The 60,948-nt window shown below is 37.9% G+C and overlaps 1 protein-coding gene across 4 annotated transcripts; it reads right to left on the bottom strand.

Annotated features, from left to right (window-relative positions):
* Nucleotides 1-455: 455 nt before the first annotated feature.
* Nucleotides 456-42,983, bottom strand: Spart (spartin). Of its 4 annotated transcripts, none has more exons than XM_048341502.1 (9): nucleotides 42,961-42,983; nucleotides 22,214-23,022; nucleotides 17,557-17,754; nucleotides 15,245-15,412; nucleotides 12,962-13,085; nucleotides 9,539-9,733; nucleotides 8,343-8,501; nucleotides 8,045-8,135; nucleotides 456-1,975 (listed from the first exon to the last, which is right to left on the bottom strand). In XM_048341502.1, exons 2-9 carry the CDS (start codon nucleotides 23,018-23,020, stop codon nucleotides 1,705-1,707), a joined length of 2,013 nt encoding a protein of 670 aa, XP_048197459.1. In that variant the 5' UTR covers nucleotides 23,021-23,022; nucleotides 42,961-42,983; the 3' UTR covers nucleotides 456-1,704. The 4 variants fall into 4 exon arrangements, with proteins under 4 accessions (XP_048197459.1, XP_048197457.1, XP_048197458.1 ...); XM_048341500.1 differs by lacking the exon at nucleotides 42,961-42,983 and adding an exon at nucleotides 27,073-27,253; XM_048341501.1 differs by lacking the exon at nucleotides 42,961-42,983 and adding an exon at nucleotides 27,077-27,253.
* Between the last annotated feature and the right edge of the window lie 17,965 nt (nucleotides 42,984-60,948).

The following is a 60,948-nucleotide window of genomic DNA, read 5'->3' as shown; positions in this document are numbered from 1 at the left end:
ACAAACCATAGTAGGCCTGTGGACAATGAAAACTAGGTTGATTATGGGGCTTGAACTCAGGACCTATGTGGTATCCCTGAGCCAGTTTGCTCAAGGCTAGTGTCCTACCACTTTAAGACACAGCAACACTTTTGGTTTTCTGGTGGTTAATTAGAGATATAAGTCTCATGGATTTTCCTGTCTGAGCTGGCTTTGAACTGAGATCCTCAGATCTCAGCCTCCTCAGTAGCTAGGATTATAGGTGTGAGCCACCAGCACCTGGCAAGTCTTCAAACTTTTAAGATCCACTACTTGCCAATCTACTTTTTTACGCATGAACACAGCAATTACTGACTGGAAGTTATTTACCAAATTCTATTTTATTTCCATCTCAAGAACTAACAAACCATTCTTTGCTCATAAAAAAGCTCCACCAATAAAGCTCCTAAAATATAAGCCCAATGAATACATCTGAAGCCAATTCACAGAATTCTTTATTCACAAAAAGCATTGTTTTACCAACTACAAATATAGACCAATAAACTACATAGCCACTAGAAGTTCAGAAATGAATAGACTGGAGATACACAAACCAATACCAATCTTACAAAAATAAATGCCATAGGTATCTGCTTACATATTTGTAACTTAAAAAAAACAACAACCTGAGTGCATATGCATCATGTCCTCTGCCAAAGTAGAAACTACCATGCCTACCTCTCTGAATTAAGCCTAAGGTTTCTATATTCTTTACCTTGTTCATGGGTAGGAACTTCCTTTCTTAATAACTATTCAGATTTTTAACATGAATTCCAATTACTGAATCAAAGAATAATATTTTTGCATATGTATATTGACCTCTGTTCATTCTTTAGTTTTTACAAAGATGTACCAGACTTTTAGAAAATCTTACAGAAGCAGATACTGGTAAAATGATTTATGTATCTATTTGTCCAATTAAGCTCATAATATCACTTCAAATTTTAATACTAATACAGTAGAAGTATCTAGGCTCCTAATATATCACTATTAGTCTCAATCTCCAAAGACTTAAAAGATGCATTTATATTCATTTCAACTCAAAAAGCCATCCCATTTCCTAACAGATGGGTGTGCTACCAAGTAATCTTATATAAGACTGCATTTTATTTTTCATGGTTAAGCCTCTTCTCTCATTTGAAGTCAATGTTATCTGAGAATTTTTTTTAAATCGTACCATTATAGCTCTTGTTTAGCTTATACATTGAAAATTCTCACAGGCATCTAAAAAGATCCACAATCAGTGCAAAAAAAAGAGACAATACTTTCAGTCATTTTAGTATAAATAGAACAAGGTTACTACATGTAAAGTTTTATGTAAATATGTAACCTCCTATTTTACTTTCTAAAAGCTAGCAGATACAAAAATAGTTCAGCATTAGGCTTAATGAGGTTTAAAGCACATATATTAAAGCTTTATTTTAACTGCAAGAATACTGTAACCGCATTTAGGAGAAAATAAACTTGAGACTACTATGTGCATAATTTTAAAGGCCAGATGCAAGAATACTGATTATTTTCTTTGCAAGTAGAATACAAGCTCCAAAATGTGGGACTGTCACTTTATAGGAATGAATATGCTTAAAAAATACTGACTCATCTGGGGAGAATTCCATCATTTGCCTATTTAACAAAATTTCTTCCATCTGGTAAGGCTTTGGTATAGGTTAATTCCTAGTACTTCCATCACTTCTCTTCCTTCTTTGTCTCTTTCTTCTCTACTTCCTTGGCCTCTTCTTCCTCTGTTTTCAAGTCTGCATTTTCTGCTGCTCCTTGAATTTCCTTCTGAGAATTGTCGATGATCCGATAGTCCTCAAGGAGTGTCTGCCCCGTTTGTTTTGCAGTTTTCTTCACCATGGCTTTGATACCAATGTTGTCAATGTTGTACGCAGCTACACCAACATTGATGGCAGAATCCACTGCACTGTGTGTAGCTTCTCCTGCATTATGCCCGTATCTTAATTTTAAAAAATAACAATAAAATTATAAAAATAAGGAATTCCAAAATTAGTATTAAATTGTATGATTACAGTTATCCCTGAAAGTAAAATCTAAACTTAAATTTCAACTTAACTAAGAGCTTAACACACAGCCAAGAATGAAATCATAACATTGTGTTTTCTCAAAGAATAATTTATGTGAAAATAAATCATGTTAGATGAGAATAAAGATTGCTGAATAAAAATGAAATGTAAATAAATAAGCAGTTGTTAGCCAGTCATTAAGCCCACCAAGCAGTTTGTTCTGGCTGGTCCCTGCTTGAACTACCTGTGATTTGGTGTCTCCCATTCTCACATCATCCAGCTATTATTTTCTCAGTGTCAAATCTTTTAAATAGCCCATCTCACTGCCAAACTCCCTCTTAACAGATCTTTCTTCCTCTTTTTCACCTTTTACATACCATATAGAACTTATTTACAACTACTGTTTACATCTTGTCTCACTGAATCAACTCGACTAAAGAAGGCAATCTTTTTACTTTGTTCACTAATGAATCCCATACATCTAGAAGAGTGCCTGGCAGTAAGTATTTAGTATAAGTGAATGCAATGAGTACTGCCTACCCTATCTACCTAGCTCTATTTACTCCCTTTCTGCGTCTCTCCCTCCTCTTCTCCTGCCTCCCCCTTTTAAAAACTTTTGAGTCTATGTCTTGCTATATGGTCTAGGTTGACATACGATTCACAATCCTCCTGGCCTTAGCCTCCTGAATGATGGGATTACAGGCATGAACCAACAAACTTAGTCCCAATGTTTTTTGTTTGTTTGTTTGCCGGTCCTAGGGCTTGAATTCTGGACCTGGGCACTGTCCCTGACTCTCTTTTGCTCAAAGCAAGTGCTCTACCACTTTGTACCACAGTGCCATTTCCGGTTTCCTGGTGGTTGTTTCCTGGTCGTTAGTTGGAGATAAGAATCTCACAGACTTCCCTGCCTGGGCTGGCTTTGAACAGTGATCCTCAGATTTCAGCCTCCTGAGGACTAGGATTATAGGTATGAACCACTATGATTAAACTCTCAGTCTTTAAAACCACTAATTACTGGAACAAGATCAACCAGAAGTAAGCATGTGGCTAGATGTTATTCATGAGAATTTCTGGAAGAAATCTGAATGTACATAATAAAATCATTACTTTAAAATCTAGTGATAATACAAAACAGAAGGCTGGCCAATAATGACATACAGCAAAAGCCAAAATGAAGAAATCAACGACAAGTCAAAAACAATGAAGTAAAATTAAACAGTATAACGAAAGATTCCAATTTTAGAAAAATGCAGCAACTATCCAAAGATAAATTAATGGTCTAGATGTTAGTAGTTTATTTTTCAAAAAGTGCCAAGTTTAATATGGATCACTAAAGAACAGCCACTTTTAGTGAGTCACTAAAGAAACAGCCACTAAAAACATATATTCTGTTTTGGGGCCTTCCTTATCAAGGGAAAAATATGACTAAAACAAGCAACTTCCACCACATCTAACTGGATTACAACAGATAACAGAAAATCAGATTCTATTCCAATGTCATATTTTGGTAAGGCTGGTAAAATAATTTTCCCTTAACAAAATGAAATTGAAATCAAAGAGAATAACAGATCTCTTCATATAGAGGATTAAGGAACTGATAATACTTAGAAGAGAAAAAAACTATGAGTGATGAGCAAAAATGGTGGTGTTTACATATTTTTATAGATATTCTATAGAAAACAAAAGACTGATTCATCTAATTCCTGAGTGGACGTGATGTACATTTGGTTTCAGGTAATATGACAGCTGCCACTGGAATTATTCACTACCCTTGCAAATTTAAAGAGTATTTAAATTAAATTTCACCATAATAACCAATATAGTACTGTGCCATAAAATAGTAAATTTCTTATAGGAAAACATTTATTATCTAGCTTATTTTCCACAAATGTATGTTCAAAAATACCACAAGGCAACAATAGATCTAACTTACTGGAATTTTATTATTCTCCTTTAAACAACTTAAAGTGGAACCAAAGGAGCTTAATGGTGAACTCTAGAAGCTATGTAGAAGTGTGGTGAATTATTTAACAGGCACTACACTGCAATTAAGTATAGTAGTTTACAGTTAGTTATTGCTTTTCCTTTCTGTAGGTCTTCACTTTTCTAAATCTAAAAAATAAGATAAAAGTGTCAATGTCTGACAAAAATGGTTTAAACTGAGTCTTAATAGTTCCCATATATTTACCTGAAAATGTTAAATTGATCCTCTGCATTGCCTTATATCACCAGAAACCAGATAAGAAAGCTTAAGTTGTACATTTTGGTTTTTTTCCTCAGACATAATGTATATAAATCATATAAACAAACTACTACTTGAGAGAATATTACAGACAATGAAAATATAAATTGCTTTATTATGGTGAATCATCTATCAGAAAAGAAAATCATAAACATTTACTTTTTAAGGGAAAATAAAGATGTATGAAGATGTAGAACATATACATTTCTATAAACAAACTAAATGAAGGAACGATGAACTGATTTGGACAGTTCTGTTATTAAGTTATTGCTAGCTCAATATTTAAGTTCTTTCTCTTAAAAGACATTTTCCACTTCTATACCAGATTGATTCTAAGATGAGAAAACAGGATTATCTAGACAAAATCCTTTATTTCTCCAGCATCTTCTTTCTAAAATCTTTATAGAAATTTAATTACTTCTGAGACTAAGTTATCTTTACAGTAACAATACAAAGTTATATAAGCTAAAGTCCCATCCAAGTTAACTTGAGAGTAAAGGATAAAAAGAATACTAATGAGTATAAGAGAAATATATTAGAGCCACTGTCAAAATATCCTATGTATAATATCTCCTCATTAAGAATTTAGAAATAAAAATCTACACCAAATCCTAGTTTATGTGAGTCTTAAACCTGAGAAAATTTAACACACATGTCTACTGCCTAATTACCTGTGCTTAAAAATGATAATGACAATTTAAACATAATTCACTTTTGGTTTAATAGTCATTTCTGATTTCATATGGCTGTTGCTAGGAAACTGTTTTCCTAGATCTTACTGATCCATTCAAATAAAACTACGGGCACACACAAAAAAATTAATGAACATTAGAGGTTAGTGCCACAAGTAGGAGGAGATAAACTGGGAAGATTCGAGTTTTTACATTTCTGTCAAAAGGGATTCAGATGTATTCTATACTTTCTGTTGCAACTCCCAGTTAAACAGTGATGATCTGAGATGATGTGTCATGTTGCTTTGATTCAAAGGTCTGCATGTCCCAGACCGAGCAAGTCAAGCCAATTTAGGGTGGAAATTAAGTTTTAGTATTTCTGAAGCCAAAGAGCATAAAAAAATACATTAAAGAGTGCTAGAAAATAACTCTAGAGTGCTAAACTTGCACAGACAAGGGCAGAGTGGCCCAGGACTATTCTCTGCGTTGCAGAGCACAGGTTGTGAGGGCAGACACATGGTTTACATGAGGTCTACAACAACTCAACTAGTGGTATTTAGTGTTTTACGCTTTGTATCACTCATCTATAAAACAGAGATAACTGTTACAAGCTAAAGACAATGAACACAGTGACTAATATAAAATTATAAACTAAAAACTAATGCTGTCCATAAGTGACTAAGAGTAGTGAACACCATAATTATTACTTCTCTTCTTAAAATAATAATTATTAGGTCTAAACTCATCTCCAGTTACAAAAGCAACTTATGTCCTCCACACTTCCTTACTTACTAGATAGTATAGTAGGGTAAAATATAAAGGATATGATCAAAGAGTACATTGTGTAGATTTATGAAAATGTTAAAAAGAAACCAATATTTTGAACAATACATTCTAATAAAATTTGTAAAAACTACAAAAAAGATCTTAATTCTTTTTTAAAATATCACTTGTTATAAATTTATTAAAGGCTGCTGCTTCAGCATCCACTTTCAGGAATGACTTAAGTTGTGTGAAATCCATGGTATCCTACCTACCACTTTTGGCCTAGTTAAAACTTCATCTTCCTTTGTAGTTCATTTATAATAAAGCCCAATGTTCTCCATCTCAATTACTCACAGCTGCTGACCACAAGAAACCCTATTAGTCTAACACCAGTCACGTGAGTTAGGTTTCCCTTTTCAGTTAAACCAGCCAATCTACTGGAATGCCGAAGAAGTAGCACTCATGGATTTTATTATTTTTTTTTTTTGGCCAGTCCTGGGGCTTGGACTCAGGGCTTGAGCACTGTCCCTGGCTTCTTTTTGCTCAAGGCTAGCACTCTGCCACTTGAGCCACAGCACCACTTCTGGCCATTTTCTGTATATGTGGTGCTGGGGAATCGAACCCAGGGCCTCATGTATATGAGGCAGGCACTCTTGCCACTAGGCCATATCCCCAGCCCCATGGATTTTATTTTAATAAAGCCTACAGTGACACTGACTCCCTCTTTTACCTCCCGTTTGAAGGCATGCTCATCCTCCTGTCTCTGTTTCGCTCCTAACCGACTATTTCTTCCTGTTGTTTTTAGACTTCCTGTCAGTCCATATGTACATCCTCTTCTCTAGTAAATCTATCATAAAATGCTTGTACCATTTCCAATGTTTCACTGTGCTGTCCCCTTTGTGTCTTACCTGACCAGTACACACAAACCTAATTCTTTTACTCATCAGTGGTCTCCTAAAGAGAGGGCTTATCTAGCAGGAATACAGATCTGACAAAGAACAGATGAAGGTCTCACAAAAGCCCTAAGAGTGTCTGTACTAAGAAATAAGTTTCTTCTGAGAGGGACACTTGATCATAGGTTGGACACTTAGGCACTGGGTTGTATGCCAGGATAAAGTAGTAACCTAGAAAGTTGTATGGGTCTACCTTGCCCAGTACCCCATCAGAGCAGGACTCAAATTTACAGTCACTCTCTAGAGATTGCAAAGCCATATGAGAAAGAAATGAGACTACTTAGTGGATAAGCTTGCTCATTTCTATGTTTGTCTATTCCTTAATACATAAAATAGAAGATCTATCATTCATTCCAATATAAATATACAGTAGTGATTAGTGAAGATGTGTCATAATTTAGCAGTCATGGTACAGAGAATAGGCTGAGAAAGGACAAGATACTGTAATCAAGTTTTTCAAGGTAGATGTCACCACCAAAAACGTGGTTAATAGCAAATATAAAAATTCTAGCATAGGCTGGGAATATGGCCTAGAGGTAAAGTGCTCACATTGTATACATGAAGCCCTGGGTTCCATTCCTCAGCACCACATATATAGAAAAAGCCGGAAGTGGCACTGTGGCTCAAGTGGTAGAATGCTAGCCTTGAGCAAAAAGAAGCCAGGGACAGTACTCAGGCTCTGAGTTCAAGCCCCAGGACTGGCAAAAAACAAAACAAAACAAAAATTATAGGCTTTAAAGAAATATACCTACTATTCTTTTTGCAGATGATGAACATTTATAACAATTAGTAAAATAAAGCAAAGTCTATGAATTCTATTATATTAAAACTTTTCTCCAGCCAGGTGCCAGTGGTTCATAACTGAAATCCTAGCTACTCAGGAGGCTGCGCTCTGAGGATTGTGGTTCAAAGCCACCCCAGGCAGGAAAGTCTATGAGAGTTTTATCTCCAAGTAACTACTAGAAAGTTAGAATTAGAGGTATGTCTCAAAGTGGTAGTGAAAAAAAAAACTTTTCTCCATATTTAGAAAACAGTGAGAAACTGTATTTTGAGATGAAGGTTCATGCCTGTAATCTAACCACTCTAGAGACCAAGATCTGAGGATCAGGGCTCAAAGCCAGACCTGGCAGGAAAGTCCTTGAGACTCTTATATCCAATAAACTACTCAGAAAAAGCTGGAAGTGGCCTCTGGCTCAAGTAGTAGAGCACTAGCCTTGAGCATGAAGAGGCTCAGTGACAGTGCTCAGAGTTCAAGCCCCAGGGTGTGTGTGTGGGGGGGGGAAGAATTAATTACAATAACATCTTAACTGTTATGATTTTAAATAAGTAACAAGAGAGTTTGTCTTTAAAATAAAATAATATGTAACTTACTTGTATCTGACCGTTTGTACAGTTTCTGCTGAAACATTATTAACAATGCATCTAGCTGCACATTCCAAGCCCTGCCAGACAGTTGAAAATCCTGTAAATGTATTAAAAGTAGACAAATCAGGCTCAAACAAACAAAAATTTCCTCACTAAAACTCTGCTCATTAGGGATGGAACTTAGTGGTAGAGTACTTGCCTAGCATGTGTTTGATTCCTAGCATCACAGTATGTAAGTAACTAAGAAATAAACATATCAATAAATTTAAGAAAAATTAAATTAAATTCAGAGACATTTTATTACCTTGAACACTACTTGCTGCGACAACCATTGCACCATCCAGGGTAGATTTTCCATCTTTGTCCCTTTTAAGGGATTCGGGAACAAGTTTGCTTCCATGCTTCTTGACATGTGGAGCTAGTTCTTTACCCACACAATTTGCTACGGTACAAACTCCATCAACTAATTTTAAAAAAAGATAACTTAGAAACACTGTTATTCTCTTTGTTTTTTGTCATGCATATATAGCAAAACTCTTACATATCACCTAAAATTTGTTTTACTGAATAATTATTACTATTTCTACCTATGGGTGAAAGCCTACTGCCTTTTCTTAAACAAAGGCTATCATTCATATTTCAGATGAGTTTGCAAAGTATATTGATAACCTTGTCTCTTGGATATACATGTTCTTTTTGTTTAAAAGAAATCACCTACCTATTTTGTGATTTCGGCAATATACAACAGGTAGGTGCACAATTAGTGTTACATTTATTTTCTAACTAAGAATAGTTATATATCCTCGCTTTTCAGCAAATAGGGCAAGTAATAGCACAGTATTTAATCCTATAAAAGAAACAATCCCAAATCTGGTTCAAACAATACTAAATATAAAGAGAAAGACAATCTCAGAATATTTAGTGGCAATCCATATTAAAACTTGTTTCAGTGCTGTGGTTCTCAAAAGATAAAGAAAGAGGTATGGTGCTGGGAAGCCTAGCTCTAGAACCACAATATCAGCTTTTCTCAAACAACATATCCTGCAACCACTATGAAGTGAGATGCAATCTCCTGAAGAACATGTCATTTCCCCAAATGGACTCAAGGATAGTACATACATTCAGAACCCATTCAAAGACATACATGCTTTATTCTCCAACACAGTCTCTCAAAGCTTAACATAAAAAATGAATTGCTCAGGAATCTTGCAGATGCAGATTCAGAATTGGTGATGTGTTCCCACATTCTGCTTTTCTAAGGTTTCCAGAAAAGTTAATATTGTTGGTCTAAAGGTCACACTATGAGTAGAAAGGTGAAACTTCTCTGTATTCTTTGAGATTAAACCATCTACATAAACACTGTAGATTAACCATAAAGAAATCACTGTACTCATTACCTTACTTATGTAACTGTAACCCCTCTGTATATCACTTTTCGTAAAAAAATAAATTATTTCAAGTTTAGCTGGAAAGAAGCAAAGACATCTCAAGTCACCTTACCTAGGAACTGACTGACTTTCGCTGCTCCACCAGTAGCCTGCTTTGCTATATAAAGTCCCTTGGTGACAGCTGGACTAACTTCTACTGGTTTTTCCTCTGGCTGGAGCCGTTCTCGGAGTTTAGACGCACCTTTCTGGATTGCTTTGCCAGTAAATTCAGCACCTTTGACTAAGCCCCAACTCACCCAGGAAGCTCCTTTAAAAGGAAAATGTAACATTACACAGATTAAGACTAATTATTAGCTTTAAACCCTTTATAAATAACAATGGCCAGAAAAGAAAAAAAATGAGTCAATATTCAAATCCTATAAAGTATACTATAAATATGCAAGCCTACTTTGTATCTACAAATCTCTCCATGACAAGAATGCTGCAATACCTGATGCTGCCCTACAAGTGTAGGTAACACCCTATGTGTTGTCAGTCTTCTACGGCTACATACTAATTTTGAGTTCTGGTGCCATTAAGATAGTATATGGCAAAAGGACCCAGATATTATTCTTGCTGGCTTATTCCAGGCACCACTTTTTCCCCTTTCTCCCAAGGGAAAAAGAAGCAAACCAGAAACTAAAGAACTTGTATGTCAGGGAAATGAAAAGGTAAGCCAAGTACTTATAGTCTATGAATCTCAAGGTCAGTTCCTACACAGTGCAGTTTTAACAGTTATTTAACATTTTCCATGCTTGTATATTAGTAACACTTAGGATCAGCTTTTATTGATCTTTGGTGATGGAAAGGAATCTGTCATAGGCTGGGGTAAATGAGCTCATTTAGACCACTGGGTATTCATTTTGTACAGAGCTTTCATGAATCAGATAAATGTTTTGTGTCACTTTCCTTTTTACTTACACTAGTACTTTGTAAACTAGCTATTCTACTTATTAAAAAGCAATATGTAGTTAAGGTTTTAACTGCCAGCACCTATGAAAACTATTACTAGCACTCTGAGTCTAAGGAACAAGATGAAAAGGAATGGAGTTACTAGTATGAAGAAATTGAGGTTTCAAATAGCAAAGGCCTCTTAAATGTTGCCAGAATGCAGTTTTGCTCATTTTAAATGATGCATTGCTGACAGTTCTTCTGACTCTCTAAAGAGACTTCTTGAGAATGCTCTCTCTTTTTCCATAGAATCTCCGTGTGGGACAGGTGTGGAATCTAAGGAGGCCTGAGACTTGGTGACAAGTTGTAGTTTAGGAAAATAACCAAAAACATTATCTCCTATTCCAAAATTCTTTCAACATAAAGGTGATGTTCTTCCCACTGAAGAAGTGAGCTATGTCATATCCCTTTGAATGTAGGTAGGCTAAGTATTTGTCTGTTACTGAGTAATACTAGGAATTTCAAAGAATATGGCACAAAGGTAACACAGTTTCTTCCTGTTTTGGTAGATGCTTCACATTGAAACCATGGAAACCAGACTAGCCTAAGGCCACCGGTTGTAAAGCAGTGAAAGGTCCCACGTAGGCACTGTGTCTAGCACATTCTAGATTCTGATGTCTCTTAACCTAGATTCCAGAGCTATGAGTAGAAGGAATCTTCAGATGACTCTGTCAGTTAACCCCCAACTGTCAAGTCACAAACCAGCCAACCAGTCTTCCTCAACTAAGGCCCTCAGAAATTAGGAAAGCACACACAAGCCATTCTGAGGTAACCTTTCTGAATATTGTGGCCCACTGATTTCCTAGACAGAAATCAATGTGGTGGGCTTTTTTTTTTTAAACCACATAGCAATAATGGAATTTATAGCAGTATAATGAAGTCAAATATTTAAGGAAATGGCATTCAAAAGATTTAGCAAGTTTTCTCAATAGTAGCCTCCAAATAGTGCTTGGCAGCTTCACTGGCAATAGGGAATGTAAATGAAAAAGGTTTTCTTTACAATTTTCTTAAAAATCTCTTCAAGTGTCATTGTTAACTATCACAATTACATTTGAAACTTACAACTTCACCTTTTAATCTGAAGCACAGTTGTTTGGCAAGAGGAATAATATTTTATTAGCACCCACCTAACTATTTTAGCCAGGTTGTTAGCTATTTATTATGTCATGAGTTAGACTTATTGAAAGGCAACTAGCAGTACTTTTTTTATGCTAGAAGGGATGAATCAAAGAACTACTACAATTGATAAGCTAAATAAAAGGTTAACTAAGTAAAGTAGAAAGCTGTATGTTAGTAATGGCCATTTTAGTTTTGGAATAATTGATCTGAACCCTTTTCTAGCCAAAATTTAATGACAGATCTTACTTCCCAATCAGTTCAGCTATATCCTTCAGATCTTCTCAGATTGCATTGCTGTGTACTAAAGGAGTTCTGTTTTGCTTCTTGTTCTGAGTTGAATATGGACAGTGTCTCCCAAGGGTCTCTGTGTTAATGTTAAAGGCTATCAGGGTGGTGCTACTGGGAGGCAGAGTCTTATGGGAGGTCCTCAGATTGCTGCAGTGTGCCCTTAAAAGGGGACTAAAGGACCCCAGTCTCTTTGTCCTGCTTAGTTAGACTCATGATGCAAGCAATCTGCTCCACCATGAGCTCACTCCCTGTGCTCCCAGTTATTCCCATCAGGCATTTTCCACAGAGACCCACAGTGACAGGGGCCACCCCATCTCAGACTGCAACCTCCGGAATCATTAAGCAAATAAATCTGTTCTCTTTTTAAAGGTAAATTTTGGAGCCACAGTGAGTTAACTAAGATATTTCCAAAGGATAAGCATTTAAAAAATTTGTAGGCATATTAAACTGTGGTGGTGAAGCAAAATACTATAAAGTTGTGGAGCAACAAATTTTAGTTATCATGGTTTAGAGACTGGCAAAGCTAAGATGCTGGCAGATTTAGTTATAAGTGCCCACATCCTTGAACAGCAAAGGAGCAAGGCAACTCTCTGAGGCCTTTTTTTTTTAACTTTAAAATTTTTCACTTTTGGGGCTGGGGATATGGCCTAGAGGCAAGAGTGCTTGCCTCCTGTACATGAAGCCCTGGGTTCAATTCCCCAGAGAACCACATATACAGAAAACGGCCAGAAGTGGTGCTGTGGCTCAAGTGGCAGAGTGCTAGCCTTGAGAAAAAAAAAAAAAAAAAAAAATGCCAGGGATAGTGCTCAGGCCCAGAGCCCAAGCTCCAGGACTGGCCAAACAAAATAAAGAAAGAAAAATATTTTTAAAAAATTTTTTTTCATTTTTTTTGCCAGTACCCAGTCTAGAACTCAGGGCTTCATGCTCTGGCAAATGTTCTACAACTGGAGTCATGATGCCAGACCAGCTTTTTGTTTGTGTTTTGCAGACAGAAACAAATTCCTGCTATTTTTAGTATTTCAAAATTGGTTGAGATAAAAATAAAAGTTTTTCTCTAAATTATTCCCTTATTAATGATAATTTTATTTGTTCCAAAAATTTCAAACTATAGGGGAAAAAATTAACATTATTATAATACCTGACAAAATGTTGTGAGCCACTTTTTCACTCCATTCTGGTAATTCTTTTGCTTTTTCTTCTGAAACTGGCTCACAGGGTATGATGTGACTCAGATTAACTTCTTCAGTTGAAGCATCTTTGCTCTAAACAGTGAAAATGTTTCAAAATGTGAAAATTAAACAGTAAAAGGGGAAAACTTATTATGTAATAGTAAGTCAACAAATATGCATTATAATGATAAAAAAAACTCCAGCCAATCTAGTTGCTGCAAATCCTATACAATACTAGAACTGTCATTAAGCAAAAGAATGATTCTGGTCTTATCTAAATTCCCATTGGTAATGAAATCTAAATACACGGTATAACTTTAATATAGCATTTATAAATTCTTATTTAAACTGGTTGCCAATTTAATCTATAAGTTCCTTCATATAGATATCATCCCTAGGAATTATTTTGTGCCTGGTACTCAGAAATTACTCTTGAATGACTCAGTCAATAAAGGATATACCTAAATAAACTGCTCTTGACAGAGATTAAAAGATTAATGTGAAATATGTAAGAATAAGTAAATATTAATTTTAAGTGGAAATGGGGGTGGGTACAGAATACTGGTACTTTGTTAATCTAAAAGCTGGTGAGAACTAGAGCCAACACCCAAAATCTCAAAGTTCACTCTAAGAAACTGAGGAACTGGCTAACTCAGACCTCATACTATGAAAACTTCTATGTCCAATAGAAATACCAAGAAATTCATTTAAATACAAAAATACAGATTATATGTACATCAAACAAAGGAAAAAGGTTACACATATACGCCAATGTTGATGTTAAAATTTACATATGTACATATATTTGCTGAACTATGTATAAAATACATATGGAATGATAGTCAGAAGCCAGTAACTCAGGGCCAAGGGGTGAAGGGTGGGGTGTTGAACATTAAGAGCATGGTTTGGGGCTAACTCCAGCAGAAAGTTAGTAATATCCCACTGCAACAAACAAGCCAGGTATGGTGGAACATGCCTACATTTCCAACTATGGGGGAAACTCGGTTGGAGGGTCAAAGTCAGAGGCTGGTCCAGGCAAAACTGCAAACCCTATCTAGGATTAGGCATTTGGCTCAAGTGTAGAATGCTTACCTTGCTCATACAAGGTCTTGAGTTCCCTTCTCAGTACCACCAAAAAAAAGAAGGTAATGTGTATTTCTCGGTAGGGGAACTAGGTGACCATTAGACAGGAATTTTGTATCCTTTGAAGTTATTTCTTATCATTAACTTTTCAAAAGCCTTTAAAAACAAACTACTTTTCTTTGAATCATTCAGAAGTCCTCAATGAGCTGGCTTAAGACACTTAATTAACTTGAATCGGTTGTACTTTGCAAGCAAATGTGAAATCTTCATGTAATTGTAATTTTAAAGAAAATTAATGAGTACTTACCAAATAGAATGCAACAATGAACAATATTGAATTGCTTGTGTGTGGAAGTAACAACACTATTTGCTTCTATTTGCTTAACCTACTACTTCTGCTTAGAATCCCTTCAATTTGCTATACATGAGGCCAACTCTTATTGTCATCTTTAAGCATCATCTTAGCTACTATGTCCATCTGAGTTAAGTTCTTTGATGCTTCCTATGCCATCCATCCAACCATATTTATCTATCAGGTGAGGTTGGATTTTCTATCTAATGCAGTCATTAAAGAGAAACTTATCTATTTTCTAATCTATACCTTCTACTATATAGTCAATTCTTTGAGATGAGAAATTTAAGCTTTATTGAATATGTATGTCTAACATTCTAGCACTGAATTTTAATTCACATTTATCATTTAGGGTATATTTCATACTTGGAACCTAAGGAATAAAATAAGAAACTACTACACATTATTTTAAGAAACCAGATCTTAGGTCTGTTGCCAATCCATGAAAGTGAAAGGAACTGAGTAGAACTGGCAGTGCCAAAGACACTAGCATATTAGTGCCACACTCTTGCTGAATACAGCAAAGTGGAAAATAAGGCAAAGCCAAGGAAGAGTTTGCATGACATTGCTGTAAATATAAAAAGCTTTCAAACAGTATAAATGGGTCCCTGGACTTCAAAGAATCTGAGTACAACTTATTTGGAGGCAGAAATATTAAAGCTAATCCTGTCTGCACTGCACACATTGGTGTGCATTAGCAAATGTAAGATCATATAAGACATGAAACTGGTGAAAGGGACTCCCAGAAGAGAATATATACATACTCTTTTATACATACATATACATACATACATATATACATCACTCTTTTATTTACCTTTTTCCCACGTTTGCCTTTATGACGTGCCTCCTTGTTGGCATGGTCCAATGAAGAACCTGACTGCCTTGCGTCAATGCCAGAAGCTTCCTTTACCTGGTCAGAGGGGAGTCTTGTTCTCCCAGGGATTTGGAATTCATCTTCTCCTTCTGCCCTGTTCCAATTGGCCTGGAGAGGAAAGAACAAAGCTTAGCTCAAAACAAACTGAAGAGGAAACTTTTCTCCAGACAGATTACATTATTTTCACATGACAGACTTCTTCAAATATCAGTGTTCCATCTCACCCCAGTAAGAATGTCCTATATCAAGAAAACTAACAATGACAAATGTTGGAGGGGATGTGGCCAAAAGGGAACCCTACTTCATTGTTGGTGGGAATGTAAACTGGTTCAGCCACTCTGGAAAGCAGTATGGAGATTCCTCAGAAGGCTAAACATAGAGCTCCCCTATGACCCAGCAGCCCCACTTTTGGGCATCTACCCAAAAGACTACAAACAAGAACACACTAAAGCCACCAGCACAACAATGTTCATCGCAGCACAATTTGTCATAGCTAGAATTTGAAACCAACCCAGATGCCCCTCAGTAAACGAATGGATCAGAAAAATGTGGTACATATACACAATGGAATTTTATGCCTCTATCAGAAAGAAAGACATTGCCCCATTTGTAAGGAAATAGAAGGATTTGGAAAAAATTATACTAAGTGAAGTGAGCCAGACCCAAAGAAACATGAACTCTATGGTCTCCCTCATAGGGAATAATTAGCACAGGTTTAGGCTAGTCACAGCAGAGGATCACAAGAGCCCAATAGCTATACCCTTATGAATACATAGGAAACTGTAATGAAATACCAAAATCGAGAGACACAGGGTAAAAAAGACAATTACAAAAGCAATACTTGCAAAACTGTTTAGTGTAAATCTACTGAACAACTCATGAGGGGAAAGGGGGAGAGGGAGGGGGAAGGAGGGAGGAGGTAACAAAGAGTACAAGAAATGTATCCAATGCCTAAAGTATGAAACTGTAACCGCTCTGTATATCAGTTTGACAATAAAAACAACAACAACAAAAAAACCCAAATATCAGTGTTGGACGGTCTGAATAAATTATTTTTGCTTTTTCCTAAACCATATAAAAAGCTGATGTTTGCTTTTAATACTAAAGGTGTTTTGCTAGCACACATCTGTTAAATGAGTGCTAAAAATTAAAAACAAGGAATGTAATTACAAAATAAGTAATTACAGCAACTAGTTCTTATTTACAGTTTAAGTTCTGAAACAATAGAGAAAAGGTAATACACAATCAAAAAAGTGAATAGAGAAAATAAACATATAATGTATCATCAAAGTCTCTTTAATTTCTTTCCCAAAGCCTAATAATGTAGGGTCAATGAAAACAGGAGTGAGGGGAGAAACAGCTCCTTATTAGGTCTGTGAATACCTATGCATGTCACTTCAGGGAGTAAATAAGGAAGGCCAAGAATAATCTAGACCCATTTCACCAGGTTTACTCCTCCCCATGAACACCTGGAGGTGAGTTATCTTTGTATTCTCTCATCTCACTCTTGCCATTCTACCATTTCATAATTCAAAATACTGGCTGGTTGAAGAGTAAGAGTATACACATGCTGCCAATCATTCCTAGGTAACTGCCAACACTCCTAATAGAAATAATTTCCCCTCTCATAGGATAAACAAAAGCCTGCAAATAAAAACATCACCATAATCTGTTTCAACTCCCTGACAGATAAGCTTGTGGCCAGAGGAAAAGGGTTCAATACAGGTGGTTGTTGTGGTTTGGATAAAAAAATGGCACCCAGCTGGTCCTAGCTGGTGGTTCCAACCACTAAAAAGTGACTGAATCATGAGAACTCTCATCAATCTATTCATGAATTCATAATTTAATGACTACTGGGAGATAGTACAGGCTAGGGCAGGCGGGGCCTAGTTGGAGGACATGGAAGTGGAAACAAGAGGTGTTTTTTCTCTGTTGCTGTTTCAGTTTTCTTTTAATCTTGTTTATCTGTATTTGGGAGAATAAGTGTTGGGGTGTGGGGGGAATACTATGTCAGTAGATACCATGTTGAAAATGAACTACACAACTTGAGGATGGGAGAGAAAAAGGAAAAACAGGAGGGGGGGAATGGGTGAAATTGTCCAAAAAGAAATGTAGTCTTTATCTGGCTTATGTAACTGTAACCTCTCTGTATATCATCTTTTTAATAACAATAAAATAACAATAAAAATTTTTGAAAAGCGGAAAGTACACATGTTAATAGATTTTCATCCTAAAATGAGGATATAAATTACCTGAAGCCGGAGGTCAGACATTTGTCTTAACAGATCCTCAAAGAGTTCTCTATCTTCCTCTGGTAGTTCAGAGGACAAGACAACCCCTACAAAGCATCCTGCAGCTTGTAACATTGTATCAGGAAACATGTAGGCTCCCACAGTACATTTCAGAACTGGAGATCTATCAGGAACTAGGGGATACAACCAGCCACAAACCTAAAAGAATTAGAAGAAAAATCAATGAATGAAACAGGTTTTAAAATAAGATTGTTAAGGTAGAAAATAAACACTTCTAAGTTTGATACATACTTTAAAGGTTTTGTTGAACATCCGTATTAATAAATTCCCAATGAAAATTAAGCAGTTATTACTCTGATCTTCCTGCAATAAAAACCTTCTGAAAATTCTACTGCTCTACTACAGCTTTGGTTTACATTTTTTAAAACAGAAGTATATCTGATGTTAAAATCATTTTCATCCCAAAATGATGATACAAATTAGACTCTCATGCCACATTTCGGAACTAGAGATCTACTAGGACCTAAAGGAACAACCCATATGCTGAATTTCCATATATGCACTTAATGTACTTTGATAAAATACATTATTCCCATTACTCATTTTTATCTCTCCTTTTTTTAGTTGTTTAGTGAGTTTCATCATGCTATTTTCCTATCTATATATAATGTATGTCAATCATTTTCACACCCATCACCTTCTTCTCTTCCATTGGTTCCTCCCCAAATAATCCCTTTACAATTATGTCATATTACTTTTTTACATCTAGATTCCACATATGTAAGAAAATTAACAATCTTAAAAATGGTAGCCATACCATTAGTAGTGTTAAGCCATTTTAGCTCTAAATAAGTGAGGAGATAGGTAAATTCATATTTTCGAATATTCTAGTTAGATGTCCCTTTATGGTAATAAATTCAAACTGTGTTCCAGTACTACAATATATCAGAAACAGGTTTATTCCTCAAATATCCTATAAAATTGGTCATAAAAAACAACAATTGTATGTCTTAATGTGGTACCATTTAATATGTGACTCACGTATATATTGCATAACGTTTAAATCAGGTTGAACTTGAGTATTGCCTCAAATATTTATTATTTTGTTAGGAAAACTTTCAAATCTTTTCTTCTGGCTTTTTGATCAATACAGTACATTACCATTATTCAAAGTCACCATGCTGTGCACCAGCATGGCTCAACTTAGTACCCATTCATTAACCTTAACCTTGTGTGCAAGTACCATTTTACTCTGCTTCCTTGACATCAGAAGGTTCCATATATAATAAGAAGATCCTGTGATATTTTCCTTCTGTGCCTGGCTTATTTCATTGAACATAATGATCTCCAGTTCCATTCATGCTGCTATAAGTAACAGGATCTGCTTTTTTTTTTTAATGTGAATGTCAACTACATTTTTTTATCCATTCATCAGTTGATGGACACTTAGGTTGTTTCCATTTTGAATCTAATTAATAGTATTGTTATTATTTAAGAAAATTGAGACAGACAAGTCAATTAAACTGGCAAAGAGTCAAAAATGAAATAGTAGGAGAGGAAAATAGATAGTCTTAACAAAAGAACAATTATTTTTAATTAGAAGCCCACCACATGCCACAACAGTGTGGAATTTTATTTACTAAGCACAGAAGATCCTCACGTGACAGCGCTATAGTAGACTAAATTATATTTATAGATTCATTATATACAGTGAAGTTAAAGCAAATCAAGTTGAAAATCTCTAGTAATGTCATCTGGGAGGTCAGCTTGTCTAAACACTGAAGACTTAAGCTCACATACTAGTTATCTAAATCCAGAACAGATTATATTTAAATCTAAACTTCTAAATGTATTTATTTGGAATGTTTCATATTCTTTTAGTAGTCAAACTATATTAACTGTGCCCAACACAATTGGAAGGACCAATCTGTTAAAGCAATGTGTAATGTAAACTTATATATAAAAAAAAAACCACATAGATTTCATCCAAGCAGATGGAAAACTGATACATGAGCATTGTCTTTGACCAGCAGAATATTAACATGCAAAAACTAGAACATTCAAGGCTCATTCCTGTAATTTACCTAACAAACATGTTCAGTCCCTTTACAAATTCTCGTTATTTATCTCAAAAACAACTACCTGTTTATATTAAAGTCAAACTGCACAGAGGTTACAATAAAACAACTACATTTCCAAAGCCTAGTAGATGATTCATGTGAAATGATTTCCAGTAATTCACAAACTTTTAAATTTGAGACAACGGGGCTGGGAAAATGGCCTAGTGGCAAGAGTACTTGCCTCATATACATGAAGCCCTGGGTTCGATTCCCCAGCACCACATATATAGAAAACGACCAGAAAGGGCACTGTGACTCAAGTGGCAGAGTGCTAGCCTTGAGCAAAAAGAAGCCAGGGCAGTGCTCAGGCCCAGAGTCCAAGGCCCAGGACTGGCAAAAAAAAAAAAACAAACAAACAAACAAACAAATTTGAGACAACAGGTATTTTCTTTAACTTTACAGTTGTTACTCTAACAAATCATACAGCATAATAAAACTACTAAGAAACCAAAATTAGGGATATAGATTTAATTGAAAAACTGTAGTTTATTCTAAAATGATAACAGCTTGGGAAAGGTTTTTATACAATATTATACAATATCTTCAAATTTAACTCTATCTATACACCTTGACTGAAATGCTATATCCTTAAAAGCTCCTAAATATTGTAACACTTACAGACTGGTGAACTTATCTTTGTAAGCTGATTTTTCCCAGTTTCACTTTAAGAGGGGAATTTTATGTTTAAGTTCTCTATGAACACACTATAGATTTGTGAACTCTTAAAAACATTAAAACTAAAATCAAAAGAATTTTGAAGTCCTAGAATTCCAAGTGTATTCAAGACAAAAGAATCTTGCTCTCATTTGTTAAATATACAGATTTTTAGAGCATAGGAAATATTTCTAATGCCTAAAACTTAGCAAGTTTGTTATGATTTGGCTTTTAGAGTAAACACTTAATAAATTCATGCAACTCCTTTTGAGGACTCTGCTACAAGTACCTGGACATATGCAAATGAGAGTATATTAAAGGATTCAAATTAAATTTGGGGTATAATTTTACTTTTGACATAGGACCAAAGGAGGTATGAAAAAGATTAAAAATCAAAGTATTAAGACAAGATATTTTCTAAACTATCAATCATTTTAATGATTTAGTTCATATAACCAAGGAGTGTTTCTGATGTTAACCTACTGAACATCGCGCGCTGCCAAGGACCCAAACATTATTTAATTACACTGTACTACTATTACCAAATAAGCAGACTATTAGTAGCTCTGGTTAGCATCCTTCCATGATCCTACACAAGCCTACCCTGTTTAACCTTAAGACTTCTTCCCTAAAATAACTGGAGTCATTCTTCTTATCCAGTAATGAATCAATAATGACCAAAGTACATTTCATTGCTAATAAGTCTCTAACCATAAACAACTTTCAAGCTGACTCTATGTAAAAGCTTCATGAGAACTGAATGTACCCAAACACTCTCCAGGTAAGAAGATATAGCCAATACCAAAACGAAGCCACATTATCAGGACTTTGGACTAAGCACCTCTTTGCTTAAATGGTGACCTCTCAACGATGTAAATTCCTTTTTGTGTTCAATGTACACTGAGTATGTCCTCATTTCAATAACCCATCTCCTAGCACCTGCAACCAAACACTTGAAACCATACTTCCAGCCAGAGCACTATTGCTCATGCCTGTAATCCCAGCTACATGGGAGAAATACATAGGAGGACCATCATCTGAGGCTGATCTGGAAAAAATACAGAAGAACCTATCTGAAAAATGTAAAGGCTGGAGGCATTGTTCAAGTGGTAGAGTATTTGTTTAGCCAGTGCAAGGCCCTGAGTTCAAACACCAGTACCACTAAAACCAAATACTCGGATTGTCACTGGACTACTACCATCAGAACACCTCCCTAGATCCTGACACGTTCTGACACCAATCTTTGCTTATGAACCAGTTACGTTCTGGTGAATTTATCTGCAGTCTCAGGTTCTAGACCATTTTCTCAACCTTGGCATGACTGCGATTTGGGAGCTCTTTTTTATTGATAGTGGCTGCATGATGTTGATGTTCAGCAGTATCCCTAGCTTACTTTCTATGCCAATAGGAGCCCTCCCCTAGTTGTGACAACTAAAATGTTTTCAGACACTGTCTCATATATGAGGGGCAAAATTATATCTGGATAGAACCATACTTATGTATAGTAGACTGGTTCTACACAGTTCAGATCCTCAGCTGGGTCTTGATAACATGTGTGGATAGTAATTATATTTCACACAAATCACAAATTCCTTTTGAAATTTAAGACACTAGGTTTCTTCTTCAGATATAAAATGAAAAACTAAGGATATACTCTCTTCTCTCTTTGTCCTATCATCACAAATTTAAAACAAAAAGATTTTGTATCTCAGAAAAAAGATTATCAAACTCAAACACAGATATTCAGGGCTCATCCATTTCAGGAGATATAAAGTAGAACTTAGATTTATTTTTGCAATTATCCTAGATGTAGTATAAATACTAATAAAAAGAATATATCCTACATATATTTAAAATTATGTTTCCATTTGTTCCCCACTTACCTGAAGAAACCCAGGAGGACGGTTCAAAACTGCATCCAGAGAATTATCCAAGAACCTCACAATTCGAAGGTACCCAGGATAAGAAGGTGCGCTCACTTCCCCTGCAGGATTTACAAAGAAAATCTGCACTCCATTTGGTATCAGAATCAATTCATCAGCATCTAGGCCTAAGCTTTCAAGGGGAGGTGGCTGAGAATGATTTCTGTAGAAGTCCTCTCCAACAGATGAAACCTCCCCAGAATCTGTTCCATAGGAGACAGTGTAGTGTCCCTCAGCAGCCTGTGGAGTATAAGCAGGAGGAGCTTCTGCTGGGCAGCTCGGAGATGGTAAAGGCAAAGAGGAGGGTTCAGCAACTGACCCTGCACCGGTAGCCGAAGCATTTCCATTTTCTTCAGCCTGCTGTGGAGGAGAGCTGGACTGAGGCTCTGGTGACTTTTCACTCCTGTCCTTCGGTGGGAACTCTGGATATAACTTGGGCACCTCTTGCAGATCATTCCGTAGAGAAGTGGCAAGTCCCTTTTCTAGAATTTCTAACCTGGTGCGGACATTCTGTAGCGTTTCTTTCATTTTCTGCTGCATCTGCCTAGCAGACTCCCATCCAGGGCCTGTGTGTGCAGGCTCTGTGGATACAATACTGATTCCCCTGAGCAGGTGTCCTATTCCTTGCTTGTAGTAGTTCTTCGCTTCTTCCTTCTGACCCAATTCATCTGTACTTAGTCCTTTATTAACAAATGAAAAGGCCTTCTGGTATGCTTCTTTGATGATCTTAATTTCAGCAGGTTCTCCATTTTGTGGCTCTTGCTCCATTTCTGCACAAAAGAAAACATTACCAGTAATTATTTACCTATTTGTTTACTTATTCATTTATCTTACCTGCATATAGTTCAAGAGGACAGGAGACTTGCTTGTCTATCTTGTTCACTATTATATTCCCTAGGTCTAGTTCTGACATACAGAAAACCCTCAATATGTAGTTGATGGATAAATGCTCATAATCCTAACATCTTATTAAAGAAGAGAATACAGCTATTAAGTAATCTTTAACAAATAATCGTTAAGATAAGACTTCTCTATTGTATTCAGTTTTAAGGGTTGCAACAAAAAGCCTTACTCTTAAAATTCATTATAAATTTTCTATAAATTCGGATATCTAGCTAATAAAAATGAGCCGAACCACACTGTGGAGGATAAAATGAGAAAATATCTGGAGACTTTAATGATACCTAATTTTCATTCAAAGATAGCGAAATACCCATGTAAAGCTAGAATATATTCTCCCCAAATCCCTTCTAAGATAGCTTTCTAAAAGATTACTAGAAAGGAGTAACTATTTTCCTTTATATTTGGAGGTCCTGGAGTTTGAATGCAGGCCCTGGTGTTTGCTAGTTAATCACTCTAATGTTGAGCCACACTTCAGTCCTTTTTCCAAGTTTTTTGTTTTTATTTATTTATTTTTTAATGAAATTGGGGCTTGCTTCCTACCCAAGTGTGTGCCTAAACCTCAATCTTCCTATCTGGGGCTTCCCACCATGGCTGGGATGATAGACATGTACCACCACATCCAGCTTCATTTGAGGGGGAGTCAAGCCCAAGGTAGCCCGGAGCCACTATCTTGCTGATGTCAGCTTCTCACTAGCTGGTTGGCAGGCATGTAACCATCAGGCTCTGCTACTGATTGACAAATGCTCTTAACCTTTTGTTCACAAGCTGGATTTGAACCATTATCCTCCCTGATTCAGGCTCCCAAGAAGCTAAGATTACAGGCATGAACTATCAATGCATGGCTTAAATTTTTTTTTCTTCCTTTCTTTTTGGTGATACCAAGGTGTGAACTCAAGGCTTTACACTTGCTGGGCTTGCTTGCTCAGCTGGTGCTTTACCATCTGAACCAAGCCTCCAGCCTACCTTTTGCTCTTTATAGGTAGAATCTCCTTAGGCTTTTCTGCCCAGGCTGACATCAATACTAATATGAATAAATGTACTGCCTTCAGAATGCTTCCCTTTCCAAAGATCCTGTTAGATGTCCTTATATTGAGGCTACAGACAAGTCCCTCGATTTACAAATACTACAGCCTTACCCTCTCCTGTCTGGGGTGGATGATCCATTTAGCAGGCACCAATGTTTTGATTTACAAATTCTGAGTTACCCCCTTTCCCCTAGACAAGCTATTACTCATCTGGGTTACTAACACACACACTCCTCACTAACTGCAAATCTAACCGCTGCTCTTACCAACCCTCTCAGATCACTCTACATTCCTCACTGTAAATGCCTCAGATTGTAAGCAAAGAATGAGTCTCTAACTTTGGCTAGAGGCTCCCCACCGCAGCACTCCCCCCTGCTCCCCAATAAACCTGTGCTGGTATTGAGCATGCTGTCTTTTCTCCATGCCTTTTGAGCCTAACAGTAACCACTTCTTGCCTCAGAAACCAGGGAAACTTTACACTTCACCTTCCTTCTGTACAAGGTGGCACAGAGTAAGACAATAAGTTGCCAGAGGCCTATCGTATTCCTAACCACAAGTATTTATCAAGCATTTGTCAAGATAAAAATCATTATTAAATGATTTCATATGCATTAATTTTCAAAGTTGGGAATAGAAAGTGTGGGAAATGGTCCATCTGAAGTATTAAACTGTACCTATTTCAGTACCACAATCATATCACAAGTATTAAACAGTACCTATTCCAGGACCACAATCAAATCATAAGTCAAAACCTCTTTCCAGGTAGTAATGATATACACAAATTGTATTAAACATTCTAATAAAAGTAAAAGGAACTTAAAGACAACATAACTATATGTATGTTTATTTGCTTTAAAAAAATATCAAAGCAATAGTAAAGCTTTGAATCCAAATACCTGGCAACTTGGTTCAATCCTATAAAAAAAACAATGACAGTAAGCAATCATGTTTAAGGGGCAACACCACAGACAGTCTTTTCCTGTCTTACCCTTTACAAAAGAAAAGGGGGAGGGCCCACAAACAGCATTATTTAAATTACATATTGACAAATTACAGTTTTTTTGTTTGTTTTGTTTTTGTCAGTCCTGGGGCTAGGGACTCAGCACTGGTGCACTGTCCCTGGCTTCTTTTTACTCAAGGCTAGCACTTTACCTCTTGAGCCACAGTACCATTTCTGGCCCTTTCTGTTTATGTGGCACTAAGAAATTGAACCCAGGGCTTCATGCATGCTAGGCAAGCACTCTATCGCTAAGCCACATTCCCAGCCCACTATATATATATGTGTGTGTGTGTGTGTATGTGTATGTATATAGTATATATATCATATATTATATATACATATAATTATATAAAATATAGTCTGACTTTAATGCAATATCGGAGAGCTGGTTAAATCAAGCCAAATAACTTTTCTATCACCTTTAATATCTGACATCTAAGTAAGAACACTTGAGATTTATTTTACTGGTACGGAAATATACAATACTCAATTAGCTATATTCATCAACACTATCAACACTGTGCTACATTCACCAAACCCTTATTCTTTCTATTGAAGAGGAAGAAATGGATCTTTTTCATATATGTTTGCAACCCCCTCTGTACCATCCTACCCCATTCTGCCTTGATTAGGTAACTGTACATACATTTCACAAAGTGCCCCAAGTGAGAAGCAATCCTTGATCACACAACATAAGGGCGCCCACTTTCAAACAGGTTGTATAAAGCCGCCAAGTTAAGTCAACTGTAAAAGAATACATGTCAGAAACTTGTTCCCACTTACAAACAGGGACGATCAAGCTGCTTTGTATCTTTTTTTTTTTTTTTTTGGGCTTTTGTAAATTTCAAAGAAACCTTGTTGGAATTCTTAAAACACTTGATTTCCAGACAACGGTTAATCTCGTTCCGCGCAATAAGGCAAACCTCGATTCATCACAATAGGGAGTGGGAAGCTGTCCAAGCCCCACAGGAACGCAACAATGCTATGTCACGGAAGAGTGCACATTGCGAGAAAACTTTTTCCCTGATTCACAAAGTCGGTCACGGGATTCCTCGGCGGTCCCCGATTCCTGGTAAACATTAACCAAGGTATTGGAAAGAGTAAAACCCGACGCTCCCCATCCCATCCTCAACGGCTGGTGTTCTTTTAACCTTTTCAGGGCCCCCGCCCCCAAAGCCAGGCCTCTAGCCTTGGAGGATCTGTGGAAGCTAGGAAAAGAGAATAATTAGAACAACTTTTCCCCCCCGCCGGTGTGACGAAGCGCGGGCGGTACTGGGGGGGACGCGATTTGGGGGCGAAGGGAGGGACTGCTCCCCCAAGCCAGCAGCCAGCAGGGGGCGGGAAGGGTGGGCGAGAGGGGAGTTAAAAACAACTTCTACAACTATTCTCCCTCGAAACGGCTCCGATCAATTACTGCTCGCTTGTCCGCTTCAGCTTCGGATGAGGGGGAGCTCTCTCCGCCACCCCTCGGCCCCCCGATTCCGAGCCCGGCCAGTGGGCCCCGGGACGCTGACTGCGGCCTCCGCTCCGGCCCGCCCGCCCCGGGGGCCCGCGCTGGGCCGAAGCCCTCACCGCCCGCCCACCTGAGGCTAGCAGAGGTGGGGTGTTCCGGCACGGTCCCACGAGCTCCCCGCCCGAGCGCGGCGGCCTGGCCGGTTCCCCGAGACGCAGCGCCCCAGCGCCCCGCCGCCGCCGTCACCGTCGCCGCCGGCCCGCGCGCCCCCGACACCCGCGCGCCCCGCCCCCGCCGGGGCTCACAAAGCGCCGGGCCGCGCGCCACGTCACGCGCGCCACATCACGCGCGCGCGTCGCCCTCGCAGGCTCGCTCACGTGACGACGCCCGCGCGAGCATCGCTCCCGCCACACACTCAAGGCTGCCCACTCTGACCTGCCTGCCAGCCACCTGGGGTGGAGCCGGTACAGGACTCGGCCCCCGAACCAAGGAACCGCTGTCAAACTGGAAGGGGTGGAAGAAGAGCGCCGGCGGGTGGTTCCCCACAACTTCCTGAGGCAGCCGCCCTCCGCAGGGGCCCCTCGACCTCGGGGTTGCTCGTGGCCACGTTGACCACCAGCGCGCCTGCGCAATCTCCCGCGAGAAAAGGGGCTTGTGGAGAGAGTCGCGGAATCTCGTCCGTCAACGTTAGGGGGCGCGCCGGGCGCTGTGCACCTAGAACAAAGAAGGATGAGCAGCTCTGCAACCCAACCTCTGCTAATCCGGTTACCCCCTTGTGAGGTGTGTGTGCCAGTAACACAAAAGATGCTCAGCTTTTTACCCTTAAGCATGAAATGCTGAGTGGGAAAAGTTTAAGTGGACATGTTTTACCTTCAAAAGTTTTTAAAGATTAATAAAATGATCACACATATATAGTGATATAAATGGGTATATATGTAATATATATGATATATATGACATATACATATATATGGTTGTGTATATATGTGGTATACATGTGATATATATTACATATACATATATATCATACATATGATATGTACTGTTGTACTGGAGTTTGAACTCAAGGCCTTGCATTTGCTACACCTTCAGCCCTTTTTCACTTTAGTTCTTCTAGAAAATAATAGAAAAGAAAGAAAACACGATATTTATAGTGCCTTCAAGTTTCACCAGAATCATAACACAACATCAGTATTAAAGCTGCAATAAACTTTCCTAAGTTATATAATAAACCATGTACAGGAAAAGGCGAATTTTAATCTCTTCATTCTCTCTGGGATATTTGCAAAATCATTTTCATGTGAAGAAGCAATGCATATTGGTAAAAAGAAAATTCCTTACATCAATTAAACTTAATAGAATTCATTTGATTAAAATGAAACAGATCAATGGGTCAGGAATGTCCCAGAACTACAGCAATCCCTGATAACCGCAACTTGCAATGTGATACTGATGCCATTTACATTACAAACAAAAAGAAAGCCTAGAACAACTTAGCTACATGGAGCCAGTTAGTTTTGGCTTCACTAGCTGATTACTTACAGCTTATACTGGCTACAGGCTCTGCACAACCAACAAAACTCAGTTACTTTGATCAAACTCTGTTATGGTTTGGGCTATTATGGTCAATCTCAAATCCATGCCCCTTAAAGTTGGGTTAACAATAAAGAACCAAACCAAGAAGAAAATATTCTGGGATGGTCGGTCATCTACTTAATGGAAGAATTATTTTTTTCAATTAGTAGTATACATATATAGAGAGACATATAATACGGCCCCTTTAAAATGTGTAATTTTGTGATTCACTTTTTTTTTTTTTTTTTTTTGGCTAGTTGTAGGGCTTGAAATCAGGGCCTTGGCACTATCACTGAGTTGTTTGTTGTTTTTCCTCATGGCTAGCATTCTACCACTTTGAGCCACAGCACCACTTCTGCTTTTTGGGTGGTTAATTGGAGATGAGTCTCACAGACTTTACTGCTTGGGCTGGCTTTGAATCACAATCCTCAGATCTCAGCCTCTAGAGCAGCAAGGATTACAGGCGTGAGCCACTAGCACCCAGCTAGTGATTCACTTTTGTTTCTAATGTTGAATACTTTTTCTTACAGAATGATAAAAACACCATACAACTTGAATCTGTTTGGGTCAAAATGGCATTTATGATGAGCAGAAAACAATAACATATTTGAAAGCATATGACAGGCTATTTTTAACATTTAATATGTTACTGAGGTAAAACAAAGTCTCAGGTTTTTAAATCAGACCAACAAGAGAATCAGCATAATTTCTGAAACTGCTGACCTGTCTCTCCAGATCCTCCTTTACCCTTTTAGAACACGCTGTGACCATGGCCTAGGTACGTGAGGTCTATGAATAAGAAATACTAGCAATTACTTACCCAAGCAGAGCTATTTCAGCCATGAATTTGCTCCTGATTTTGATGTATATGGCTGACATTGACATTTTCTATTTCCATTGTATGAGCATTCATAAATCCCAAGTTTATTTACCTTAAGCCATCTGGATAGTCCAGGTGTACCTGCTAAAACATTTTATCTATTAAAAACTCTCCATTATTATGCACCTTGGTTCAATTGTCATGCTTACAAGGAGACTGAACGTGGGCATTTCCACATTTGCCTTCTTGGATACCTTTTTCTTCTCACTAGACTCTTCTAAAAAGTAATGCATTCTCCCAGACATTCTGGCATGTCTGTAGCCCAACTATATGGGAGGCTGAGGCAGAAAAAATCAAGGGTAGATTGGGTAACAGGAAGATATATCTGAAAAAAACAACAAAAGGATTCTTTGATAAAAATGAAGATTTGGAAGAATTAGGAAGATTTGGAAGAAGTATTCACATCCCCTGAATACCTCAATAAATTTGATTTAGCAATGTCTCAGCAAAACATCCCTCTTTTCTGAAGCTATTGAAGCATGCCAAGATGGGAAAAGATAAGTGCTAGATCTGGGTAGGATAGTTTGAAGTGGCTTCCACTGAATAGAAGTTTAAACTGTTCTTTCATTTGACACTCTTGAAGTTTCTATTTCCAGGATTATGCACTACAGTAATATTTAAGAAAGTGAGACTATGCTTTCCTTATGTAAAGTGAGAGAAATTTTAATGTGAAGAAGTACAAAAAAAGATGCTAGGAATCACCACATAAGACATTAGAGATGCAGATTCTGATTATTTTAAACTTCTATATCCTTACAGTGTTTTGTGTATTTTCAACACTATGTGTAATCCAATTACCAATATGGATCATTGGTATCACGTGACTGTGGCTGAGGATCCAAGTCTACTAGTTCTAGATAGCAGGTGCCTGAGTTTGAATTCAATGTTGACCACTCTGCAACTTTTGTCATCAGAGCATTACACTTTAATTAACCGAAATCATTCATTTAAAGCACTCATTTAAATGGTCAAGATACTTGATAGTCTTTTCTTCTTGCTGAAATCCTTAAATGATTATCAAAGAATTGTTTTGTTCTAAGCAAATTTGAATACTTTTTTTAGTTTGTCTTTATCATGAGGTTTGAACTCAGGGTCTTTCATTACCTAGCAAGGCACTATACCACTTGAACTACAACCCCAGGCTTTCGATTGTAGTTTTCAGGTAGGGTCTCCCGTGTTTTCATCTGGGCAGGCATCCTCCTACTTACATCCAGAATAGCTCAAATGCGCAGTGGAAGCCACCATGCTGTTTTTTCAGTTGCTATTTTTTTCTCACTAACTTTTTGCTGGCTGGCCTTAAACCTATATCTTTTCACTCCCCACTTCCACAGTAGTAGGGAATTACAGTTAAAGTATATTATTTCACTACAAAGTTGTTCGCAGTACAAAATTAGTAAGTGTATATGTTATTTTAATCATATCATAATGTCACTTAACAAAAAAATAATACTATGTAAGGCACCATTTAATTATGTAAATGCCCCCGCCCCAAAATATTCTGCCTGTTGGTAGACTTTAGGAATAATATATGACTATTTAAATATGTAATATCTGTTACAGTTCCAATTCCTTTTTTTTTTTTTTTGCCAGTCCTGGGCCTTGAACTCAGGGCCTGAGCACTGTCCCTGGCTTCTTTTTGCTCAAAGCTAGCACTGCCACTTGAGCCACAGCGCCACTTCTGGACATTTTCTATATATGTGGTGCTGAGGAATCGAACCCAGGGCTTTGTATATGAGGCAAGCACTCTTGCCACTAGGCCACATTCCCAGCCCCTATAGTTCCAATTCCTAAATGGTCATGTCAAAGATTTTTGTATAGAAGTCTGCATTTTAGTTAAATGTGCTTGCTAAGAGTTTTATCCTAAATCACACTTTAATTGAATAAATTTCATTCAAACTATCATGTTTCTTTTATTGACTTGTTGAAAACACATTGAATTTTTCCCATCATTGATTATATAATGTTGTTAATGGACATTAGGAAATCCTGTGTATCTCATGATGATGAATGTCATTAAAATGAGAAATAGTCAAATTACCTTAGCTATGAATCAAATGAGGTAGCAAGGCCTCTGTTGTATGAATTAATCTAGGTTCTCACTGATGACATAACCTAATTGCTACAAGCTCAAGTTGAAATCAATATGCAGCTTTGGTATAAAATAAAGTTTGTAGTGAACACATTATGTTGAGGGCTAATGTGATAATAATGTTCCAAAAAACAAAGTTTTTGATCTATGATCTCATTACAGTTTTCTTCTTTAAACTCTTTGTACTATGAAAAAAACATTCATTTGATAAAACATCAACAGCAGTGGTGTTAGTACAGCTCAGTTTTCCCCTTACAGGCCAAATATAACTGCTAGTGGATCTGTGCAGCATTTATAAAGCTGAATCAAAAGGAGAAGTAATCTCTTATATATAAAATCAGAGAAATATGTAGGTTTTGTAAATTTCATATTTCCATATAAAGTGATCAAGATGCAGTATCAATATGCCTACTCTTAAAAAAAACTTGATTAAAGTTTTAAAAAATTAATAGTTACCACTAACAAATTTTTTTTCTTAGCTAAACTGAACGTTTGTTTTTTATTACAGAGGTGATATACAGAGGGGTTACAGTTACATAAGTCAGGCAATGAGTACATTTATTTTTGAACAGTGTGAACTCTTTCCTCTCCCAGTTTTTCCCTCCCTACCCCTTCCCTCACAAGTTGTATAACTCATTTTTAACACAGTGTCTAGTGCGTATCACTGCTGCATTTGCTCATCCTTTGTCCCACCATTTCTATGCTCCTCTTTACCCTCCCCCAAACACATAGACTTACTTACAAGACAAAGGTACAAAAGTAAAAAACAGTAACAAAGTAGAGGAAAAAACAACAAAGCTAATGAAAAAAATCCCTCTTGTTCCCATTTCTTGGAGTTCATTTCAAGAAACATCATTTTGTATGATCATATGCACATAGCTATTGAGCCTTTGTGATCCTCTTCTAAGAATATCCTCCTTTTGTCTATGTGAATGTTTAGCCTATATAACTTATCATGTTCAAGTGTAATGTTTTGTCTTTTACCATCCAGTGTGAATATTCATACATTTATAGACATAATTTAGTTACAACAAATGAGGGAAACCATGCAACTTATGTTTCTATGGGTATGGCTTATTTTAATATAAGTATTTACTTTAATACAATATTTTACAAATCTTCCTATTTTCTTATGAATGGGGCAATATCATTCTTTCTGATGGAAGCATAGAATCCATGGTGTATACCACATTTTTTCGATCCATTCATACAATGAGGGGCATCTGGGTTGTCTATGGTAAACAGTACTGCGATGAACATGGTTGTGCTGGTAGCTTTAGCATGGCCTTGTTTGTAGTCTATTGGGTAAATGACCAAGAGTAGGATTGCTGGGTCTATGTTTAGTCATAGACTAGAAAGCTCTATGTTTAGTCATTTGAGGAACCTTCATACTGCTTTCCAGAGTAATTGAACAAGTTTACATTCCCACCAACAGTGTAGTAGTAGACTTCCCTTTTGGCCACATCCCTACCAGCATCTATTATTGTTAGTTTTCTTGATAATGGCCATTCTGACCAGAATGAGATGGAATCTCAATGTTGTTTTGATCTGCATTTCTTTTCTTTTTTTTTTTAATTGTCAAGGTGATGTACAGAGGTGATGTACAGTTACATATGTAAGGTAGTTAGTACATTTCATGTCATACTTTTTACCTCCTCCCTCATTTTTCTACCAGCTTTCATCCCTCCAGCCCCCTCTCCAAATTGTACAGTTATTTTCCAACATATTGTCTTGTAAGTATCACTAGCATTGGTTCACCCTTTATCATTTGTCTCACCATTTTGATGTTCCCCTTCCCTTCCCTAATGATCTGCATTTCTTTCATGGCCAGAGATGTTGACCATCTCTTCTTTCTTCTTTCTTCTTCCTCTTCCTCCTCCTCCTCCTTCTCCTCCTCCTCTTCTCTCTTCTTCTTCTTCTTCTTCTTCTTCTTCTTCTTCTTCTTCTTCTTCTTCTTCTTCTTCTTCTTGAAGTCTCTCTTTAAAATTTTATCCCATTTATTAGTTGGGTTGCTGTTTCTCTGAGGGTTTATGGGGAGGATTAACTTTTTGTGTTTTAAGTACATTTTAAGTATGGGGCCCCTTTCTGCTGCAAAGCTAGTAAAAATCTCACATTCTGTGGACTTTCTACTTATCTTGCTAGCTTTGTCCTTTGCCTTGCAGAAACTCTTCATTTTTATGCCTTCCCAATGATCTAGTCTTTCTTTGATTTGTTGTGATTCTAGGAAGTTTTGGCCCATGCCTAGGAGCCACAGTGTTTCCCTACCCCTTCCTGTAATATTTTCATAGTATCTGGCCTTGCTTTGAGGTCCTTGATTCATTTGGAATTGATTCTAGTTCAGGGTGATATATAAGGATCTAGCTTCAGTTTTCTGCATGTATATAGCCAATTCTCCTATTTGTTAAAGAGTCAGTCTGTCTTTTTTCCATTCTGTTTTTTTTTGGCTCCTTTATCAAATATTAGGTGAGCATAGATCTGTGGGTTCACTCTTGGCTCTTCTATTCCATTGGCTTTCAGGCCTATTTTTGTGCTAGTACCAAGCGGCTTTTATTACTACAGCTTTGTAGTAGGGTTTGAAGCTTGGTATTGATATTCCTCCAACATTGTTCTTTCTGCTAATGATTTAAAGTGAACTCTTTATATGTGATTATAAAGAGGTTAATGGATTGTTCAATAAATTGTCTTATTTTTCTGTTTATATGTGCAACAAGGTGGCAGGGTATAATTAAATTATAGACATAAAAAACATCTTCTCCTAACAACTGCATTATTTTAGGGAAATACCTTGGTAACCCATGAATCAGGATGAGTCCTCAAGATTTAGTCAATAAGAGACATGAAGGAATAGCATTTTGTAATACTATCCCTACATTGGAAATGAGCAGAGATTTGTCTTGATGCAGTGGTGAATGGAGGGCAGGGAAAACTGAGAACATAGAAGCCAACCAAAGGACTCAGAAGGTCAATATTCTGAATTTTTTGTTTGAGGTTATTGTTGCTCTCATGATATAAGAAGCCTAACTATCTTGACTTCTTTAGTGAAGTTTGCTAAAAATTATATTTTAATTTAGTTTTGTTCTGTTGTGGCTAGACATACAGGAGAGTGCCTCAACATCTGTAACATCTATCTTGTTTATATGGTACAAAATAAGACAAATATGTACAGAATATGATAAAGAATAATTTAGGAGAATCTATGAGCTTAACCAAATTAAGGCTGAGAACTAGTGGTGTCCTTAAGACTGTAAGCCTCTTAGGAGCTTTTGGACATCTTCAAGAGGACATTAGATTTTCTACAAGAAGAAGGAATGGGAAGCTTAAGACCAATCCAATGTCCTCCAGTTCAGTTTGAATAATTGGTATTAGTATTACCTGATATTATTTCCCTTTTGGAAAAAAATGGCTCCTTCCCCTTTGTTCTCCCTCCCAGCACCTGTGGCCCTTTCTAGAAGTCCTTGCCCCCCACCTGTAGCCCAGGTTACTGGCACACCTGGGGCCAGTAGGAGGTGTCCCAGACTCTGAGATCACTTCTTCATCCTCTGAGGTCACCTCTGCATCTGCTGTAGCCACAGTCTTCCCACCCTCTCCCTATATAACCTCAATCTCTACCATAGTCCCCTTCTGCACACCTCCATCTTATGCATACCACCAAGTTCAGTTCTGCTAATAAACTCTCTTGCCTGAACAACCACGTGGGGGTCTCCTTTCTCCAAACATTACATTACCAATAAAAAAATCTATTTTACATTTTTTTTTCAGCACAGAAATTGGTATTTATTAGGTACAGAAAATTTTTTCTTTTTAAAATTTAAATTAAGAAATTTAAACAAGTACATACACACAAAAATTGTATATATTAAGGTGGATGCCATATGTTATGTCAAAATTTCATGCACTGTGGAGAGTTTACATCAGCTTGAATATGTCTGTTGTCTCAAACACTTCTCATGTCTTTATGGTGCCTGTTTCTTTCAAAACAACCATGCTACCATCCTGCCCCCACCCACCCATTTCTTGGTTTAATTTACATGCACACAAGTGTCTGTGGTGTCATGGCAGAGCTGAGCATCACTGAATTCTATTTAGCTGTAAGCCTTGATTATCACAGTGGGGTGCTTCTTATGCAGGCTTGAAGAGACAGAAATTAAAGTGCTAACAAAATCCAGTTTGAAACAACCCACAGGAAATACATATATATGAAGCCTGCTCTGCCAAGTCTATAAATTACCCCATCAGAATAAGTTAAAGGAATTTGAGTAATTCTTTCAGAGAAAAGTAATTTTCAGAAGAACTGAAGCAACAGTAATAATGATCATTTTTTCCAGACCAAGATCATCTACTGTTTTTACATTTGTCATTTTATTTCACACACCACCATGAATCAGTAAGGTGGCTATCCTATAAAGGAATAAAAAGCTCAGAACATTAACGTCATGGGTCCCAAACCCCACAGCAAACCAAGATTCCACAAAACTGTGTTCTGATCTGTTATTTTAAAATTCACATATTTAATATTACATGCTCATCATAGTTTTCATACATTTTCTTTTCAATATCAAAACCATTGAATAAAAGTTATTATCATAAATAATGTAGCAATGGTCTTGTGGCAGGTAATAGGTATAATTTTTTTATATATTTATTCTTTCATTCATTCATTTTGTGCTCATCCTGGGGCTTGAACACAGGGCCTAGGGTCTGTCCCTACATATTTTTTCTCAAGGATAGTGCTCAGCTACTTGAGCCACAACTCTCCTTCTGACTCTTTTGGTAGTTAATAGGAGATCAAAGTCCCACAGACTTTCCTGTCTGGGCTGGATTTGAACCACAGTCCTCAGATCTCGGCCTTTTGAATTGCTAGGATTACAGATGTGAGCCATTGGCACCAGGCTCAGTAGCTACAATTTGAACAAACTTTTGTTTTAAAAAGCTGAGCATGTGCTTTCACACCATAACATCTTATTGTTGGTTATCCCTCAGGGGTTAAGTAGTTTAGGAAAATATGAAAGATCTTAGTAAAGAGGACAAAGGTGAGCTCCTCAAATGAGTACTAATCAAATGAGTACTAATCTGATGAAAATGTATTTGAATCTGGCTGGTCTTGTTTACTTTCTAGAAGAACTTGGTTGACAAGTCACCAACCCTCCAAACTTCAGTTTTGAACTTTGTATAATTGGGATAGCAGCGACTAATTCATAGATTTTATGCTTTGGATAAATATGATAATGTGTGCAAAGCTCCTTGTCCCCAGGAGAGTCAACAGATTGGAGGAGGAAGGGCACAGCTGGAGCAGCTGCCTAGGTTAATTCTGAGCAGACCACTGGCTGTCTCTGAGACCTTGAGCAAGGTGGCTTTGTCCATCTATATCTCTACTTTCTCACAGGTAAAATAGAGTAATGTTAGTAACGAATGGCTTTGTATGCAGAAAGTACTTAGCAACGTGCTCAGCACATTGTACACATTGTCAAATTAAAAAACAGAGGCCGTCAATGGCTCATTCCTATAATCCTAGTGATTTGGGAGGCTGAGATTTGAGGATCATGGTTTGAAGCCAACTTTGGGCAAGAAAGTCCATGAGACTTTTATACTTTGATCTCCAGTTAACCACAAAAAGCCAGAAGTGGAGCTGTAGTTCAAGTGGTGGAGCACCAGACTTGAGCATAAAAGCCCAGGGACAGTGCCCAGGCCCAGAGTTCAGGTCCCAGGACTGGAGGGAAAAAAGACCAACACTTTACTTTACCCTGCAGCCACTTGTGGAAATTAAAATGATTTTTTTTCTCAACAAACATGCAATTTTGATGCTTTGAGTTTGTCTTTGGGGAAATACATAAATCTGAATCAGCAATCTGGGAAGGATGGACCTTATTATAGCTGTGTTAGTAAGTCTGCTAGAGTTTGGGGAAAAGAGAGGTGTCGTGGACAGAAAGGTGTTTAGATTATCTTCTGGGTTTATGTGATGAAACACCTATGAGTGACATGAGGCACGTTCTGAAAAGGGGAAGGGAACAGTTGGTACATGGAAAAGAAGAGGAGGATAAAAAACATTTTTCAATATCTCCCAAGTACTGTACCAGGCACTTTGTATACCTCATACCCATTTTGCACAGAATGAAGCCCCCTATCAATTTTACTCTGTACAAGGCTTTGTGAACATGTGAGAATATTTGAAGATTTGTGATATGTACCTTAAATTAGGACAAACCCACCACATAAAGTTTACTGTACAAGCCGGGTGCCAGTGGCTCATGTCTGTAATCCTAGCTACTCAAGATCTGAGGATCTTGGTTCAAAGCCAGCCCCCACAGGAAAATCCATGAGACTCTTATCTCCAATTAGCCATGAGAAAACCAGAAGTGGTGCTGTGGCGTAAGTGGTAGAGTGCTAGCCTTGAGCTGAAGAGCTCAGGGACAGTGCCCAGGCCTAGAATTCAAGCCCCAGGACTAACAACAACAACAAAAATTTACTGTACAAATAGGGTAAGGATTCTTTTTTTTTTTCCTGCTGCCCTCTCATTCTGTTAAGTTCTGGGTTTTCATATCAGAGATTCAGCAGCTTTGGTGTGTGAGCATCACAACTTTCAAGGTAAGAGCAGTTCTCCACAGCATGTGGGTATTTCCACAGAATGAAAAACACTGGAACCACCACCCTGGCTCTGGGAACTCCATGATAAATTAGTAATCTCAAATAGTTAGATGGCTCGGCCCAGGAGCATCACAAGAGCTGTGGTTTCTCTAACCCATTAGGGAGTGACTACCACCTTGCAATCGATATTGCCGGAAGGAACAATAGCAGTGGTGTCATTCAAATAATGTAACCTGTTCCAGTTGCAAACAAACCCAAGAAGCGTACATTTCCATCCCACTATTTGGAATAAAGAATGCCACCTTGAATTATATCAAATGTTCAGGAACAAAATATATTAAGCTAAAAAAAAAACCCAACCCTACACTAGTCAAAAGAGGTTGGGAATCTTTAAGGGTGATATCTGGTTTCTGAACAAAAGAACAAAGAACCTATAAAGTTCTTAAAAGCATTATCAAAAAATGACTTCCATTCATTTTGAAAAATACTGTAATACAAATATATGGAATTGTGAATGTGTGAATGTCAACATTTCGATATGATTCTACCTAATAGATTAATAAAGAGGAGAGTTCGTAAAGTTCAGTGAATATGAACTACCATACACATTTTTAAATCCCTTTGCATTCTTCAAAAACCCTCTTCATTCCGATGGTCCTTTTTCCTCCCGTCCCCCCTCAATTTTCCATTTACTCTACTCTGCCTGTGCCAGATCTCTTCCTCCCATAAAGATTTAGGGTTTTTATCGAAACAGACTGTAACTCTTTTAGTTTGGGCAGTTGGTCACATTCCTTTGAAATTAGCCTCAAAACAGATGACTGTTGAAAACAGCCATAAAATAATGTCAGCACACAATAGTTCTTTTGTTATCCAAAAGGTTTGAGGCAGCCTGGTGCCAGCACTTAGCATTAACAGTACTGCAGCCTGTTCTTTGTTTTTAAATTTGAGTCTTAAAATAGACTATAAGAAGATGCAAACATAAACTCTTTCTGCAAAGATAACACTAGTCCAGTACTAATGACTAAAAGACCTTACTTATTTAGATTTTATCAGTGATTACATGCACTGTATTTTGGTTTTGGAGGAGATGGTATATAATACACCCAAATTTCCTAGATTTCTGTATAGATGCATGTAACTACCATCACAACTTACCTGGTTAATTAATTAATTTAATTTTAGCTTCTAGAAGCAACACATAAAGTAGGAAAATAAAAATAATACTAAAACAAAACAGAACAGAACAAAACTGATCAGATCTGTAATCGCATTGGGGAGAATCCCATTGGGGAGAAACTGTTGTTTGGCATTTATATTTTGCCATTCTTCCCAGTGTCATTGTGTGTGCCAGTCTATAAAACTGGAACATCTATGTTTGTTATTCTTTCTTTTTAATAATCTATACTCTCCCTGCAAAATATGTTCATTTTTAATGCAGATTTGTGCATACAGTGTGTGTGTGTGTGTGTGTGTGTGTGCACGCACGCGCGCGTATGCCTGTACTGGGGCTTGAACTCAGAATCTCGTGCTCTCACTTGGCTTTTCCACTCAAGACTGACAGTTGAGCTATATCTCCACTCCCAGGTTTTTGGTGATTAACTGGAGATAAGAGGTTCATTTTTCTGTCCTGACCGACTTCGAATGATGATTGTCAAATCTCAGTCTCCGGAGTAGCTAGGATTACAACTGTAAGCCACCACTGTCCAGTAATGCAGATTTGTTTGATCCCTAAAATAAGCTAAGCACTGTTTCTTATATTCCTTCTTCTGTGAGCTGTCTATTCATATCTACCACAGCTCTATGGAGTAGACATACAGGACACTGGTCATATGTGTTGTGATATTTTTCTCACTTCCTCCTTTGTTCCTTTAACTGTGAAATTATGATAATGAATTTTTATATACTTAGTCCTATGGCCATGTCTTTTAATATCTGTAGCTTCAGAATCTAGTACAATGCTTAACAGAGAATAGATAGTTGATGTCTATTGGTGGAATGCATAAGTAGACTAAAGACAGGTTAGTCTAGCTCAGATCTCCCTATCTCTTCTCACATAGAACCACCAAATCCTGGGAATTCAACTTTGAAAAATGTCTTTGAATATCCCATGACCACTGCCTTATCAGACTTCTCATTTCTTAATCAGATTTCTGTGAAAGCACTTCTCTCTGATCTCTCTGAATAATTTTTTTCCCTGTGTGTGACCAGTATTTTCTAAAACAAAAACAAAACCTGTTTACTCTTCTGCTTAAATGCTTCTAGGGACTTCTTGTCCCCTGGAAAATAAATCTAAGTTCATTAGAAAGGCATGCTAAATCTTCATAAAATCTAGTCTGACTTTCAGCCTTACTTCTGTTTTTCTCTCTTTATACGGTCTCTGCTGCAGACACAGCATTTGCAGCTGTTCCAGAATCATCTGCATTCCACAGCTGTTTGCTTTGTAGACCTATTTCAACTGCCACAAATTCCATGGGAACATGTTCTATTTCTCCATCCAAATGATCACACCACTATTAGCACCACTACTGCCATGTGTGTGTGTGTGTGTGTGTGTGTGTGTGTGCTTGCACTAGAGCTTGAACTTAGGACCTGGATACTGTTCCTTAGTGTTCTCACTCAAGGTTGGTGCTCCTACCACTTCAGCCATAGCTCCACTTCTGGCTTTTTAGTGTTTAGTTAGAAAGAAGAGCCTCATCAACTTTCCTGCCTGGGCTGGCTTACAACTATGATCCTCAGATCTCAGACTTTGGAGTAGCTAGGATTTCAGACATGAGCCACCAGTTCCTAGCTCATCACTTCTTTTATGTTGTATCTACCCTGTATACTTCCTCATTGTTTCAAAGATAACTTTATTTTTATTTTTCTACTCCAGCTCCATGCTCACATAAATGCTTTCCTGTATCAGCTATTTTAATCAATCTACCAAATACTTGAGCACCTAGCATGTGCATATGGACTGACTCACTTTGTGATACTCAGATTCCCGGGAAATTTTGAGTGGAGTTGAGTTCTAGAAATACTTCTTAAAAGCTGAAACTCTATGTCTACTTTTTGCTTTAAAATTTAAAACAGGAGGTAGATGGCAGTATTTTCTTGGGCTTGTTGAAAAGCAGAGATGTCTCTTAATGAGTGATAGCTCCTTATATTAAGAATGTGATAATCTACTACAGAGAAAACACAGTTTGTATTTGGTCCAAATATATAATAGCCATGGACATTTAAATTAAATACCTTAAGCTCTCAATCATTGACTTATTCTCAGGGGAAGGAAGAATAACCATTTGCCTCTGCAGTCCTAAGGTATATGAATTATTTGTGTGTTCCTTGTAATATGTTTAGGTCTAAATATACAGAGGAAAAGAACTCAAGCTGCATATACAATGCTTCACAAGGACTTTCTATTAACAGAATGATCGCAGCTACAAAACTTCAGAGTTATGATTTTTCTTTGAAGAAAAAAGAGAAATAATTTTAGTATATCAACAAGAAATAGTTCTTTTTTTTCTGCCTTTCATATTGTTTGCAGGTCATCACTATATCTGAGCTGCTGAGGATCCAGGAAAAAAAAAAAAAAAACCACAGGCATGGCTCCTGCTCAGACTATGACATTGAAACAAACCTCTCTCCCAATCATGCCTTAGAAGATACTAGGAATGCCTTCTCCTCCCTCCTCACCCCCTTTTAAGATAAAAAGAGATCAGTCATTTGGGAATGAGACAAAGTGGGAAATAGTAGCAGGATAGCTAGGTGAGAAGTACGGAATTCAATTCCGTGTAATATAAAAAGGGTCGGATTCAGAAGCTGAAACCCCAAAAGCAACTAACAAAGTGGTTAAACTTCCTGTGTTTAAATACTAATTTACAAGTTCTTAGAGACCTAAAAGAAACTAACAATCAAAAACAGGTTTCTCCTTTGAAAAGGTAAAAACTTGGTCTCTCTCTGGGAATGAGTAGAGAGGGTATGTTTATCTGAGAAAAGGAAACATTAAAGCTCTCCTTTGTCCATATATTTTGGATAGTCACAGAGACATCCCATTTAAAAGTAAGTAACATTCATCTTGGCTACCCAGAACCATTGCCTAAGATTTGGAGGTTGCTAGATGATCGTGGGTACTCCTCCAGCTCAGAAAGAATATGGAAGCAGATAAGATCTGCCATTTTAAGTCTTTAACTCTCTTTTCCTGCTTGGAGAGAAATAAATATGTCTGTCTGTCTGTCTGTCTGTTTGTCTCTCTCTCTTTCTTTCTCTCTCTCTACCACTCTCTCTGCCCCTCCCTCCCTCTCTCTCTCTCTCTCTCTCTCTCTCTCTGCCTCTCTCTCCATCCTTCCCTGTCTGCCTCCATCCATGTTTTTCTCCCTTTCCTTCTTTAACCTGACTCTTGAGCCATCTAACCGGAGCCCACATTAACTGTGCACTTTTCCTATTAACCTTGCTTTGTGTGCGCACCTTCATTCAATTCTTTGTTAGAGATGCCAAGAATCTAAGATCTTCACCCTTGCAATGACCAGCTACCACTAACAAATTGGGAACTGGAAGGAATACCTCATCCATTATCTGCTAGCAATTTCATTTCTTCCTTTTTATTAGTTTGGAATGATAAGTTTTATTTGTAGTCAAGATTGCCTTATTCTAGCTGTGATCAATGCCTGGGTTCTCCTTATTTTAGCTGTGATCAATGTCTGGATTCTGGTTGACTGAGTTTCTTTTGCAAGGCACTTTTCTTTAAGAAAATTTGGAAGATCATTTTGTCCAGACTTGGACATACTGAAGGCTCTGACTTATCCTCTTTTGTCTAAACCATGCCCTTGTCATGATTTCAGACTCTCTTACTTTCTTTCCTTCTAAAAGTAAAGCAAAAACAAAGGACTCCATTCTCAGGAACAATCCCTCTCATCCAAATACATAGTGGAACATATCCCTATGTTTACATCACCATTTCCCTCATTATTCTCTCAGGTTTGCTTATAAATTTATCAAGTATTTACAAAGCCCTCCTGGTATGCAAAGAAATGGACTTGACACTTGAGGAACAACAAAGATGTGGATCAGACCTGACTCCTCTTCCCCTCACATGAAGACTCAAGCCTGTTAGAAGTTGGAAGAAAGAACTAGCCCATAAAAATAAAACACCTTCCCATTCCTTAAATACCTCCTGAAAGAAGGAGGGAGAGAGCACATAAATAATAGTAGTAAGTTCTTACTTTACTCACTGAAGAATAATCCTTCCTGGCCACGTTGCATATGACTTCCTTTCAGGATTGAAGAATGTATCACCCAGCCAAAGTAGGGCTGGTAGTGGTGCTGTGCCTGGCCTGGGGGAGGAAGAAAATCAGGAGTGAAAAGGCTCTTTCATTCCTCTGGCAAAAGCAGCCTGGCAGCTGGGCCCAGCTTGCTATGTTGATCCTTGCTCTGACTTGTAGTCTGAGAGAGCATGTGTTCCTTTAATGACACATCAGGAGTCAGGTGGTGGGGAAGAGGGTATACATGAGCTACATGAGCTATATAACTGTAGCAAATAAAGTGTAGACAAACATTTTAACCCACCCCTATGGGTTAAGAAACCTACTGTATTCAAACTTTTACTTGAAATCTCTTTGCTCATACCCATGATCATGAACCTGCTATTCAACCTTGGAGTGTAAGTAAATGCTTAGCCTGTTCAGTATCCTCATCTGTGACTTGAGAAGATAGAGATGCATCTGTTGAAGGTTATTTTTCAAATGAAAATTAAATCACATTCTTACACCAACAGAGTTTCAAGGAACACATACTTGACTGTTAAGAAAAAGAAATAATGCATGGCTCATGCCTGTAAATCCTTGCTCCTCAGGAGGATGAGATCTAAGAATTGGGGTCTAAAGACAGCCTGGGCAGAAAAGTCTGACACTTTTCTCCCCAATTAACCACCAAAAAAAGCCAGAAGTTGAGCTCTGTCTCAAATGATAGAGTGTCCAGAGCACAAAATAAACAGAAGAAAAGCCACTGAAATATGCCATGCAGTTATCTAATGCTAACATGGGTATAGTATAGTAACTGTTATACCAAGTTTCCATCTTTGCCATAAGCAGATGCTTATCCCAAGTTTGAAGATGAAAGTATTCAGGATAACAAACTTAATTTTAATCTGAAAGTCCTTCATACCATAGAAATAACCTTATGAACTGTTCTCCAGTTAATGCATCTTTACCATCATTAAGTTGTCGGGTCTCTGTCTTTTAAAAGGGATCTATAGAATTAATTGTCCTGGGAAATTTGTGGTGTAGCATGTTGATGGCCTCTAGGAATATGTTCATTTTCTCCACTGATTAAATAGCTAAAAGATAGAAGAGTGTTTAAAATAGATCAAGTTTATTTTAGTGTGAAGGAGAGCAATGAAAGACTCTGAGACAGGGCTCCAAACAATGAGTCTGATGGAGCTCCTAAAAGGTTGGTTTATATAGTATGGGTCTCCTCCCATATCTCCTTGGATGATTGACTCTTGATGGTGTGCTGCCCTGGATTTTTTTGATTTCTTGAGAAGGAACCCAGGGCATTATTGGAAGAAGTACTTGAACAGGAGCCTGGGGCATTATGGGAACAAGAAGCACCATGATGGGCCATGTATTATCTGCCATATATATATATATGTATATATATACATATACATATATACATATACATATATATACATATATATATATATATCCCAATCTCCTTAACGGTTCCCCTTTTCCTCAACATAAAGAGAAAGAATGAGTCTTTTTGAATGAAATAAAAGCCACAACTGCTTTTTTAAAGGTACTTAATTTGTTAGAGGGCTGTTAGCCTCATGTAGCTGAGAGGCATATGCTACATTTTTTTCATCTGCCAATGTAACAGAATCAAGCTCGATATTCCATTAGATGCCAGCATTGGAACAAACAAGCAAGCAAAGAACAAAAACAAACACAATTCTAGGATTCATTCAGGATGAAAGAAATGTAACCAGACCTGTTCGTGTACACTGCCTTCTGTTACCTGCCCACCTCTCCTTCCCACTGTGCTTCCTGTGTATAGGAAAGCCTTAACATTTGGCCCAAAGAGAAATAATCCTGAAGTCCAGAAGCAGAGAGATGCTCAGGGCCACTGCAGACTCTATGAGTCGGGAGTCATTTTATCCTTGTGCTCAAAAGATTTAAGCTTCACTTGCAGACCAGCTTACTGAAGCCTGCCACCTGTCCTGCCCTATCAGTTTCCTCTACATTCAAAGTCATTTCTTTCCCATTTATGATTGTCTATGGAACTTTTGCACACATGTTTGTGGCATATGATGTGTTTGTGGGCGCGTGTACATCTTATGTAGGGGTGAAAGTGACTGTGCTTCACTCACTACAGGAGTGAGCCAGATGCACCTGCTTTGTTTGTCTTTTGAGAGAAAGATCATTTGTCCTGGAGTACCCTTTGGGCTGACCATAATCTTTGCAAATCTGGATTTGAGCTGGAAGCTAAACATCTAATAATTCACTGGATTAACAATTTAAGATTCTTTATCTTGTAAAAATTTGTTTCTGTCAAAATCATATAGGTATTCCTCATTATCCATGGGTACATGATTCCTCCCACTGATAATTGAAATCTGTGGCTGTTCAAGTCCCTTATGTAACATAGCATGTTAGTTTCATATAATATACACACTATAAATTATCTCTAAATTACATATTCACATTAAACATATCTTATCTTTTTTTGGTGTTTTTTTTTGCCAGTCTTGGGGCTTGAACTCAGGGCATGAGCACTGTCCCTGAGCCTCTTTTTTGGCTCAAGGATAGCATTCTACCACTTGAGCCACAGCACCACTTCTGGCTTTTTCTGTTTATGTGATTTTGAGGAATAGAACCAAGGGCTTCCTGCATGCTAGGCAAACACTCTACCACTAAGCCACATTCCCAGCCCAACCATACCTTATCTTATAATCAAGACCCTGAGATGCTCCAAATCTACATTTGTTGAACACTGATAGGATCTTCTGCATGGAAAATTAATTAACTGACTTCCTGTGGTGAGTCTCAAATGACTAAAAAGAATACATAAAATTATTGTCAAGTGCGTACATAAGTTGTATATGAAACATGAATGAATTTTGTGTTAAACTTGGGTCCTATCCTCAAGAAATCTCATTATATTATATACAAATACTCTCAAATATGAAAAGAGTTAAACTATGGTTATAGTTGTAATACAGTATTATTTAGGGATAAATGACAAGAAAATAGTCTGTATATGTTCAGTACAGATAAAATTAAGAATATCTAATTATTTGACCATACGGACATAGAACCCATAGACATGAAAGGTCAGACCATAAGTAGACAGTGAAATAAAACACAACCAGCTAAAACATTTGCTTTCCTGACCTGCAGGGGGCAGCATGAGCTTGTTTGAAAGCAAAGTTGTGAATTGGTGTAATTCTGAGACTCCCAGCTCATTCTTCTATCAAACATTGAGCATTTCACATGTTCTCTTCTCCCCTGTTCTGCCTCATCAACTTAGTCACTTCTCAAAGATTTACTTATTTCAAATGTGATTTCTGTGGAAGAAGTTGGTGCCACATCCCTAAGCCTCACTCCCTACCAGAAATGGAGACTCCGCGCTAAAGACAAGTTGAGGCACTGTTGAAAAGATAGAGACACAGAAAACCAGGCTCACTCCAAACCTCAAGATAACAGCCCTCCTGAGAAACTGCGTTCTTGGAGGAAATTATTCTCCTTTATTTTATTTTTAAATAAAATTTCTGATGTATATAACTTTCATGAAAGAGTGAATTTTGAAAAGAAATTACCCACGAGCACATAAAATAGTGTTCTGTATTCATCTCCTGGGTGGTGAGTTTTCTCTGAAGAATGCTCTTTTCTTCTCTTACTAGAAAATTGCTGTGGAAGTTCAGAACCTTGGCAGACTTATTTTAAATTCTGTCTTGTCTTTGTAATACATCATAGACTGCCTCACTTTGCTCCAAAAACCAGGTTTTGTTTCAGAAGCTGACTCCTTGAAGACAAGGCTCTCTGTGTGCCTGTGTTGAGAGGCTTGCTTGATGGTATGATATACAGCAAGGAGCTGTATGAACACAGTATCATTTCATCTTAGAACACTCTCTGAGTATTTCAGTTGCATTTTTAAGCCCATTGTATTTTTTCAAGGTGCCTAATATCTAAGAACTAATCCTCCTACTTTCCTATTCCCTTCTTTGTTCCTTCTGATTCATTTTATGTGACTGATCAATTTAGAGCCTGTGGCTTTCCCTCCCTCCCTCCCTCCCTTCCTTCCTTCCTTTTTCTTTCTCTCCCTCCCTCCCTCCCTCCCTCCTTCCCCCCTTTCTTTCTTTCTGTTCTGGTGCTAGGGTTTGAATTTGGTGTCTAGGCACTATCCCTTAGCTTTTTCATTCAATGTTGTCACTCTCCTATTTGAGATACAGCTCCACTTCTGGCTATTTCTTTCCCAGGCTGGCTTCAAATCATGATCTTCAGAGCTCAGCCTCCTGAGTAGCTAGGATTACAGGCATGAATGACAGATGCCTGGCTGACACCTTTTTCCTGATAAAAAATACTGGCTTGTGATCCAGAATATTGGACTATCTGTACCTGTGGAATTGAAATGAAATTTGCAGCAAAACTTCATTTCTATAAATCGTAATTTCTCAAGTCACAGTCTATGGATGGCACTTATTAAAATGATAACTATAGCTCTATGGCTTGATGTGATCAGACTGGCATTAGTAGGATAACATACTCTTTAGCAGAATAATACTTTAGTAGGATAATATAACTTAGTATGCTGCTAATGAGCATCTCTTTTTCAGTCAATCTGCCATTTTTCATGCTGACTTAAACTGACTTTCATCACACTGAATTATAACCTCTTGTTTCCATGTCCTCCTCCTCTCATCTAAGCCACTGGGTCTTTTCATCTCACTCTCCTGGCACAGGTAGATCCTCAGGAATTGCTCAATGAAAGCAGAAGCAGAACGGCATGAACTTGGTCCAGAATCTTCTAGATATGACAATGGCTATGAGAGGGTCTCATCACCAACATGGGCCAGTTCTTTTGCTTATCTAACTTTACTCTTGGGCCAGCATCATGGACAAAACAGATCACTCTCCTTGAAAAATTTTTTTGAGTTTTATGATATTGTAGATTCATGTCCCCTCCCTCCTTTCTCACTCCATCCTCAGTTTCTTTAGCTGATATTTGCATCTTGGTTCAGTGTTTAAATATTGAAGTTCCAGAGCTCTATCTCAAGTACTGTTCATGCTTCCAACATATTCTTTTGAAGTAACCACATTTAGACCAGTAGCTTTTAATGCCATCTGTGCTGACAAGTACTAAAAGCTCTCTCTCTCCAGACCTTCAACTGCCTGGTTCAGACATCTTAATGGTTGTTTAATAGACAAGATCATCACATGACCTTGAAGGGACTCTGTTTTGCTTTTGAGACAAGATCTTGTTATATAACCCAGGCTAGCCTCAAAATCATAACAATCCTGCCTCAGCTTCCTTAGTTCTGAGATTATAGACATACACCACCACACCTGGCTATGATGAGACTGTTGATATCAAATCTCAAATCAATTCTACCTCCACTCATCCCCATCTCAGCTGTTTAAGCCAAAGTCATAGTGTCTTCTTTGTGCCTTCTCTTACCTTCACATCCTACATTTAGCACATCAGCAGATCTGTTGCTTCTACATATTTCAAATCGCTTGCCCCTGCTGTCAGAACTGCACTATTACCATCTCTTTCTCTGGCAACTCTACTGAATTTCATACCAGAATTTGGCTCACACTCTTTCTTGTACCTCCTTTTGAGTGGTTCCATTGACACAAATCAGCAAGTTCCCTCCTTATTTAAACCCTACCACAAAAGAAAAGAAAAAGCCAAGTGCTAGTGGCTCATGTGTGTAATCTTAGAACCAATAAAACAAAATCCAAAAACAAAGCCAGGCTCCAGTGGTTCGTGCCTATAGTCCTAGCTAGTCAGGAGGCTGAGATCAGAGAATCACGATTCGAAGCTAGTTTAGTTAGGAAAGTTTTTAAGACCCTTATCTTCAATTAACTACCAAAAAGATGGAAGTAGAGTTGTGGCTTCAGTAATAGCATACTAGCTTTGAGCACAAAAGCTCAGGGATAGCACCCAGGCCCAGAGTTCAAGTCCCAGGACTGGCACACAAACAAAGCAAAATCCTTAACTAGCTCTCAGTTATATTTCAGCTTGTAAAACCTGCTCAGCTTGGCTTCATTTCTTTATTAACTTGCTGGAAAACCCTTTTCTGCCTTGCTTACTAGGACACAAACGTATCTTCAATAGAAGATTGATTTGTTGAACTTGCCCCATTATTTCCTGTCCTAGGCTTTTGGACAAACTCATCCTTATCAAGTTGAACTCAACTGAAATGTCAGATTCTTCTAGCAATCTCTGCTGACCACTCAACCTAGGCTATTTCTTTCTTGTCATACTGCCTTATATTTTTAGCATACATTTTACCATTCTGTCATTTATTTACTTTCTTTTGAAAAATGTAATCCCTTTTCCCAATAAAATATTCACTCTGTGAGAGAAGAAACATGGTCTATCCTGTTCATTTCTGTGTTTTTTTTTAGCTAAGACATAGATCTTAGAGATTTGCTAAATGACTGAAGTTGCCTAGGGAAGTCTGCCATTGCTTAATAATAATAAGTTCATTATTATCCTAAACTCATTAAAATAGGGAATCAGACTCTTAATTATAACTTAAATATATACAGACGAAACATAATTGAAAGTTAGATATGGTTAGAGAGTACTATTTCCTTTAATAGAACTTCTTAAGGCATATTAAGGAAATAAAGTATTCCGTATACTTCCCAAAGGTATTTGTTGTATGTGGCTACTCAGAGGGACATTGCTGTGATTGTTGTCACAAAGAAGATGCCTCCACAGCGTTATGCCATCACTCATTTATTGTGTTTTTCCTATTTGAATTATCCAGTACCAAGCACAAACACGGATCACTAGCTTTGTGGATAGTGCACTCTTGTGTGAAATAAATTTTCCTGAAATGTAATCAAACCTCTCCTACAGGAGTAAAATGCAACAAATTTATTCTCAGGTGTGGTACAACCCTGAAACTCATGTAAATATTCAGAATTGAGATTATTTTAAATGCTTACAGGTTTTGCTAATCAAACTAGGTATTTAGTTCTTAGTCTAGACAAACACTTACTCAGACCTGATCCTCAAACAAACCCATTTGAGAGCATCTGATACAGTCTTTAAGAAGAAAATGAGGCCAGGCATGGCGATTCAAGCATATAATACCAGCTACTTGAGAGGCAGAGATCTCAGGAGGCCAACCCAGGCCAAGTTTGGTAAGATTTCATTTCAACCATCAAGATAAGGCATGGTAGAGGCACATGTCTGTCATCCCAGCTACGTGGGAGGTTTAGATAGTCTGATGCTGGTCCCAGTCTTAAGCTGGCTGGTGTGAGACTCTATTTGAAAAATAACCTAAAGCAAAAAAAAAGGGCCATGCATGTGACACAAGGGATAGAATGCTTCCTTAGCAAGCAAAATGGCCACATTACCACTAAAGAAAAAAATTAAGTGACATTTTTGTGTTTATGTATAACTAGAGCAAAAATTTTCAATAACATCTTATAGAACTATTGGTATATTTTGATTAGAAAGAGATTAAAAATAAGGCAAGGCTAACACTTCTCAACAACAGCAGTTTTAAAAAGACATTTTCTCTTTCAGAATAATCTTTACTATTTTCCACTAAGAAGTAGCGTTGCTCAGAAGCGAGACCTTTGAATATCTATAGTTAATCTAGATATTATTCTTAGCAGCAGAAAGATTTCCTTTCATGGTACAGAGCTGTTAGCGAGAAATTGGCTTCTTCACTAATGGACTCCCCAGTGCCAGCCCCAGGTAGCACTGTATCTAGGACACATTCCATGAGGTTAAAGTTGATTTGCTTCACCTCCATTTTCTCCAGAGCTTCTCTAAAAGTTGAAACTAGTGAAAACCAGGATGTCATTGAGATCAACCATGAGAAGAAATGATTCACCTTATTATTGTGTAAGATTTGTTGGTTGATGATTTATTGAGTGGTAATTCCTTCATACAAATACTTGAAGATAATAAAAATATAATTAAAAAGGTATTGGTTTCAATTAAAAGAAACTATCTGTAATGAAGAAAGAACATTTGATAGAATGACATTGGAAGTTCTTAGCATCAATTAGAGCTGATAAAAATAGGAGTCAGCTGGATGCTGATATCTCATGCCTGTAACCATAGCCACTTAAGAAGCTGAGATCTGAGGATCTCAGTATGAAGCCAGCCCAGCAGGAAAGTTCAAGAAACTCTCATCTCCAATTAACCACCAAAAGAGAGAAAGAGAGAGAGAGAGAGACAGAGACAGAGACAGAGACAGAGACAGAGAGAGAAAAACAGAGAGAGAAAGAAAGAAAGAAAGAAAGAAAGAAAGAAAGAAAGAAAGAAAGAAAGAAAGAAAGGAAGGAAGGAAGGAAGGAAGGAAGGAAGGAAGGAGAGACAGAAAGAAGAGAAAAGAAAAGAATGCTGGAAATGGAGCTGTAGTACAAAGTAGTAGTGTCCTAGCCTTGAGCAGCACCCAGGTCTTCAGATCAAGTCCCAGGACCAACACACACACACACACACACACACACACACACACACACACACACACACACACACACAAACTGGGCTCAGGACCAACAAAGGCAACAATGAGATGGAGTCACCATTTGCTGGGTGTGTCTTTTAACTTTGTATGTTCAATAACCCATGATTCCCTTTTCGCCAATATTTTACAATAATGTGTGAGAGGATAAATAACCAACAAATAAAGAGAAACTCAGGAAGAGGTTTAAAAAGTAAAAGAACAGAGTGCATGTAGCCAAAGGGCCAACTGTCAGGAAAAAGGCATGAAAGAGTCTTTGCTTTCCACTGTTATATCACACAATGAAGACACAGTGTCTTTCTATTGGATAAAAGTTAGATGTAATGCAAAATGAATTGCTCATTGTAGAGGAAAATGGGACAAATAGATGTTCATTCCCATCCCCAATTGAAAGAGATGATGGCTATAAAAAAAGAACAACTGTATCTGTGGTCAGAAAGAATTCATTTGGGTAATACTACAATGTAAGAGCTCAAGAACCTACATTTTATTGATGGTAGTCCTCTTTTTTCTTTCTTTTTAAAATATAAATCTCCAGCACTTAGACATTTCCATCCATCCTCTCATCCTCTCTCCCTCTCTCCCTTCTTCCCTCCCTCCCTTCTTCCCTCCCTCCCTTCTTCCCTTTCTCCCTTCTTTCCTTTTTCCTCCCTCCCTCCCTCCCTCCCTCGATGTAGGGGACGGCTATCCCTTTAAGACCTGGGACCGCTGGCTGCTAGCCAACTCCCACCTCCTTCTGGGTCCAAAACCGGAAGAGATGCCAAACCAGCCCCACCTCTAGTCTAAGAGCACATATGCCACCATGGCCCCGGCTGAGCCAGGAGGCCGAGCCAAGAGGCTGGGCCTCTGTGGGAAGTTCCGTGACATCACCGTGATGGACAGTCCATTAGCCAATCGTTAATACCCAGTTAGTCCCTCCTCTTCCTGCCGCCATTACTGTTATATAAACCCCTCCCTTGAATAAAACCCTTTGGAAGCCAGTAGTCCATCGGTTGGCTCCCCAAAATCTCCATGTCCAGCGTCTGCTCTTAAACATAAGGGGGATTGGGACGTGGGTGGTTTCAGCAGCCCTATCCCAGCTCAGCTTAGCCCGACCGGGACACGCTCCACCCTCGCGCCGGCAGGAGCAGTGCGCAGAGCCGAGTGTCCCTCACAATTAAAGGCTTGACGTCTCCCCAGGGGAGACATGGAGATTTAGCCCGACACCTCCTTTCCTTCCTTCCTTCTTCCTTCCTTCCTTCCTTCCTTCCTTCCTTCCTTCCTTCCTTCCTTCCTTCCTTCTTTCTTCTTTTCTTCCTTTCTTTTCTCCCTTCTTTCCTTTCTTTCTTTCTGTTTTCTTTTTTTGGGTAGTATTGGTGTTTGAATTCAGGTCTTCTGTAAGCAGGTTCTCTACTGATTAAGCCATGAGTGCAGTCATTTTTGCTCTGGTTACTTTTTGAGATACAGTCTTTCTCTTTCTCCAGGTCACAATCCCCCTGTAGCAAGGATAGCAGGCACATCTATAACATCCAGCCTTTAATCTTAAGATGGAGTCTTCTGAACTTTTTGCCCAGCCTAGTCTTCCTGTTTCTCACTTTCCAAGTAGATAGGATTGTAGGCATAAACCATCAATACCTATAGTCCATCTTTTTAGTTTTGTATAAATAATATGATATGGACTTCTGAAATCACTGGGGTTATTTTTTTCTTAGTTGCAGAATTATTTCTATAACTAGTAATTATGCAAAATATGTAAGGAATGGATTTTCATTTTGCCTGAAAATTTAAGATGGCTTTTTGAAAAATCAGTACTAGAAACTATACTGGGAGTTTCTATGGTTATATAAAATTGACTAAAGTCAGGAGTACATGATTTCATCAGAATATGCAAAGTCCTTATGAAATTAGAAAATGAAATTAATATCTCACCCTTTTTCAAAACCTTTAAGAACATGTAAATTATTTAAACGATGTTAACTCTCTAACTGATCATTTTGTAAACATTTTAAAAAATCATGAAAATATCATTTGGTAATGCACAAACATTTTCATCTCATTTCTAAACTTTTAGATCTGCAACTGATCAGAAACCAGAAGCCTCCCCCTTCCCAGACAGCTTTGAATTTTAAGATGACTTGGCTGTTGCATTAATAGGTTAATTATAATTTATAAACAAAAGGGAATGACTCAACATTGTCCACAAGGCAGTACATCTGTATGTACTGTGTATTATGTTAGAATAATCAGACTTCAAGTTGATTTTAGAATGGGTCACAGTCACCAGTGGTGTATTATCACAGTGGGCAAGGAATATAGCCTGGCCCAGACCCAGACGATATATAGTCACTACACACACACACACACACACACACACACACATACACACACACAGTCACTATAAACATGTATATGTGTGTGTATATATATGTATGTATACATACACACACAAACATAATCTTACATTGTGAATCAAAAACTTAATCATATGCCAGGCACTGTTGGCTCATGCCTGTAGACCTAGTTACTCAGGAGGTTGAAATCTGAAGATTGTGGGACAGGAAAGTCAATGAGACTCTTAAGTCCAATAACCACCAAAAAAAAAAAAAAAAAGCCAGAAGTGGAGCTGTGACTCAAGTGGTATAGTGCCAATCTTAAGTAGTAAAGCACCCCAGTCCCTGAGTTCAGGCCCCAGGAAAAGCACACACAAAAACAATTCAATTCATTCATAGTGAAGGCTATAATATGGTATTTATTGACTGGAAATAATTATACCCCTGTCCTGGTGACACTTCTCCATTGCAAGGACAGAAAACTTGGTCTCAATGTCTGTCTTTTCCCTTGTAGACCACTGAGGCTGCAAGACAGCCTTGAATGCAATTAGTTGCTATGAAACATGTGAAACCATAATATGATTCTTTATTACAAACAACTAACCAGCTGTTATATGACCCCAGGGAGAATGAATTGTTGTCAGAGGAAATATGTGTTAATCATGAAAGTGTTCTTGGCTTGATAAAATATCCCATGCATGCTGATATCTCAAATATTTGTTTAGAGTAATGTTGATTCCACAAGGAGCAAATCACATTGGTTCCATGTAGGTATATTATTAGTTGACCCAGGGAAACAACTTATTTGCTATTCCTGGATGAATGCATATATTCCATAAGTAGTGAGTCTACCATGTGTCAGCATGGTAAACAAATAAAAGTAGCTTTTAGGTTCATTTTTTGAACCTTATGTTCGGTCTATATTTAAGTATTTTTCACCCTAAATCTTCCTAAAATTCAGTTGTTCAAAGATGGCCAACAGGACTACCTCTTATTCTTAATCTGGACCATCTCGCATTTATTTATATTTAATTTAATCAATTATTAATTTATTTTTTGGTGTGGGTCCTGAGGGTTACAGTTAGGGCCTGGGAAGTCTCTTAGCTATTTCCACTCAATGCTGGTGCTCTACCATTTGAGCTACAGTTAGTTACACTTCTGGCTTTTTGGTGGTTTGGGGATAAGAGTCTCATGGACTTTCTTGTCCAGGCTGGTATGATCCTCAGACCTCAGCCTTTTCAGTAACTAGGATTACAAGGGTGACGTACTAGTGCCTGGCTCTCTACTTTTCTTAGAGAATTTCTCTGACTTTTCAATATAATTTTCCACAACTACCCCCACAAGGCTGCAAAAGTGAAGTCTTGTGAAATAAAAAGAATTGCATTATTTACATTGAAATGCAACTTGGCCTCCCAGACTAGAGTTGATTGTTGCCTCTTCTTGTTCCTCTCTGGAGCATGGTGAGGAAGACTTGAGTCATCATTAGAATTGTGCAATTCCAATATATGTAATCTGTTCATGTTGGCTTATGTGAATCATAGAGCATTATGATTAAGGAAATTAGTCTTATCGTCTTTCTTGCAGAAAATAAATTCAATTTTCTTTCAGTCTCAGCAGTTATGAGTTAGAAATGAGCTGTGGGGATATTAGCAAAAGGCAAATCTATGATATTACATTTAGATTTATTGGAAGCAAAAATGGGCCCCGGCAATGAGAAACTCAACGTAGGTTATATTATGACCATTTATATCTTAGTGGAGCTGTGCAAAACAAGACAATTTCTGCAGAAAATAAGGTTTTAGAGTAGCAGACTCCAGGTCTATGGAGTCTGTCCCACTTGAAATCTCTCAAAAATATTTTTTATCCTTCATAAGGAATGAAAATGGTCAAGAAATAAATAACAAATTGTCCAAACCCAATGTGCTTACATATTTGGACAACTGAAAAAGTAGAAATTTTCCCTTTTAGCTGTGACTTTGGAAAGAGAAATTTGAAAACATATAATTTTGTAAGAACTTCTTTACTCTTTCAAGGAAAAGACAACTTTGCTGTAAGACCTACTGTCTCAAGGTTAAAAAAGAAAAAGAAAAAGAAAAAGAAAAAAGAAGGCTTTCAGCAAGAAAAGAACAGCACAAACATTACTAGTACTAAGTAGTCTCTCCAACTCAAGATCCTTATCTGAGATTGTGGCTCATGATTGTAATCCTAGCTACTCAAGAGGCTGAGGTCTGACAATCAGGGTTCAAAGCTAGCACAGGAAGAAATGTCCATGACAGGGGCTGGGATTGTGGCCTAGTGGCAAGAGTGCTTGCCTTGCATACATGAAACCCTGGGTTTGATTCTTCAGCACCACATATATAGAAAACAGCCAGAATTGGCGCTGTGGCTTAAGTGGTAGAGTGCTAGCCTTGAGCAAAAAGAAGCCAGGGACAGTGCTAAGGCCCTGAGTCCAAGCCCCAGGACTGGCAAAAAAAAAAGAAAAAGTCCATGAGAGTCTTATCTCTAACTACTCTCCAAAAAACAGAAGTAGAGTTGTGGCTCAAGTGGCAGAGTATTAGCCTTGAGTGAAAAAAGCTAAGTGACAGTATCTAGGCCTTGAGTGAAGCCCCAGGACACACTCTCTCTCTCTAGCTCTCTCTCCTCCCCCAACCCCCTAGTCTTGGAGTCCCAATTCCATTCTTTACAGATTCCAGGAATTAGAGCATAAATATCTCTGGTACACTATTATTAATTTTATCACATTAGGGCAATCTAAGGCCAGTCACTTAATTTTTGAAAAGTTTTCGAATGGAGAAAAATGTGACGTCATTGTGTAAACTCTAAGAGTAGAACAATATGGGCAATTACTACTTTCCAACGCTGTGAGTCTATGAAAATCTTACCCAATCATCCTAGTCTGAGTCACTCCTTATGAATGTCAATTATAGGACATGATCAAAATTCAGTCAATATATGTTGAATAAAGTCTATTGGACAAAGCCATGGTTGTCAAATATTGTTCCATTTTCGTTGCACTTTTTGCTGGTTGGGTATATATCAACCATATCATCTTCTGTATTCCTTGGCTCAATATTTTATTTGCAATATATCCTGTAGGTAAGCTAATATATCAGATCTTCCAATTTAAGATGGTCTTGTGTAATTATTACCTCCTCTAGTATCTCTCTTTATTCGTGAAACCAACACAAAACATTTACTCTTTGACTTCTGTCTATCCATCTTTATTACTAGGCTGGATATATGTTAGCATATGTGGGAAGACAATTTTAAGACTGTCCAGCCATCTCACACCCTACCTGTGCCTCTATGTTTTCTCTTCTACTTTTCTAGATGTTTTTATAGTTTTTACTCATATATTTGGATGTTATTTTTTAAAGTAACTGGTAAAGATGAACGGTTAAGGTAAATGTTTTCTCCATGTGGGTGTCCAATTTTCCCAGAGTTGTTTTTTGGAGATTGCTTTTTGCTCATTAAATGGCTCAGTGCATAGAAAATCAATTGAATGTAAATATAAGGACTTACTCTATTTACCTTGCGAGCAATGTCCTTTGCCCTGCAGAAGCTCTGCAGTTTGACGCAGTCCCATTTGTCCAACCTTTCTTTGATTTGTAGCATTTCTGGGCCTTTATTAAGGAAGATTCGTCTGGTGCCAAGGAGCCCAAGTGTTTCTCCTACTCCTTCTTTTAGTGTTTGCAGGGTATCTGTTTTTATTTTGAGGTCTTTGATCCATTTGGAATTGATTTTAGTGCAGGGTGATATATAAGGATCTAGTTTTAGTTTGTTGCTTCTGCAGGGCAAAGGATATAGCTTGCAAGATAAACAGAAAGCCCACAGATTGGGAAAAGATCTTTACCAGCCCTACAACGGACAAAGGTCTCATATCTAAAATATACGCAGAACTAAAAAAATTAAACTCCTCTAAAACAAAACCGCAAAGAACCAATAGCCCCCTCAACAAGTGGGCTAAAGACTTAAAAAGAGACTTCTCTGATGAGGAAATGAGAATGGCCAAGAGACATATGAAAAAGGGCTCTACATCACTGGCCATAAAAGAAATGCAAATCAAAACAACATTGAGATTCCATCTCATCCCAGTAAGAATGTCCTATATCAAGAAAACTAACAATAACAATTGTTGGAGGGAATGTGGCCAAAAGGGAACCCTACTTCATTGTTGGTGGGAATGTAAACTGGTTCAGCCACTCTGGAAAGCAGTATGGAGATTCCTCAGAAGGCTAAACATAGAGCTCCCCTATGACCCAGCAGCCCCACTTTTGGGCATCTACCCAAAAGACCACAAACAAGAACACACTAAAGCCACCAGCACAACAATGTTCATCGTAGCACAATTTGTCATAGCTAAAATATGGAACCAACCCAGATGCCCCTCAGTAGACGAATGGATCAGGAAAATATGGTACATATACACAATGTAATTTTATGCCTCTATCAGAAAGAAAGACACTGCCTCATTCGTAAGGAAAAGGAAGAACTTGGAAACAATTATACTAAATGAAGTGAGCCAGACCCAAAGAAACATGGACTCTATGGTCTCCCTCATAGGGAATAATTAGCACAGGTTTAGGCTAGTCACAGCAGAGGATCACAAGTGCCTAATAGCTAAGCCACTATGAATGCATAGGATGATGCTAAGTGAAATGAACTCCATGTTATGGAAATGACTGTTATATCACTGTTGTAATTACTTTCAACATGCCATGTGAAACTGTAGCTTCTATTATTGATGATTGTCTTGTATTCCCTTCCTGTGGTTGTACCCACACTATCACTGTATCTCATCTGAGTATACTGGATACTGTATATACTGGTATTAGAACTAGGGAAGTGAAAAGGAATATCCAAATCGAGAGACAAAGGTTAAAAAGACCAATGACTCCAAAAGCGATACTTGCAAAACCATTTGGTGTAAAACAACTGAACAACTCACGGGGGGAGAGGAAGAGGGGGAGGGAGGGGAATGAGGGAGGAAGTAACAAACAGTACAAGAAGTGTACCAAGGCCTAACATGAAACTGTATCCTCTCTGTACATCACTTTGACAATAAATAAGTATTTTTTTTAAAAAATACTTATTCTAATTCTGCTTTATTGATTTGTATTTTTATCTTGCACCATTCCCTGACTCTGGAAATATTACAGTAAGCTTTTTACCACTTCCTTCTTTCTGTTTGCTTCACTTTTAGTTTGCCTTTCTTGTGTATTGGGGGGTGCGGTAGGCAGGTACTGTGGCTTTAATTCAGGATCTGAGCACTGATCTTTACCTTTTTCACTCAGGCTGATGCTCTATCATTTGAGCCATGGCTCTACTTCCAGCTTTTTGCCAGTTAATTGGTTATAAAAGTCTTCTGGATCTGTTTGCTTAAGATGGGTTTGAATCTCTATCTGAAGATCTAAGCCTCATGGGTATCTAGGATTACAGACATGAGCCAGATTGTCAATTTTTATGTGCCATTTTTGTCCACTTTTGTTTGCTAGCCCCGGGGAAAGAATTTTCCCTGCCCCTCACTTCTCCAACCTGGAATCCTTCAATGTGACTCTTCAATAGTTTTCCTAAATATTAGAGGTTGAATATTGACATATGCATGACATGGAAATGGAAAACACATTCTTCTCAAAGACAGAACTGTGCCTCTCAAATCTCAACATATTATTTATTATAAGTTCTCACACAATATTACACAGAAAACAGAGTGATTTTAATAAACATCTCATAAAGGACCCAGAATTAGGTATGTTTGGATTAAGCAGGCTTCTCTGCTCAAAAATTATCAGAGATTTGTTTGATTCTTTTTGAGGGAGTCTCTGCAGCCCAGGAGGGCCTTGGACTCAGGATCAGTAGGCCTCTAAGTGTTGGAATCATAGGCAGTCATAGGCAGGCCTCTGATTTTCCACTGTGGGACCCAGGTGTGTGTGTGTGTGTGTGTGTGTGTGTGTGTGTGTGTGTGTGTGTGTGTGTGTGTGTGTGTATACAGTGGCTTTTTCTTGGGCAATTGCTTGCTGTTGTTTTGGTAAATTGCTTAACATCAGGCTTTCCTTTATTTCTCTATAGAACTATTTTTTTTTCTTTTTTAAAATTTTTATTGTCAAACTGATGTACAGAGAGGTTACAGTTTCATACATTAGGCATTGGATACATTTCTTGTACTGTTTTTTTTACCTCCACCCTCATTCTCCCCTCCCCCCTCCCCCTTTTCCTTTCCCCCCATGAGTTGTTCAGTTGATTTATACCAAACAGTTTTTTTTTTTTTTTTTGGCCAGTCCTGGGCCTTGGACTCAGGGCCTAAGCACTGTCCCTGGCTTCTTCCCGCTCAAGGCTAGCACTCTGCCACTAGAGCCACAGCGCCGCTTCTGGCCGTTTTCTGTATATGTGGTGCTGGGGAATCGAACCTAGGGCCTCCGGTATACCGAGGCAGGCACTCTTGCCACTAGGCTATATCCCCAGCCCCTATACCAAACAGTTTTGCAAGTATTGCAATAGTAGTAGTTTTCCCTACTTTGGGGCTATCCAAGCTATCAGGGCTATAGCCAAGCTAGTCCACCATCTTAACATTATGTGTCTTCCTCAAACACAAATCTCTGTGTGTTTATTCTCTGCTCAAAGAACTTCATCTGGAGATTCTCTTAAATTCTTATTAGGTATAATCAACCAAGGAAGGTCTTAAAAAGGCATATTCTTACTAGGCATAATCAAGCAAGCAAGGTCTTAAGAGGATAGATGATTCTAGGTGCCAGTGGCTCACACCTGTAATCCTAGCTACTCAGGAGGCTAAGGTCTGAGGATTGTGGTCCAAAGGCTTCCCTGGTAGAAAAGTTGATGAGATTCTTATTTCCAACTAATTACCAAAGAGCTGGAAGTGGAGGTTTGGTTCACCTGGTAGATCACTAGCCTTGAAGCAAAAAAAAAACAACAAAAAAACTATAGGATAGTGCCCAGAACCTGAGTTCAAGCCTAGTTCCTGCACAAAAACAAAGAACAACACTAATCTTGTATAGTTAGGTGAGATTAGGAGAGATGGGAGAGAATGATGGAAAGGGTGACATGATTAGATCATATTCAAAAATTGATATATTGACTTCAAACTCCCTTTGTACAACTACTTAAAGATAATTAAAATATAACAAAGGATAGGTTAGCTCCCCACTGCCATTATGCCTAGACAAGCT

Source organism: Perognathus longimembris, chromosome 3 (assembly GCF_023159225.1).
Source record: "Perognathus longimembris pacificus isolate PPM17 chromosome 3, ASM2315922v1, whole genome shotgun sequence".
Taxonomy (NCBI): Eukaryota; Metazoa; Chordata; class Mammalia; order Rodentia; family Heteromyidae; genus Perognathus; species Perognathus longimembris.
Note: the sequence above shows the minus strand (reverse complement) of the source record. Positions and strands in the feature narration are given on the sequence as shown.

Bases quoted from the DNA above. Each gene is read 5' to 3' on its own strand.
- Spart (XM_048341502.1), bottom strand. From the start codon at position 23,020: ATGGAGCAAGAGCCACAAAATGGAGAACCTGCTGAAATTAAGATCATC. The intron at 15,413-17,556 runs GTAATTTATATC...TTTCCTCTCCAG, and splicing joins TGTCTGACCTCCGGCTTCAG to GCCAATTGGAACAGGGCAGA. The intron at 9,734-12,961 runs GTATTATAATAA...TTCCTTTTAAAG, and splicing joins GGCTCACAACATTTTGTCAG to GAGCTTCCTGGGTGAGTTGG.